Here is a 72,089-nt window from a genome sequence, read left to right as displayed (position 1 = left end):
TAAACACATACCCACTTGTAGATCTTATCTGATCCAAATCTCCAACCCAGTCTGCATCAAAAAAGCCATGGATATCCAAAACTCTATCTAATCCTAGTCTTCCTTGGTAGCACAAACCATACTCACTGGTGCCATGCAAATACTTGAAAACCTGCTTCACTGCTGTCCAATGCTCCTTCCCTGGTTTTGACATAAGCCTGCTCAATACTCCCACTGCATGTGCAATGTATTGTCCACTACAGACCATTGCATACATCAGGCTACCGACGACACTTGCATATGGAACACAGGACATATCATCTTCCCCTTCTAGTGTCTTGGGACACTGTTCAACATATAACTTTACACCTATAGGAATAGGAACCTTCACTGGTTTACTATCCTGCATTTTAAACCTCTGCAGTATTGTCTCGACATACTTCCTATGGTTTAACCAAAGCTTCCTCTTTGCCTGATCTCTTTTAATTTCCATGCCCAAAATATAGTTTGCAACACCAAGATCTTTCATGTTGAATTTGGAGGACAATTGGATCTTCAAATCCTGGATAATTTCTTTGTCATTTCCAACTAGCAACATATCATCCACATACAAGGCTAGATAAATAACACAGTCACCAATTAATTTAAATTACACACAGTGATCTGCTTTGCTTATGGTGAAGCCAAGTCCCCGTATAAATGTATCAAATTTGTGATACCACATCCTTGTTGACTGTTCTAACCCATACAGAGACTTCTTTAACTTGCATACCAGTTCTTTCTTACCCTTCACCACAAAGCCTTCAGGTTACTTCATGTAGATCTCCTCTTCCAGATCCCCGTGAAGAAATGTTGTCTTCACATCCATCTGTTCTATCTCAAAATCAAAAGCAACAGCAACAGATAAGTGATCTAATAGAAGTTACCTTGGCAACAAGAGAAAAAAATATCACCAAAATCAATTTCCGACACCTGGGAATAACCTTTTGCTACCAACCGAGCTTTGTATTTCTCCACCTTTCCTTCTGCATTTGTCTTCTTCTTGAACAACCATTTTCTGCCAATGGGTTTCCTTCCAGACGGCAACTCCACCAGATCCCAAGCCTCATTTTTGTGCAAAGATGTCATTTCATCAACCATGGCCTCTTTCCAGAGTTTTCCATCCTCAGAATCTACTGCTTCCTTCACAGTTCTGGGATCATCATCAGTAATAGATAAAGAAAAATTTGAACATAAAGTAGATGGACTATACTTTTCTGGCTGCCTTCTTTCTCAAATTGATCTTCTTACACCCGTAGTTTGGGGCTCTTCATCTTCTAATTCTTCATTTGCTGTAGAGTCTTATTCTTCCTCCTTTAGCTCAAACTCTATCTTCTCAGGTTCCTTTGGTTGGACTCCATCTTTAATAACATCTTTCACCTATCTAGACACCACATCTCAGTTGTACACAACCTTCCTTGTTGTTGGGTTCCAAAGCTTATAACCCTTTAAGCCATCCTTATACCCAATAAAGATGCACTTTTCAGATTTACTATCCAACTTGGTTCTTTTCTCCTTTGGAACATGTACATATACCCTCAGATGTGAAAGAGAGGGTTTCTTACCAGTCCATACCTCTTGTGGAGTCTTATCCTTCAACGCTGATGAAGGTGATCTGTTGACCAAGTAACATGCTATCTCCAATGCCTCTGCCCAGAATTCCTATCTTAATCCGGCACCACTGAGCATGCTTCTTGCCCTTTCCATCAACGTCTTGTTCATTCTTTCTGCAACTCCATTTTGCTGAGGTGTATATGGAGTAGTCTTCTGCCATGCTATACCACACTTCTTATAGAATTCTTCAAATTCCTTACCACAAAACTCCCCACCGTTATTTGTCCTCGGCACCTTTATCTTCTTCTCTGTCTGCTTTTCCACCGGAGCCTTAAATTCTTTAAACCTGTCAAAGACTTCAGATTTATTCTTAAGGAAATATATCCATGTATTCCTTGAGAAGTCATCTATAAATGATACATAGTAAATAGACTTACCCAGTGATGGAACCTTCACAAGTCCAAATGCATCACTGTGCACAAGCTCTAATATCTGTTTCACCCTCTTACCACCAGAGGGGAAGCTCACCCGATTCTGCTTCCCATATATACAATTTTCACAGAAATCAAAATCTAGAGAGCTATTACTCATACATTCTACCATAGCATTACCATGAAGTATTCTAAGGCCCTTCTCTCCAATATGTCCAAGCCTTTGATGCCACAGTATGGTCTTCTCTCTAGAGACCGCTAGATTTTTTGCTTCACTTTCAGGAACCACAAAATTGTTGCACCCATCAACAATAGTACTACCTTGCAGCTTTTACAGAGTTCCAGTCCAAAATCCCCGCATCAATACCAATGCTCCTCGAACCATCTTGTAGGTATCCTTCTCGAACACTATTTTTACACCTGCATCATCGATCTTGCTTACAGAAATCAGATTTCTAGCTAATGCAGGAATATGCAGAACACCCGGAAGTGTTCTAACCCTTCCACCTTGCAACTTCAACTTTACTTTTCCTCAACCAACGATTCTAGCTTTACTATCATCCCCTAAGAAGACATCACCACCATTGTGTTTATCATACTCTCAGAACCACTCTCTATGGGGAGTGAAGTGAAAGGATGCACCTGAGTCAATCAACCATGCCTCATCATCTACATGTGTACTTGAAGAAGCCAATTACACATCCCCACCTTCATCTGAGGTGGTTTTTGCCTCTGCTGAAGAAGCATCATCAGATCCCTTTCCTTTGTTAGGAGATTTACATTTACAGTCCCTTTTGTAGTGCCCTTACTTTTCACATTTCCAGCACACCACCTTTACAGGTTTTCTTGGAGATTTAGATCTCCCTCTAGATTTAGATCTCCCACTCGATGACTTATTTTTATTTCTATTCTGGGACCGTCCTCGTACAGACAAGGCATCACCATTATGGCTCTCCATATTTTTCCTTCTCATGTCCTCCATCAGCAAGGGTGATACTATTTCATCAAACTGCAAGGAAATTGCATTGCTACCTATTACAATAACCAAACTATCCCACGAATCTCATAGAGAACACAACAAACTAATGCACTTATCTTCATCTGAAATTTTGATCTCAACAAACAATAACTGACTTACCATAGTATTGAACGCATTCAGATGCTCTATCACTGAGTCTCCATCTCTCATCCTCAGGTTATATAGCTTTTTCCATAGGAATATTTTATTCATCAAAGCCTTAGATTGGTACAAAGTCCCTAACTTGTCCCACAAAGCCTTCGTCGTAGCTTCCCCTGATACATTCAGTAATACTAAATATGAGACACACAATCGTATTGTGCTTTTTGCCTTCCGATCCAACTTCTTCCATTCTTCATCAGACACTCCCGTTGGTTTAGTACCCAGATGTACCGCGATTCACTGATCTTTATCCACCAACAAATCCTCCATCTTGAGTTTCCACAACTCAAAACTCTGACCATTAAATTTCTCAATCTCTATCTTTCCACTGCTCGTCATCTTCTTTCACCACCATAATCGATCTCACAGATCTCCCACTAAACAGGGTCTACCACAGACCTGAGTGAAACCCCTCAGCAACAAAGGCATCCCCTTGAAGCTAAAACATCTCTGATACCAAATGTAGGTTTTAACCCCATGTAGAAATTACCTGCATACGAATTCTAAAACATAGAAAATAAACAATGCGAGAGCATAACACATAAAACACATATACATAGGTATTTTTCCCTGGATCCCAAAGCCGGGACTACCAGCTTGATTTTTCATTATATTCCTTTCAATGTTACAATACATATTTATACATGTCAAAGCATCCAATACCATGGACCGAAAACCATCGCGTCCAAAACCATGGACCGAAAACCATTGCGTCCAAAACCATGGACCGAAAACCATCGTGTCCAAAACCATGGACTGAAAACCACAGGTAGGTCTACCCAACATAATTTAGGGTCCAAACCCGCCCCCCTCAAACCCCCCTGTGACCCCCCCACTCTACAATCGACGCAACAAAGGGGGGGCTCCGCCCCACCTCTAACCCCCTGGTTAACTATCTAGGTCAGTTGTGGAAAGAACATAATACAACCCAACATGAATCATGTTGTCATAGAACATGTCTCATGTGCTTGACACTACTATCCATGTTGTCCATGCTTGCCATGTTGCACCATTCTTGCCATGCTATATCATGCTTGCCATGTTGCACCATGCTTGCCATGCTGCACCATGCTTGCCATGCTACATCATGCTTTCCATGTTGTCAATGCTTTCCATGTTGCACATGCATGCTACTGTCCCATGTGCCTTTGCTGCCATGTCACAGCTGTTGTCCAACTTTGCTACCATGTCATAGATGTTGTCATACATACACTGATCCTTCTATCAACAATCTCATCATCAAATTATCCTCATACTTATACGTGAATGTTGGTGCACTGTTGTAGTTCTGCAACTATGGTTAGGGCATCAACAATACCCTAAAAACCACGTCTAAACTCTGCAATAGTCATTGAAAAGAGTGCGTCTTACCTCCCTTGACAAGTTGTTGTCCTACGTTGTCTGGGCCATGTAACTATTGTACGAGTATGGCCTTACGACCCTCCACAACTCATCGAAACAGTCCTACGTCCCACTGTAATTATAGCAGGGATTTGTGGCCTTCAATTTCAGGAAGTAGTTCACCCTAATCCACACCAAACAATCCAGATTCAATGCTGCTCTTTGGGCTTGTCACCTGCTCAAACGCAGACCCAAAAAAGTGAACAAAAACACCCTAAATCTTGCCTAGATTTGCCTCTAGGCCTGCAGCCTACCTCCTGTAGTAGCTTGGCCTTATTACATATGTTTTCTTGCCTAAAATATTCCCTTCACATCAATGTCATCCTTCTTATTGAGCTCGGTCAAAGAGAGCTCTATGATATGTTGCACACTTGGACTACATTAGGGATGCCTTAAGATAGCTTTGTTACAGTTGTCTTTAGGTCTATGTTAGGGCAACCTTTAGGTCTTCATTAGGGCATGGTATTGTCCTTCTTTACTTCTTTTTAGTAGGGACCAGTGTATAGGTTTGTAGGCCTCCTTCTATACTGCATAGAGACCAGCATATAGATTTAGGGCTTCTTCTTGATAGCATTAGGGCTTCTCTTCATGACTGCGTCCTCTAGATTAGGGCAACATCTTTTCCTCCAACGTCTAGGGCTTCCACTCCTTGATTTATCTGCCACTAAAACCCAAGACAAGTGGAGAGAAATCAAGATAGAAGTGTGTGTCAAATGACTCTTAAGTCATCTCCTTTTTATACAAAAACGTTGAGCACATGTGGGGTTTATTTGGTTGCTAGCCAAACTTGATGAATTGTTTTATAACACAAATAAATTCATAACTCCATGAATACTTATTGGAATTGGATGATCTTTAGATCAATCCTACACCTCTCCATGAGAGGGATCCAAGAAAAATATCAACTACCATAAATAAGATGACCCACATGGAGTTTGGCCCTAGTTGCCAATTTTAACAAGAAGAGGTTCCTTTGCCAAGCAAGAAGAGGTTCATTCACTAGGTAAGGACAAGACCCAAACCCTCTGCGTAAAATTAAAGAGTTAGAAAAATAAAATCAAGAATTAAGGAAGAAAATAAAGGATATCAAAGTGGAAACAAGGTTTCCAGGTCTTGATACTCTGGTGGAGGTTGTTGACAAGATGAGAAGAGAAATTACACTAGGTTCTGTATGTACAACATGTGCTAAGAATTTAGCAACATGAGGGTATAAAGTTTGTGTTGCAAGTACCATCTCGGAAGAAACCCAAACCGAACCCTGGGAGGTTTTTACACAAGACCCCGTTGACGACACTACCATTACACAAGAACCAATAGGTGAAATGGAGCATGCCACAATGTTTCACCTAGAAATTGAAACACAAGAACTTGTTGAGGGTGTTGTTGTTACACAAGAACCAGAAGTTGAGGTATATGTTCCCCAAGAAGAAGAGTTAAGAACCAATCCACAATAACCTATTGATTAAGTTGTTGTTACACAAGAACCAGCAACTGAAGCAGAACAAATTGAATCACAAGATGATATTACACCCCCTACCAATGTTGCATGTGAGATAATACGAGATTCTCAAGAAAAGTGGTGTTAAGAGAAACTTTTGTTGATATCAGAGTTACATAAACGGCATAAGTTGGCACTCTCTTTGAAAAATGGAGTCATTTCTCTGGAGGAATGTCAAAAGGTCATATATACTCTCAAATAATAGTGGGCCAAGATGAGGTTGAAGGAAGAATGGACAAAGTGGGAAAGAAAGAAAATTGAGAAGGAGAAGGAAGAACAAGTGCAACAATTACAGTAAAAGGTTGAGGAATTAACAAATGACAAAGATAAATTGTATAGAATCGCCCTAAACCTTTTAGGGTGCAAAAGGCCTTTCCCATATTATCTAGTCTTTATATGGGAAAGACTTTATATTTTTCAGTTAAAAGTTGTCTATGAGAATAGACCCTAACTGGGTAATTCTACCCAAACTTTCTTAAATGTTTTTCACGCATGTGATTTTGATGAGCATAGCTTGTTGTGTGAGAATCACAACATGATTTGTGAATATGCTAGCCTGAACATGATTTTACACATTGTCTCCTATATGGGGGACTTACAGTTGCATGCCTTCATCTCCTTCATGAGAAATTAGGTGGCCTAGCAACGTGCCATGAAATCATGTGACACAAATGAGGGGAAGGTAGCCTTATGGATAAGAGAATAATCGGGCATGGCCACTGAAATGAGGCATGAATTTAGAAGGTTTCTTAGTGCTCTTGATATGGTGGAATAATCAACCCTCTACAGAAGGAGGATTTTTGGATTTTTCCTCAACATCCTTACAGAACTGAAAAGCTGAGCATTGAATGGATGCCTGAAATATACAGAGGCTAGCATTAAAAGTATGTAGGACCGTGATCCTTTTGGGTTTCCTAATTTTGTGGTTGCTATTACATGAATCCAGAATATGTTCGAATCGTGAAATCAATGGGATCTTTCTAGACAGGACTTTAACTTAAGTATCCCTTGATTTGGCTTATGGTTGAAGACTATCAACCCAATTACCAATTATGCGATTATAAAGATGAATCATGGCCACATCAGCTGATGGCTACTCAGGGTTATAAATCAGTTGACGAATATACTATTGGTGGTTATAGTTTGACATATTTACATTGGCGATACAACAATGGTACATGAAGATTCTGCATGAGGACATGCAGTGGCTTCTGTTGGGGGGAGATTTTTGGTGTAGTTTTTAGCATATCTTGGACACCTCTTTCCCTATTTTTGGTCATTTTCTCTTAAAGCCTATGAACTTTATGTCACAAATACCACTTTCCCTCATTATAAGAGAAATCATTTCTGCAACATATTATTTTTCCATTTTCTGTTAAATATGGAATGAAGTGATGTCTTTTTGGGATGACTAATGAGGGTAATTGTGGAAGAGGACTTCTAGTTATTTTTATTTTTTGTATTGCCCATATACTAAGGACTAAGGGATTGTTAGGCCCCTATACTACTAGTGTAACCCCTTATTGTTATTAGTAAAACCCCCTTAATATATTGTTGTACCCATGTAGTCCCCATATTGTTATTATTGTGCCCCATAGAAGCCCACTATTGTTATTATTGTGCACTTACATTATTATTGTTATGTCGGCTTTGATTATATTATGACCCCTTAGACTCCTATTTATAGAAAGGAGGTCTTGTCATTTGTATCATCCAAGAATTGTTCATTTGTGTAATGTAAAGGAGGTTTCCCCCTCAAATACGCTTATTTATAAGGCATTTACCTATCTTTTCTATGTTTTTGTCAGCTCGTTTCATAACATTTGGTATCAGAGCTTTGGATTCTAGGGTTTTGCTACTCCAAAGAGGTCATCGTGGAATTTTCACTATAACTATTTTTCTGCGAAGTTTCAAAAGCTAACCAAAAAACCCATTTGAGAAGAAATCGTGTTGAACCTTAGGTCCAGATTTTAGATCTTTTGTCACTATATGTTCATATATATCATCTAAGGAAGTTAGGGTTTTTGCAAGCTCCAGAATTTCATCTAAAATAGGTCACCGTGGATGTTTCACTATACCTTGTTCGATACAAAGTTTCAGAAGCTAAATGAAAAACCCATTTGAGACTAAATCGCGATAAACCTAGGGTTTGAATTTCAGATCTTTTCTCTCTATATTTTTGGATATATGATCTGAGGAAGTTAGGGTTTGTGCAGACTCTCGAATTAAATCCTAAACAGGTGACCTTGGGAAAAGTGTCATAACTTTCTCTCTAAGAATCAAATTGAAATTTAGTAAGAAGTGGTAGAAACAAGACGGACTATGTTTTGTTCGGGTATAATGTTCAGAACCTAAGGTTGGAATAGTGAAACATGGCATGTCGTATAAGTTCACTCTATTGAACTAGTATATAATTAGGTCATTGAGGGAGATTGGGAATAAATCTTTCTTCAGGAATCCAATTGTGATCAGACTTGTGGAGTTAGAAAGAGGACTTAGAGGGCTATTATAGGCCGAAATTTCAGAACTTAAAGATTTGAAATTATAGAGTTACAGTCATTTTAAGATCGAGCTCTAAAAATCAAGAAAAAGTGAGATGAAGAAGTTTGATGGCAAGGATCTGGTAAATTGGATACTACAGATGGAGAAATATTTTAATCTACATGGTGTACCATTGTTACAAAAGGTACCTATTGCATCTAATTATTTAAAACCGAATCAATTTTTATGGTATAAAGGGCTTTATTCTTGTAAACCACTTGTCACGTGGTCCATTTTCATGGAGGAAATGATAGCACATTATGAAGATACCAAGAGCAACACCTTCTTTAGCCAATTGATAAATCTCAAATAAAAGGGTTCAATGGCAAAGCACATTGAGGAATTTCAAAAATTGAATATAAGGGTAAATGATATTCTAGAGAGCAAAAGATAAATAGTTTTATCGATGCCATGGAAGTTGATATCAATGGTATGAAAGCATATTGGAAGAAAGACATGGAAGATTTGAAGAAAGATATGGAAGGTTTGAAGGAAGGTGGGACAAATCTACTACAAGAAAGGGCTCCTTATGATGAAAAGGATCAAGAAACGTCAAAAGAAGAGGATATACACTGGGAACCAACCCTAGAGAAAGAACAAATGAATCTGATCATATCTTGTATTGCAATGGCAGGAATTAGCACTCCTTAAACTCTCAAGATAGAAGGACATATCAAGAAGAAGAAGTTTCAAGCAATGAAATATCATGAAGACAAGTATTAAGAAACATCAAAAGAAGAGGATATACACCAGGAACTAACCCCAGAGAAAGAACAAATGAATCCGACCATATCTTGTAAAGAATTGGCAAGAATTACTACTCCTCAAAATCTGAAGATAGAATGACATATCAAGAAGAAAAAGGTTCAAGAAGTGAAAGATCACATTAATAAAGACAAAATGAATTTGATCATATCTTGTAATGCATTAGCCAGAATTAACACTCCACAAACTATCAAGATAGAAGGACATATTAAGAAGAAAAATGTTCAATAAGTGAAAGATCACATCGAGCATCAAGAAATGAATCTGACCATATCTTGTAATGCATTGGAAGAAATTACCATTCCTCAATCTCTCAAGATAGAAGGACATATCAAGAAGAAAAAGGTTCAAATAGTGAAATATCAAATCGAGCATCAACAACAAGTTCTCTAACTTTTAAATGATAATGCCACTTTGGTGCAGAATTGAATGAAATAAGAGGCAGATCAACATTGCAGTGAAAGGAGTTTTGATGTAGGCGAATGGGTATTTTTATTGCTACATCTCAAGAAAGTTATTTATGAGAAGGAAATGTTGGCAATACTACATGCACTTAAGAAATGGCAACCTTACCTAATGGGAAGACACTTCAAGGTAAAAATGGATCATGATAGTCTAAAATACTTTTTAGAACAAAGATTATCTTTAGAAGAACGGAAAAATGGGTCACAAATATGTTGGGTTATGACTTTGAAATCATCTACAAAAAAGGGGAGAAAAATGTTGTTGAAAATGCACTCTCAAGAGAGGATGAGGATGTGGAAAGATCGTTTTGTTCTATTTCTATTATCCAACCAAATTTGATAAACAAGGCAAGGGATGAATGGAAGAACAGTGAAGCAGGATGGGAACTCATTCAAAAGTTGCTGAAGATCCCAATTCCAAAAATATTGCCAAAACTTGACAAGGAAGGAAAAAACATATTGGAGAATGGAGCATTCATAGAACCGAGAAGTCGACAACTATGAAATCAGTCAATTTTAGAGTATCTCATCAAGTGGAAGAACTTGCCCACTGAAGATTCCACATGGGAGGACAAGAATTTTATACAAAAGCATCAATAACTACTCAAGCATTGAGGACAACACTTTTTGAAGGAGAGGAACATGTTAGGCCCCTATACTACTAGTGTAACCCGTTATTGTTATTAGTACAACCCCCTTATTATACTGTTTTACCCATGTAGTCCCCATATTGTTATGATTGTGCCCTATAGAAGCCCACTATTGTTATTATTGTGCCCTTATATTATTATTGTTATGTCGGCTCTGATTATATTATGACCCCTTATACTCGTATATATAGAAAGGAGGTCTTGTCATTTGTATCATCCAAGAATTGTTCATTTCTATAATGTAAAAGAGGTTTCCCCCTCGAAGAGGCTTATTTCTAAGGCGTTTATCTATCCTTTCTATCTTTTTGTGAGCTGGTTTCATAACAGGTATGAACAATTGTTGTTGTTACTTTTTGTTACACTCTGAAGATTTTTTGTTAGATTCCAAAGTTTTGTTGTTACACCTCAAGGATGTTGTTACACCGCAACTGCCAAAGACCATGGTTTCTCTCTTAAAAAATAGTTATTGAGAATCATGAAATTATATATGGGTCGTTAAAGGAAATGAGCGGTTAAGATTGTAGAAGATAGTGTAATTTTGATAGGTCTTTTATTTGGAAATTGTTTGTCACGATTTCTATTTTAGTCTTAATATTGATCAACATGAGAATCATGAGATTCTCATGACTGATATGTTACCTAATTTATGGGGCTTGTACAACTTTATAAAAAGGGTTCAGTTCCATGAAAAGAGACGAAAACATAGGAACAATATCAGCATTTTGATCTTGTAACTTTCAATTATTTTTAATACAAAACACATATGGTGATGTTTACACAGATCTCGTGTTGAGATTTTAACTAGTTTCCATTCTATCCTTGCACCCTGCTAGGGAGGAAGGACCCTTCTATTTAGCAGGGAATGCATCAATAGTAGATTAAGTGTTTTTCTTTATTTTAAGTGTGGATTTATTTCTATCGTTGTATAAATTGTGGCACAAACGCAATTCTGTTTTCGGATTCATTATATGTTGTTACACAATATTGGTTAGAACAACAATATTTAATCAATTGATAAATTTTCATTAATAATGTGTGGGGCGCCTCTTCTTTGAGAAAAACATGAAGTGCGATGAGTGGATTTCGTTCCCGTAGAATGTCTTTCTAATTTCTACATGAGTGCTTTAAGTTTTGCAATTGTGTTCAACTACATTTATTTCATTCCTTTCCCTAGCTATTATGTATCGGCACAGACAATGTAGACACCTTTGAAATAAAAATACTTACCCGGTTGATGATTAAATGATTGTGGTTCAGTCAAATTAAAATGTGATTAAACTGTCTCAATAAGAGCATCATTTTTTTTAATTAAAAACTATAGCGGTGCTCCTATGTATGCCCCAAGGAACTTTACTACAAGTAGGGCATCGATGTTGTGGGTGTATATAACACCGAAATTCTTTAAAATTTAACCTTTATCTGGTGCTATTATTTATTCAAGCATTGGTGCATAGTATATAGTGAACGCATCGGGTTGTTATAATACTAGTTTAGCATCAAGTCATCATCACAGTATAGCATGAGACTGGAAAAAATGAATTTTACAGCCGGAAATTTTGTAAATTTAACCCTTTTCTAGTACTATTGAGTAGTATATGCACTTGTTCTTTTTGTTATTTTGTGCACCATTTTTTTTTTCAAAAAAAAAAAAAATCCACGCTGCACCATGTTCTATTCAGCATCATTGTTTATATGGATAGTAACGCATTAATAAATTTGTACATTGAAAATGTACCATAAAAAAGACATCTGCTAAAAAATCCACGTGTCCACCTCCTCTACGTACAAATTTTTGGGTTATTTTTACAGGGGCTTCTACACAAACCTGCACTAGAATCTCTTTTCCTTGTAGAGCACCCATCGAAGAAAAAGTTTTTGTTCCATCAAAATCTTCAGATGATCCTGTCAATCATCATGAAGAGCCAAAAGGGCCTATTGGTCTAGTGGACCCAATTGTTGTTCCTGAAATCGGGAAGAGGCGAGATTGGGTAAGATCTACTTTGCAAGAAGAAGGTGGACATGTTGCACCATGTGGCTCCTTAAGGGAAACAAAGAGGCCAAAGAGGTTTTTTGGTTATTCATAATTGATGACTAATCTTATGAACTTTGAACCTTCCAGCTATGAAGAAGCAACTAGATAGCAAGTTTGAAAAGATATGATGTTGGAAGAATACCAATCGATTATGAAGAATGATGTATGGGAGATTATTCCTAGACCTAAAGGAAAATCAATGGTGTCCTCCAAATGGGTATACAAAATCAAGAAAGCAATGCATGGAAGCATTTAGAAATACAAGGCAAGATTTGTGGCTACAAGTTTCTAGCAAAAAGAGGGAGATGACTGTCATGAGACTTTTGCTCCAGTTACCACGTATAGTACCATTAGATCCATTATATCTATTGATTCTTTTATGGGTTGGAACTTACATCAAATAAATGTAAAGAATGATTTCATGAATGGAATTATTGAGGAAGAAGTGTACATAGAGAAACCTCAAGGTTTTGAGGCCCATAATAGAGAGTCTCACATTTACAGGTTGAAGAAATCATTGTATGTACTAAAGCGAGCACCAAGAGCCTGTCATACATGAATTGAAAGTTATATGAAATGATTTGGTTTATCCAAAATCAATGTTGATCCAAACATGTACTTCAAAGTTGAGAAGAATGAACCTGTGATTATACTATTCTATGTTGATGACTTATTTTTGATAAGTCTGGAGCATCTAATTGTTTGGTGGAAGAAGGAGATAAATTCTAAATTTGATATGAAGGATATGGGATTTATGCACTATTATTTGGGGCAAGAAGTATGTCATAATCTTGAAGAAATTTTTCCTGCTCAGGGAAAATACATTATCAAGACCCTGCAGAAGTTTGGTATGATGGATTTTAAGTTAATGTCGACTCCCATGGTTACAAATCTGAGAAAGTTAAGAGACTCCTAGTCTAATTGTGTAGATTCATCCATGTGCTAGAAGTTGATTGGCTCGTTAATGTATTTGGTTAATACCAGTCGAGTGATTTTCTTTACAGTAAACATGTTGAAACAATTCTAGGTGGAATCTTGACATGATCATTGGATTGCAACAAGCACATATTGAGATACTTGTGTAATACGGTTGATTATTTTTTAATATATATCTCAAATAGTGACATATAGCTACAGAGATACACCGATGCATATTGGATAAGGAGCACCTCCAGAGGATGATTCAATTTGGGCTCCGTTATGATTTCGTGGATGAGAAGGAAGTAGTCATTTTTCACACTCAATACTATTGACGAAGAATATACTGAATCTAGCTTGGCAAGTTATAAGGCAGTGTGGCATAGGAAGTTACTCATGAGACTATTTAATCATGTGCTCAAGCTCACTATGATATATTGTGATAATCAAATTTGTGTGAAGTTGATAGAGAGTCCAATTTTCCATGAAAGGTCAATGCACATTGAGATCAACTACCACTTCATTTTAAACTCTCTCTCTCTCATCAGTGTTCTAAGAAATTTTCTTGGTGGCATATTCTAGGAAGGCAAAATTTTTAGGCAAATTGGGAGGCCAAATTTTTGAGTTTTTGGGCATATTCTCGAGGTTGAATTTCAACCTAGGGAAGAGAAAATTAGGTCAAGTTGTAGGGAATATTGGAGGCTTGACTTGAGGGCAGTGGACCAAGTTGTACCATAAGCATTGTTGATATGTTTTACCTCATAGTTGACTAGCTGCATTAGATGTATCTCTTGTTCAACTAAAGAATTTCTCTAAGAAAAATGTTGTTGAGTTTTTACCCCAAGTGGGTTTTCCTAGGGTAAATATTTTGTTCTATTTTGTGCATGGTGATATATATTATCTTTATGCCTTATGGTTGAATTTATGAAGTTTAATTGCTTGATGATAAGCAAGAATTGTTAAAAAGAAGATATATATCATTTGAAGTAATTACCAATAGTTAAGAAATTAGTTCTTGTCTTTATTGCACTTGAAAACTGAACATCTATTTATTGTAAACTATACACAACAATCATGGAACCCTCAGTTTTGATACCAAAATAAACAAATAGAGACAATAGATAAATCACACGACTTTCTGATGAGGAATAATTATTAAATTATGCTTAAGTGACACATCAAACATTGTATAGTCTCATTCTATAGCGATGGGATCGATAGAATAGAAAAACACAACAACTTGGAGGATAAAGACTCATAGTTAGATCTCACTCACATTGGAAAACAACAAATCTCACCTTGAAACTCAAATAATCCTGAACTTTCATTCTCTATTATCACTAACCATGCCCATCCAAAACCTTGGACATTTCAATTCGTCCACATAATTTATATCCAAAAATAAATAAACATCAAATATAAGACTATAATAACTGTAAACTTGACAAAAATGAGACAATTTTGAGCAAGAATGCGATTTTATATTGTTTAAAATTGACTTTTAAATTCATAAACAGATTCAATACCCTAAAAACCCATATAGATTTGAACTTTGTAAATTAAACAATTTAACTTATGATTCTAAAAAATCTCTACAAATGTCTAAGCAAAATTTACCCAAACAAAATATTAATTAGGCTATATAATATGATAATAACAAATATAAATACAAATAAAAAATAAAATAGAAATAAAGAAAACCCAAACATAAAAGTGAATAAATAACGTCATTATAATGGGGGGAGAGAATGAGGTTGGTTCAAAGAAGAAACCAACATTTTAACCGCTTAAATTGTTAACATTACGAATATATATATTTTTATCAGATAAGTATAAAATATGAAATACTTTAACGTATTTAAAATTTTAAAACATATGAAAGAAAAGTATTTTTTTTTCAAAATGCTTTTGTGAATTTTCATAAATTTATTTGTATGTAATTAAGAATGTTTAAGGTTTCAATATATGAATTTTCATAAATTTATTTGTATGTAATTAAGAATGTTTAAGGTTTCAATATATGATGGTTTAGAGTGAGAAAATGAAAATTAATATAGTTAAATTCAATAAAATTATTTATCATATTTTCCTATATAACAACAATAATTTGGAAGATTTTTTTCATATAAATAGTTATAGTTCATGATTATAAAAGAATTATTATAACATTGAAAAATAGATAAATGAAGAGGGGAAGGTTTATAATGGGCTTGAAAATAATTGCAATTCAATAGATTTTTGGATATAGGATAAAAAAAACTCCTCTTTGACATAGTGGAGAGTTTATTATTTTATGTGAATGCAAAGCTTAGAGATGTAGTATCACTAGAGAGTCATGGAGAAAGATAAAGTTGATTGAAAATAATTTTATATCATATAATCTCCATATTAAAGGAAAGACATTGTATCTTATCCTCCTCAAAGAGAAAGTTTTTCCCTTGTTGAGACCACAACTATGACTAGAGACCTAATGTACAAGATCAAATTAAACACCATGAAATACAAGAGGCAAGTCCTAAAGTTGCTTCAAACTCTAATTAAAACCACGTTCATCTCAAATGGAGATGGCATAAGGATATGTAGTCTTAGCTAAAACATTGTGAATCAATGATCATTTTGCAAAATAAAGATAATAATAAAAATATTAATGTATCAAAATTAAGATATTATAAGGAAGTAATCTCTCTTATTTAAAAAATCAATTGTATCTCTTTCTTTTGATGAATGTAAAGAAGAAAATAAACATTGTTAAAAAAAAATGTGTTTGTGCTTTCTATTTTAGAGATAGACTATGTAGATATTTTTGAAATCTCCACACAATTTATGAAAAAAGAAAACATAAATATAAAAATTATTTTTCATGAGGTCTATAATGAAATTTGATATTATTATATTTTAAAAGTGGATTGGGATAGAAATGTTTGTCACCTTTGTCACACTAAAAAAATTGAAAATAGAAAAACATTTCCTATTAAAATAATTTACATATATTAAAATTATATTTCAAATTTAAAAAATTTATCACAAGGCCAACATTCTTAACATTCTAAGTAATCTAAATTATAATAATCTTTGAAACACTTTTCTTAATATTTAAAATAAAAAATTATAAAAAAAAATTAAGTATTGAGGGTCTTTCGCAAGTGCATTATATTAGATATCATTTTTTTGAGATTCAACTGCGTTAAGAAACTCATTCATCTATGACCATTTCCATGAGAGGTAGTCATAACTGACTAATTTCTCATGATTTTTGAATAGTCCACTTAGCACTCATTACATCGGGTGATGCTCAGAGGGGTGAAGAAGTGGGATTGAAACTAGTGAAGTGAATCACAATGCATCAATCATCACTTCTGGGGCCTTCTCGGGAGGTCACCCATACCAGATCGCCTCTGGCTCAAGCGCGCTTGACTATGGAGTTTTCCCCACAATCAAGCCCACTTAGCTTGCTACCCAATTTGCAAAACCTTAGCAAGTATTCTGCCTCATGAACCATTCACGTAGAGCTCCCTTCACTCTTATGTATTTAAGTATTAAGGGTCTTTCGCAATGCATTATCTTAGATATCATTTTTTTGGGATTCAATTGTGTTAGAAAAGTCATTCATCTATGACCATTTCCATGAGAGGTAGTCATAACTAACTAATTTCTCATGATTTTTGAATAGTCCACTTAGCACTCATTGCATCGGGTATTGCTCACAGGGTGAAGAAGTGGGATTGAAACTAGTGAAATGAATCACATAGCATCAATCATCAATTCCGGGGCTTGCACCCGTTAACTAGGACTTCCCGAGAAGTCTTGGTTACCGGGTGCAAGCCCCGAAGTGATGATTGACGCTATGTGATTCATTTCACTAGTTTCAATCCCACTTCTTCACCCCTCTGAGCATCACCTGACGCAATGAGTACTAAGTGGACTATTCAAAAATCATGAGAAATTAGTCAATTATGACTACCTCTCATGGAAATGGTCATAGATGAATGACTTTCTTAAAGCATTTGAATCCTAAAAAAAAATATCTAATATAATGCATTGCAAAAGACCCTCCATACTTAAATACATAAGAGTGAAGGGAGCTCTACGTGAATGGTTCATGAGGCAGAATACTTGCTAAGGTTTTGCAAATGGGGTAGCAAGCTAAGTGGACTTGATTGTGGCGAAAACTCCATAGTCAAGCGCGCTTGAGGCAGAGGCCATCTGGGATGGGTGACCTCCCGAGAAGGCCCCGGAAGTGATGATTGACGCTATGTGATTCATTTCACTAGTTTCAATCCCACTTCTTCACCCCTCTGAACATCACCCGATGCAATGAGTGCTAAGTAGACTATTCAAAAATCATAAAAAATTAGTGAGTTATGTAGACTATTCAAAAATCATGAGAAATTAGTGAGTTATGACTACCTCTCATGAAAATAGATATAGATGAATAACTTTCTTAACACAGTTAAATCCCAAAAATATAATAATTAATATAAAAATATACTAATTATTTTCTATTTACAAAATTCTCATTAACAACTATCATTAGCAATACATATAATTAGCATCACATTTATTTTATTTAATATATTATACCTATAACACAAGATTGATAAAGAAGTTGGAGTGGATTTCCTTTTTGTAACCGTGCGCACTATATTAAGGGATAACAAAAAAATTGATTATTATATTTTTATTTATTAATAATAAACCAGAATAGACAATGTAACATGTATTTTATAATTAAAAAATATTAAAAAATTATATTTTTTATATAACAGCCGACTTAAAATATAAGATACCGACTCTGAGATCCTATTTTAAATGAGTTTTATAATTTTTATATTTTTTTATATAACAGTCGATTTAAAATATAAAATACCGACTATGAGATTCTATTTTAAATGAGTTTTATAATTTTGTTTCCACTACCGTATTAAATATAAGTTGCGGCACATTTCTTCCACCGACGCTGTTAAATTTAGGTTGTCAACATTATTCAAGGTTCAAAAATTCAATATTTAAAATCATAATGATGTGTAACCATTTATACAAACAATAAATTAAATATATAAAACATTTTGATTTTAAAGTTTTTTTTAATATTTAATATTTAATTATCTAATATAATTATATATTTTATAATAATAATTTACATTTTGGAATTATAATAAAGTTAGAAATTCATATTCACACCACTTCAATAACACAAAACTGTTAAAATATACCACCTTTATATAATTTAATAATCGAAATATTATTATTATATAAATAATTTAAATTCACGCGGCTCTGTTAAATCTAAGCGGTCAACATTGTTATTGTGTAACGTTTATACATTCAATAAATTAAATATATAAAACATTTTGATTTTAATGTTTTCTTTTAATATTTAATATTTTATATAATTATTTATTTTATATTAAAGATTTAAATTTTAAAATTATACTAATATTAAATTAGTATATAAAACTTGTACGATAAAAAAAAATCATATTCACACTTTTTTCAATAACTCGATATTATTAAAATATACTCATTTTCTATAATTTAATAATTAAAATAATATTACTATATAAAAGATTTTAATTTTACTTCATCTACAATTTTTATTTACACTGGATTTTAAAATTTCTTGTTTTTAATTTAATAAATAAGATTCCAATATATCTTTTAAAAATTAACTTGATTTAAATAAATAATTATATAATTTAAATAATATTAGTATATAAATAATCTAAATTTAAAATTTTACATAACCTACAATTTTATTTTATTGGGCCTGGAGTATGCCCTAAAACTGCTTCTGCTTGGCTAAGAGCTCGTCTTCCTCGGACGTAAGGAAACAGGTTAACGGCCCAAGACCCAGAGGCAACTGGCAGGAGTGAAAGCCTGCACCCTTACGGACCACCAGCGGGTTATTTCAGGTGGCGTGGTTCCTTGATAACAGTGATGTGTCAACTGACATTCGCGGATCGCAGCTAGCGATGGCTGTCCTCACTGTTGGTTTGACAAACTGAGTTTGATAGGTTTTTCCACTTTTTGAAAAAAAAAAAAAAAAACCTACAATTTTACTTTATACTCGTTTTTTTTAAATATTTGTTTTTAATTGAGTAAATAAGATTCCAATATATTTTTAAAAATTTTAATTAATTTAAATAAATAATTATAGAGCATTTGTTTTTTCAAGAAAGAAATCAAAGTTTTTTTTTTGTTTGAGGGTTAGAGTGAAGTTAGTACCAGCAAGGGTTAGAGTGAGGTTACTAGTACTAGGGTAGCTCACAAGTATACTCACTTAAGAGTTTAGGAGGCTTTAAGCCACCACAATAATATTTGTAGGCATGTAGTCATTACAACAATATATATTAACGTGCTTGGCAAGATAACAACCATTCCACTCAACAACTCAGAATAACCCTAGTAGACATTTATAAAATAATTTATATTATTAAGATAACAACCATTTTGCTCAACAACTCAGAATAACCCTAATAGACATTTATAAGATAATTTATATTATAAAAATATTTGTTAAATATAAAAATTGATATAAAATTAATAATATGTTTAATCATTATTAAAATAAAAATAATCTATCATTATGACAAGAAAGTTAGAAGTACAAAATATACATCCATGAAAAATTATTTTAACTCAGAAAGGTTAATTATCAATAGTGGTTAGTTTACTTCTTTAAAATTACCTATATTGTCGAGTAAGTAAACAGGTAAGCATAGTTGTCATAAAATTATTTATTGAGAGGATAATCTATAACACAATTAGTGGGGGAAGATGGAAGCACATGAAATACAATTTTAATTGTTAGCTAACTTTGAACTTTCACACATAATTTTTGTTAGAGATTAAAACTAATGGTGTTCTATTTGTTCTATGATGTTCATTTAGGATTAAATATTATCATATACTACATTGAGACTTATTAAGGTTGTTGTGTGCCACCACATTTATAGGGTGTTGAGGTCATTTTGCAACACTAGGTTTGTGGGTTGTTAAACTTGTTGAGATTTCATTAACATAGAAATTGAGGTATTGCATTACATTTGTGGGTTATCAAGGTTATTTGATTGCATCACATTCATGACTTGTGAAGGTTATGATACATTCACCTAGGTGTAAAGGTAGGGCACCACATTTTTCGCTGATAAAGTCATCTAGGATCATTTTCAGTTCTCACTAGTCTATGTTGAAGCATTAAGGGGTATCTATCTAAACAAGTACCTAGGATCATTTAGGGTTATCCACTAAATCTTAAAAGTTATGGTAGCACTAAGAAGTGACTATTTTGTTAAATATACATCCATGATTGTCCACCGAGCATAACAGGTATAGGTTAAAGGATTGAGTATTCTTTAATTTGTGAAGTTCATCCAATATCAACCAAGTTTTTCTAGGCCTAATTTGAAATTCTTTCTATCATATTGACATTCAATATTATCAAGCCAATGTCATAGGCCTAAATTTAAGGATTCATGGGTATTTACTCCATCCAAATTCTATAAAATTCATCCAATACCATCCATGATTGTCCACGTGATTGCCTAACAAATCTCAAAAGCTTAAATTAAAAGGTTACGGGGTATATATATTTTATTCAATTTATATACACTCTCCAAAATTATCCATTCAAATATAACATGTCATATTCACCTTATATTTTCCGTTTAGATCTAAAAAGATCATTTGTTGAGATGAGTTGCACTCTGGACATTTCCCCAATATTGTTCATTAGGATTCACCACATCATTGAGAGTTCTAAAAAATCATGAATTCAAATACAACCCATAATAGTCATTCAGTTTGTCTACTAAAATGCATTGCATTCACTAAAAATCCTTGAATATTATATATTTCTATGCACAATGTTACGTAGTCTATCAAATATAAACTTTCATATTTGCTAAAAATTATCCACAATATTATGTACTAATTTCATTGAATTTATTAAAATTGTCCATGAGTGATTGGATACTTCCATAGTTAATCATAATGTTAGAGATTTCGAGAATAGCACTGTGTAATGTGTGTGATCACACATATTATACAGTATTATTCCGGATATCTATAACAAAAGTATCCATGTTAAATAAATTTTCCTTCATATATTTGTATTCATAAACATTATACATCATAATTATATAATAAGACCAGTTCATCCTCCACCACCATAATCCTTACCATAAACACTTAGATTACTATTGTTCTACAAACCTATAACACCCCTACCTATATATAAATTATTCCTTATGTTTCTTTATTACTATGTAAAATCTGGTAATTTTTTTTGATAAAGACAATAAAGGAATATGAGAAATAATATATAGTCATTAATGATTTCTCTTAAAGGAAAATATTAGATTTGGTGAGAGGAAAGAGAGGAAAAGACTTCAAGAAAAGAGAATCTGTGGTTCCCAAACAGTTAGAGAGTTATTCCCCACCCCAAAGAGATTAAAAAGAAAACCTCAGATGGAAAAGGAAGCTAACCTAGGGCATATGAAAGGAGGAAAAGTTGACATGACGTTGTTAAAAGCATGTATTCTGCTATGAGGCCTTCCTGATTTAGTGGTAATCAGTGGAAGCCTTGGCAAGGAAATTATTTCCGAGCTGGACAAGTGGTCTTGAGACTTTGGAAGGAAAACTAGTAGAATTGTTTTGGAAACCGAGAGGCTCAGTGGGAGGTCTAGACATTATTTCCAGCCTCATAGGTCAAGAGGTTGAAAGAAGTCTTTTCAAGTCTTAATCTCTAACAAAGCTAATTGACAGATAATTATAATGATAGCAGTATTGTATTTTTAATATAGAAATGTTATCTATGAAAAATTATGAATCCTAACTAGCCTAACAGGTATCGGTTGTCCTTATTTTCTTTAAAAAATTGAATTTAGTTTATGAACTAATGAGAACAGATGAAGGCTACTACTGAAAGAACCTTCTGGATAGTAATATAAATGAAATTAGTGCAAGATGTATTTTGTAACTATTTTACGAAATCAAATATTCTGTAAACAATATAGAGATTAATTGTAGTCATAAATTATCAAGTAAAGAACCAGAGTGGACTTGGCGAATAATACGGAAGCTAATAACTCCAATGTTGTCTAGAAGGAATTTGTTGCCAGCAGTTAAGGGTGACTGCATGAAACCCCAGAGGTTTCGACTAAAATTAATAGTGAGGAGGAAATTACAATATCGTGGATAGGTTAGTATCTGTGCAACCCAGGGCTGCTAGGACACAGTCCTTCTCCTAGAAGGAAACAAGAAGCATTGTGGCTAGAAGTTGAGCCCATAAGTAATTTAACATGGGTAAATTTCATTCTACAATTTATACCAGACAGTAATAGTTAAACTCACATAACAATTGTACTGTTCAATAAAGGAAAGAGTTACAAATATATCCGAAATATAGCATCACATACATACAATGGTGGACCTGTGCAATAACACATGCAAATAACTAGAACTGATAATGAGAAATTTGAAGGGAACAATGACATAATTTAACCAAGGTTATGTTAATGTAATGGAATCAATGAGACATAGAACCATTGCTGAAAAGGAACAATACTCCTAGGTACTAGATGGAGAACTGTACTTTATAATTTGAGTTATAATTAAATACAAGTTTCAGGCAGAATTATCTGCTAAATCATTCTGAGTCCAAAAATTTATGATGTGCTGCAAGAAAGACCCTAAGCCTTGAAACTGGACTTTTCACCGAGAAGCAACATCAATATTGGAAGCAAAACCCTATGTCTAAAGTCCAAATTAACAAACATTATATGTCGACTACAATTCGACTTCATTAAAATAGTTACGAAAGGCTGATAAAAACCTGGAGAAGGGCTTCCAAGAGAGAAGTTGTATCAAAATCCTACAGAATGAGTTCCTCAAACCACAAGTAAAAGAAGGGGATTACATCAAGACAGAAGGCCATACCTGCGAGAAGACCAAAAGCAGTGAAATCAATGAACATAAATGCTCGACTGTCAATAGAAGCTCATAATTAATAATTTCTTCAAACTGATTTTCAATTTGTTCAAAGCTAAACCAGTCAAAGATATTTGCCTAACTCTTTACCGAAATCTCGAGCATAGAGGTAGACCTAGCATAGAGACATCAACGAGGGTTAAAAAGGCCAAAATATACACACGGGGGCTTCACTCAATGAACCTCTAACATAGCACATGCGTTAGTGGCATACTAAACAATACCCTTAATTTGAATACATATTGGAAAATTCCTCTAAAAATCACATTATTTAACCCCCTACCAATAGAAACCCAATACACTTTCCCAACTTAAAATACCCCTACTTTTATTAGATATTGTAGGTTTCCATTTTTTATTAACATTTTTTTATACCCCTTTATATTTTTTGATTAATTTTGAGCTCTATTTTTTTATACCTCTCAATATTAAAAACCTTTACCCCCTATTATATGCTCAATATATTGTGTCATTTTTTCCTCAATAAATATCTCCCAATATGAACCCAAGTGGTATGGTATTGCTCCCTAAGTGAATCCCCCGTGAATATACCCTAAACCTTGAAGAAACCTATTCAACAACTACTGTAATGGACACGAAGACTTTACCTTGAGGAAGAAGCCGACACCGTTGTCATGAACCAAGAACCCGTCTACAACATCTTTCCAAACACATGTGTAAGTGATTGAAAGTCGAGTGAGTAAAATTTTAATTAAACAAGAAATGCAAGGCGGAATGAGTGTGAATTAAACTGGACATGTAACCCACCTGAGGAGTAGCAAGTTAGGAGAACTAGAGCATACAGACATAGTGCTTGAAGAGTCAAGCCTCGACAGGCAGAATGGCAATACTAAGAGGAGCCAGAAGGCAGACAGTTTCCATCAACCGTCCTCCCACAAGTTAAACCTTTAGATGCAAACCCTAATCCGTGAGAAGTGGGGATCATTCCATCTAGAGTGCATTCAATGCCTCGAAAGTGTTGAACGAAATTCTTTTGGAGAGTTCCTAATACCACCAAGGTTAACCATGTTCGAGAGTAAGTAAGTTGAATACCAAGTTACCATATTGAGATACACAAAATATAAAGTTGTCGTGTCATAAACACTTAATACTTGTACCGAGACAGAGCATATACACAAAGTTAATAACCCATTAATGTTTGGGTATTCAAATCTTCAATTCAAATTGATGCAATGTATCCCAACCTTTGTTTCACACTAGCGATATATGCTTGGTTCAAATTATTAATATTATTATTTTTCCAATCAATATATACTTATTTTATGATAAAAGATATACATAAATACATAATCATGTCTGTGACTTAGGAATCTACGTTTGTATTATATATAAAATTTTGGCCATGTAATTCCTAGTAAATATCTCATGTTATTTACATCGTGGTGTAACGTGTGAAGGAGTGTTACAAAACCAACACCACGTATCATCACCATAAATTCCAGGCTACAGCACTATGTTTATCCACACGAACCCTAGGCACTATTTATACATGCTAACCCTAGGCACTATCTTTATACATGTTACCCGCAGGTTGTAGATGGGCATTATTTGACGTGGTTAAGAAATTTACTTGAAGGAGCGTTTATTGAGTTGGGTAGGGTGTTGTTAGAAGTAAAGTTTTTTAAGCCTTTGAACCGTATGATCTTATATAGGAGTTTTGTTTGATGTTTTAACGTGTATAATGCATTTTTTTGAAGTGTTATGCACACATCCACAATCCAATAGTTTTAAATGTGTCCACAAGCTTCATCCATATGTATAGCCAATACCCTCGGAGATAGTTCAGCACCCGCCATGGCCTCCACCAACACGAATTACAATTATTACAGCGAGCCCCCTTACGGCGAGAATTTCTATTCCCCCTCGGCGCCACCAACAGCCAACAACAGTGTGATATATATAGGCGGCACAGTGATTTTCACGTTTTTCTTCTTCTTCGTTTTAGTCTCTACCAGTTTACCCCGCAGATTTTCCCCTGCGCCCCAGGGTCCCTTGAGCCTCCCCCATATGGGTTTGGACGCGCGCGTCAAAGCGTCTCTGCCCGTCTTCGAGTACAAAGCGCAGAGCTTCAAAGACGCGCTCGAATGCACCGTCTGTTTGTCAGAATTCGAGGAGAACGAGAAAGCGAGATTTCTGCCGAATTGCAAACACAGCTTTCACGTAGATTGTATCGACATGTGGCTTCATTCGCATTCAACTTGCCCTGTTTGCAGAACAGGCGTTCAGCCGAAACAGTGGGTAGGTAACAAGAATACCGATGAGATTTCCATTAATGTAGAATTGGCTTCTTCAGGTAATAGAGAATTCGGCATCAGTCCAGGACTCGTACAAGGGGAAACAAGCTCTCACGAAGCAGAAACCGCAGGACGAACCACCGTCCACGAACGGAATCTCCTCGATGCCGGAAACCGGTCCACGAACGAAATCTCCCTGATGCCGGAAACCGCCATCAATATGCCGGGGAGGTCTGAAAACTTCTCCAGCGAAAAAGAGGAGTGCTTGCCAAGTGATCGCACTCCTTAAAAACCTGCGGTGCCGGCAATTAAGGCCAACATTCTCGACAGTGGTGTTTTCTTTGTAAATTATTTTTTATTATCTTCATAAACATTTGGATAGTATTGTAAATAGTTGGAAGGGAAATCCTCTTTGATTCATGTATAAATGTATGTTTATTCATTATTCTATTTAATAAAAAATAATGGTTAATTATTTTTTATTTAATGAATTAAATATATTATATATATTTATATTTATATTATATTATATTATATTTATATTTTATGGTGGTTAAAAACAACTCATTTTTTTTAAATTTTGTCCTATATTTATAAAATTGGTAATAACTGAAGTTAGATCTAGAGTTATAAGTATTTGAGAGGGATTTTTTTTTTTTGAAACTTACATCAAATGAATTAAGGACTCTTTATCTATAATGGCATTATTGAGGAAGAAGTGTACATAGACCAACTTCAAGGTTTTAAGGTCCATAACAAAGAGTCTCATGTTTGTAAGTTGAAGAAAGCCTTGTATGTACTAAAGAAAGCACAACAAGTGTAGTATACATAAATTGAGACTTATATGACAATATTTGGTTTCTACAAAAGTGATGTTGATCCAAACATGTACATTTGATCCTTCTGATCCCGATGATGAACCACAGAGGTTGGTTCGAAACGTCGATACAACAAAATCATGAATGCGATAAATCCGGAAGACAAAACCACACAAAATGAAGATCGCAGAAGCCTCAAATCTATAAGAATGAACCTGTGATTCTATTATTATACGTTTATGACTTATTTCTAACATGTGTGGAGTATCTAATTTTTCTGTGTAAGAGGGAGTTAGATTCTGAATTTGATATCAAGGATGTTGGATTGATACACTATTATTTGGGGCTAGAAGTATGGTATAAGCCCAACCAAATATTTCTTAGTCAAGGAAAATATATTAAAGTTAATGCCGACTCCCATGGTTACAAATTTCAAAAAGCTGAGAGACTCTAAGTCTAATTTCGTAGATTCATCCATGTATCAGAAGCTGGTTGGCTCGTTAATGTATTTGGTTAATACTAGGGAAACCTTGCTTTGTAATAAGCACGTTAAACCAATTCTAAGTGGAAGCTAGACATGATCATTGGATTGAAATAAAGCACATATTGAGATACTTGTGTGGTACGGTTAATAATTGTTTGAGATATGTCTCAACTAGTGACATAGAGCTATAGTGATATACCAATGCATATTGGATAGGGACTCATGAAGATAGAAGAGTACCTTCAAAAGTTGATTCAATTTGGACTTTTTTATGATTTCATTGATGAGAAGGAAGTAGTCATCTATCACACTCAGTATTGCTGAGGAAGAAAATATTGCATCTAGCTTGGCAAGCTGTGAATCCGTGTGGCATAGGAAGTTACTCGTGAAACTATTTGATCATGTATTCGAGCTGACTATCATATATTGTGATAATCAAACTTTTGTGAAGCTGAGAGAGAATCTAGTTTTCCACGACATGTCAAAGCACATTGAGATCAAGTACCACTTCATCCATGACTCTCTCTCTCTCTCTCTCTCTCTCTCTCTCTCTCCAACTTTCATCTCTCCTTAACTCACACGTGTTCTGGGCAGTTTTCTAGTTAACATATTATAGGCAAGCTGAATTTTTGAGTTTTTGGCCATATTCGCGGGGCTGAATTCCAGCCTAGAGAAGAGAAAATGAGGTCGAGTTGTAGGGAATATTGGAGGCTTGACTTGAGGGAAGTGGACTAGGTTTGACCATAAGCATCGTTGGTATGTTTGACCTCATACTTAACTAGTTGCATTAGTTGTATCTCTTGTTGAACTAAAGAATTTCTCTAAGAAAAACGTTGTTAGGTTTTCCCCCAAGTGTGTTTTCCTAGGGTAAATCTTATGTCCTCTTTTGTGCATGGTAATCTCTATTGTCTTTATACTTTATGGTTGAATTTATGAAGTGTAATTACTTAATGATAAACTAGAATTGTTAGAAAGAAGATAAATATCATTTGAAGTAATTACCAATAGTTCAAAAATTAGTTTCTATCTTTATTGCACTTGAAAAAAGAACATCTATTTGTTGTGAGTTCTACACAACAATCATGGCACCCTCAACTTTGATACCAAAATAAAAAAATAAAGACAATAGATAAATCACACAAATATTTTATTAAATTATTTGTATGTCACACATCGAACACCATAGAGTCTCATTATATAGCAATGACATCGATAAACTAGAAAAGGACAACAACTTGGAGGGTAAAGGCTCCTACTTATCTAGATCTCACTCACATTAGAAACAACGATTTCCAAAACATCACCTTGAAACTCACACAATCCAAAACTTTTATTCTTTATTACCACTAACAATGTCCATCAAGAACCTTGAACATTTCAATTCATGAACACATAATTTATATCCAAAAATAAATGAACATCAAATATAAAATTATAATAACTTTAAACTTGACCAAAATTTTACAATTTTGAGTAAGAATTTGATTTCTTATTGTTTAAAATTGAATTTTGAATTCATAAATGGATTTGGTGCCCTAAAAAATCGATGCACTTGAACATTGTAGATTAAAGAAGTTAACTTGTGATTCTTAAAAATCTCTACCAGTTTTTGAGAAAAATTAACCCAAAAAAAGGCCCAAAAAGAGGTCATTTTTCTATTAGTTAGACTATATAATAACATAATAATAAATATATATACAAATAAAAAATAAAAATTTCTGAGAAATAAATAAACTCAAACCTAAAGGTGAATAAATAATGCCATTCTAAGAGAGTGAGGGAATGACTTTGGTTCAAAGAAGAAATAAATATTTTAACAACTTAAAGTGATAATATTATGAATGTAAAAAAAGAAAATCTCTAAATAGTCGGAAGCAAGCGCGCAGAGGAGCCGAGGGTGAAACTAGGGTTTCTGATGTGTTGATCCCGTTGCAGGGTTGGAAGTGGTCATCTCTCGTTTAGCAGCACTGTTTCGAAAAGGTTAAAAGCTGACTGACCGGATGGGGGCAGAGGGGTCCAGTGGGACCCCTACTTCCAAACAGATAATCATGCAGAAGCAGAGGCAAAGTAAGAAGGAAGGGGTCAGGATTTCTGAGCTTGACAATCACAAGCAGAACGGTAGGAGGAATAAGGAGAAAATACAAGGGTAAACTGATAAGCCAGACAGCACAACAGAAGGCAAAGGTAAAGTGGATGAAAGCCTGACAGGAACTAAAGACAAAATCACCTCAATAATTAAATCATCAGAAAACGAGGAGCAACAAACAGAAGAAGACAAAGAGCAAACAGATAATAGGCAAGGAAAGCCGGAAAAGGAGGGGGAGACAAGCACAAGCCCCAATAGATACTCTTCATCAAATGGGGTCTACAAACCAAAAAAGACCAACAACCTCAGGGTAGTAATAATTGACCCAGAGATTCAGGCATACAGAGAGCACATGGCAGAACATGCTGTCATTTGCAAATTTATGGGCATTTGGCCATCTGAAAGGACTCTTTGTCACTGGATCAGACAACAATGGAAGCCGAGGGGGGATGTTAAACTTCATTTGGGAGCCAAGGGATTCTTCACAGTTGTATTCTCCAACCTAGAAGACAAGGATATAATTTTTGAGGGTGGCCCATACTTTTTGGCTTCAGCTGGTCTGTACATGCGACCATGGAAACCAAACTTTGTCCTAGAGAAAGAATCTTTTACTCAAGTCCCAGTCTGGATTCGTTTGTTCTCTCTCCCAATAGATTATTGGGGTCTGAACGCCTTGAAACAAATTGGTGACCAGTTGGGAACATTTATCAAGGCCTCAGAAGCAACATTACAAAAGAGATACACATCTTACGCCAGAATATGTGTTGAAATGGACGTCTTCGGGGCACTGCATGAGGGGCTCTGGCTTGAATATAGGGACGAGGACTATTTTCATGCCATAGACTATGAGCAGATTCCCTTCCGGTGCCGCAAATGTCATGAACATGGGAATTTGATGAGAGATTGCCCTATGATTAGGAAGGAAGTAGAGACCGAAACAGCACATGCCAACAAAGACAAAGAAACCTTCATAAAACCCAAGTCTAGGCAGAGAGCTAATAGAAGGAAAAATAATAAAGGTAATACAGACAGAAACAACCACAACAACTCTTTTGCGATCTTAGATCTTGAAACAGATTCGGAGGACAAGCACAAAACCCTAACATCAGATGCAGGGCATGATGAAAAGGAAGAACCAACCAGGGAAGGAACGGATGAAGGAGACCTCAACAACGAAGTTCAAATGCAGGAGAGAACAGAGGAGACGGAAGAAGAAACTGATATGCTCACCAGTGATGGCGGAAGTGAGGATCAAGAGTGGGAAGAGGCGCTAGCCAGGGAGGGGATGAATCTACCAGTAATTGCTGAGAACTGGAAGGCTCGAGGAATAGAAAATGCACCGGAAGAAGAAATCAAGAAGGTAAACGACCTGTTCATAGCAAGGCAAAAAGTAGAATTAGAAAAGCAGAATAGGAAGCTAGGTATAGTAAAAGGCAATAGCCTCCACTCGAAAATTCTTCTATGGAAATCATCCAGCTCAAAGCAGAAGAAAAGAAGAGGCCGTAGAACTAGTGGTGAAGTTCTACAGGAGCTAGGCATGATAATGATAAACTCAGGGAAGATGAAGGCGCTTAGCGCTTTCCTGTCCTACCAATGAAATTTAGTTAAACATGAAAATAATCTCGTGGAATGAAAGAGGGCTTAACAGCCATGCAAAACACAGAATCTTAAAGCGGAAAATCCAGAAATATAGACCGGAAATTATATTCTTACAAGAAACTAAATGTAGCAACTCTAGCATGAACAGTTTATGTAAGAAGCTTGGGAGAAATTTAGAAGTTTTAGAGATTGAGAGCCAGGGACGAGAAGGAGGCCTTGCAACACTATGGGATACAAGGGAAATCCAGATTATCTCAGCTGAGGCGAACAAACACTTCATAGCGGTGGAATTTCAACCCACAGGTAACTCTGGGTCTTTCCTTTGCATCAATATTTATGGTCCTCAGAAATTAGAAGATAAAATAAATTTTTTGAATTCAATAACCAGACTTATTGAACGATATCCAAGGTCTAAGTGTATTCTGGGGGGTGATTTCAATATGATAACCACCCTTCTGGAAAAAAAAGGGGGTCTAAGGAAACTTAACAGGGACGCGGAAGCCTTCACAAGTTTCATTGAGACTGTCAGAATGGTAGACATATACCCCAAGAGTGGCATGTTTACCTGGAACAACAGAAGGGGGGGAGAGAGGTTGATAGCTTCTCGCTTGGATAGATTTTTGATCTCAGAAAGCATAATAATGGATGGTATAATAGCAGAATCAGATATCCTTCCCAGTGGTGGGTCGGATCATTGGCCAATCCAACTTATTGTTGAAGTTCAGGGTACTCCTAGGAACAAACCATTCAGATTTGAAAAATTTTGGTTAGACCACCCTAACTTCCTCAAGATGGTTGAGAAATGGTGGTCGGAACCTTTGGAGGCAAGAGGCTCCAAAATGTTTAATCTACAAAAGAGGCTGAAAGCAACTAAAGAAAAGATAAAAGAATGGAATAGAACGGTTTTTGGAAATATCTTCCAGGAGAAAGCCATTCTAGAGAGAAAATTGGAACAGATTCATAGAGATGGGGCAGCAGGCATCCACAGTGTCGAAGCTGTTGAGCAGGAAAAAGTTCTTTCACAGCAGTGGCACAGCAGATGTATGCAAGAAGAGATACTTTGGAAACAGAAATCTAGAATCCAGTGGCTAAAAGAGGGGGAGCAGAATACTAAATTTTTTCACAGGTCGGCTCTAGACCATAGAAGTGCTAACAAGATTCTTGAGTTAAAAAACAATGCAGGGGAGATATTAAAGAATCACAATGACATATCTGCTCTGCTCTCGGATCACTTCAGCTCAATTGCACAGGAACCACCTATAAATAGAGAGGAGGCCATCAAGGAACTCACAGCAGCCATTCCTAAATCCATTACCTCAGATCAGAATTGGGCCCTTAGCAGGGAAATCTCTCTGGAGGAGGTGGAGGAGGCAATTAGGAGTATGCCTAACGATAAAGCACCAGGTCCAGATGGATTTACCATCAACTTCTACAAGGCTTGTTGGAACACTGTTAAGCAGGAGGTCTGGGAGGTAGTTGAGGATTCCAGACGCTCAGGAACTATTCTAAAATCCATCAACTCCACCTTTTTAGCGCTCATTCCTAAGGTTGAAGAAGCAAAGACACCTGATAAATTCAGACCTATTGCCCTATGTAATGTTATCTATAAAATTATTTCAAAAGTCATAGCTAATAGACTAAAGTCGATTCTTCCTGGTATCATTTCGGAAGAGCAATCGGGCTACGTTGAGGGTAGACAAATTCTAGATAACATCTTGTTAGCGCAGGAGATGATCCACTCACTTCATTCGAGAAAAGAAGCAGGAATGCTAATGCAATTAGATTTATCAAAAGCTTATGACAAAGTAAGCTGGAGATACCTTGAAGCTGTATTGGATGCATTTGGTTTCTACAGGGCTTGGATCAAGTGGATACTTGCTCTCATCAAATCTCCAAGATATTCAATCCTTGTCAATGGCGCTCCCTCAGCTCCTTTTACTCCTTCGCGGGGAATAAGACAGGGGGATCCTCTATCCCCTTTCCTATTCGTGATCCTAATGGAAGGACTAAGCAGAATCATAGCCAAGAAGAAAGCAGAAGGATCCATAAAAGGTCTGCAACCGTTAAGATCGATACCAGCCACAACACATCAACAGTTTGTGGACGACACCATGTTACACGGTACACCCACTGTGAAGGAGGCTTTGGCTTATAGGGGTATCCTTGATCTCTTCAGCCGAGCCTCTGGTATGGAGATTAATTTCTCTAAGTCTACAATCTTTTTTTTCAATACTCATCCGGCAATTCAAGCTCACTTGTCCCAGCTTCTTGTATTCAGGATTGGCTCCCTGCCTTCGAAATATCTAGGGGCTCCCCTGACTCTGAAACCTTAGCAGAAAACTCACTGGGAGAAGGTTCTAGCCAACATGGAGAAAAAATGCAAGCATTGGACGCACAGAGCTCTAAACCTGGCGGGTAGACTTATCTTAACCAAGGCTGTTCTACAGGCAATTCCACAATATTTACTTTCTATACTTCCAGCTCCCAAGGGCATTCTGCAGCAAATGAGAAACATACAGAGATCCTTTTTATGGAATGGGAATGGAGATAAGAAGAAATGGGCGTTGGTGGCGTGGAATAAGCTATGCCAGCCAAAATCTATGGGGGGGCTGAACTTAGTAGATCCTTCAGTGGTCAACAGAACCTGTGGAGCTAAGATATGGTGGAAATGGATTAAAGAACCCAATTTACCTTGGGCGAGGCATTGGAAGGAGAAGTACACTCCAGATTGTGATACTCAGGACCTCATAAGACTACAGGAAGTCCCGGAAGGTTCGTCAATATGGAACCATGCCAGGAATAATAGGAGCTTAGTACAGGAGCACAGCTTTTGGGAGATTCGCAACGGAAGGCTTGCCATGTTCTGGGAAGATGCTTGGCAGCAATTCCCTAAACTGGACACCCCAGAGCTATCTACCCTCAAGCGAATAAGTCAAAACGAGGGTAGATATAGAGTTAATCAATATTGGATTCAAAGCAGTAGGGATCCGATCTGGAGGGACTGGATTAATTTAAATCCTGGGAGCACAGAGGAGAACAACGAAAGCATTCAGCAATTCAATGAGAGAATCCTCAAAAGAAAGATTCGAAAAACTGAAGAAGATGATAAGCTGAGATGGGGTTTAAAAGGCAATGGAAATTTCTCATTAAAAGAAGCTAGGGATATAATAGAAAAGGAAGAACAGGTAGAAGCCATGCCCTGGTGCAACAAAGTTTGGGATAGCCTATTCTGGCTGAAAATCAGGACCTTCCTTTGGCTTCTAATGAGAAAAAAAACTTTAACTTGGGACAACTTGTGCAAGAAAGGATTCAGGGGACCCTCAAGATGCCCTATGTGCCTCGCCGAAGAGGAAACTATAAACCACCTGTTTAATGCATGTGAATGGGAAAATCAGTTATGGAGCTGGATGGAAGGGATTCTCAGCAGTTCTGACCGCGATAGAGAATCCATTCACAGAACCATTCTAAATTGGAAAAAAGACTTCTCCAACATCCTAAGAGTCAACAGCATATGGAAGTCTGTTCCAGGCTTCTTACTATGGTCTATTTGGAAGGAACGTAACCGTAGAATATTTCAAGATGAACACAGGAACATAGAGTTCTCTAAAGATAGTATATTAACTAACATTCAACAGTTAATTCAAATGAAATGCAGAGAGGAAAGTAACGAGAAACCTTCAGCTCAAGACTTACGCATCCTGAAATGCTTTCGACTGGAAGCCACCAGCAGCATCACAGCTTCGAGACACAGAATGCTTCCATCCTCATAGATCGACAAATGGCAGTGTCTGCCGAAAGGGGGCTTGAAGCTGAATTTTGATGGGGCCTTGAGAGGCAATCCCGGCAAGGCAGGAATTGGAGGTGCAATACGAAACCAACATGGAGAAATTCTGCATATATATTATAGGGCGCTTGGGGAAAGCACCAATAATGAGATGGAATTTGCAGCGCTTGAGCATGGTCTGAGAATTTTAAAATCCCTACGAAAATGCAATGTAATTGTGGAAGGGGATTCGTCACTGGTTATATCAACAGCTAAGAGAATTCAAGGAGGCACTAAGATGAACAAAGCCACAAAACACTGGTGGCTCGCCAAGGTGACGGAGAATATTGCAGAAATTATGGCTGGAATGAAAGGTTTAGTCTTTCATACGGTAAGGCGTAAGGCAAACGGGCTGGCGGACTACCTGGCGAATTGTGGCGTGGACAATTAGGACAGGGGGTGGGACAGTTGTTGGCAGGAAGTGGACTGCACGAACCTGAAGGCGAGATGTTTACAGTTGGCACAACAAGGTTTAAACAAAATCGACCGGGCTTGACCGGCAACGGTTTCTGTTTCCGGCACCGTATATCTGGAAATACTGGTAATAGCATGGGTTTTCATCACGGGAGCTGGACAACTAGACAGAAGCGGCGGTTGTCTTTATGGCAAGAGAAGGCCAAATTTGGATACTATCATTATAGTTCATGCCACAAAAGACACCGTAGAGTCCGCTTGAGAGGAAGGGACACTTGGCACAACCTTGATGGGAAGGAATTCAACAACATTTATGTCAGGTCAGGGAGGAGCTAGTTATTTTGTGCGGATATCTACCGAATTAATAACGAAATTACCTCCACTCTGCATCGGAGGGGAGAGCGCATTATGGGAAACTTTATGGAAAATAGCTATTTAACGGAGAGTCGAGGCTCTGGTTCTTTCACCTCAGTTCAAGGCATTGCGAGAGACCGCCACTTTCCTGTCTGTAGAAGTGATCACCGCGATAAGATTAGAGAGCATAGTATGGAGGCGGGGAGTTGCAGGTGTTCGGCGGCTAACCAAGAGCTACGAACAGCGCAGAATATGTACGAGACCAGAGCAGCAGCCAGGGTCAAACGCAAGATCGCGGAACTGGAAGCTTCTGTGAAAGAGGAAGAAGCGCAGCGAACCGAAGGTATCATTGCGGAGGAGGTTGACTGGTTACATGACCCAGGCACTCCCTCCAAAAGAGCCACTCAATATGTTCAGACTAAAGCGAAGAGCTGGAGAATCAAAACCCTCCTTGCGAAAGCCCTGGACTCAAAGGATGAAGGGAAGCAGCATTCTGGGAAGGGGAACTCCCTATCGGAGGATCAGTTAGCAAAAATTCATGAAATCCATGAATCGCTGGATCGAAGAATTTCCACAGTGCATGATGCAGTGGAAACTGTCAACAAGAAACTGACTCTGCTCATCAGGCTTCTTCGGCAAACTCTGAGCCCGGATCCCCTGGTGCAGCAGAACAAGATGAAGGAAGCACAAGAATTCCAATCCATGCAAGATATGCAGGCCAGAGTTGACAAGCATGTTCTGGACGTGGGCTTAGACACAGTCAGTCGAATTGGTGGTTTTCCTCGTACTGGCGGGTTTCCTTAGTATTTTCTTTATGGTTTTCTTTTGTCTTCTGTTATGGCTTCGGCCTTATGCAAGATCGTTATGTTACTCCATTTCTGTTCAAGTTTTGATAGTGTCGTGGCAATAAGTAACAGCTTTAAGAGTAAGCCGCCTTGCGAGGTGTGCAGTTTGGTTTTGAAAGTTCAGGGCTTGCTCTCAGCCCTGGTAAAATGGTCTTTCTAAGGTTTCGTTCTGCTTCGGCAGACTTTTTTGTAACATATTTTGTTCTATAATATACGTATCTAACTTACAAAAAAAAAAGATAATATTATGAATGTATAATTTTCTAGAAGTATAAAATATAAAATATATTAACATATTCAAAATTTTAATAAAACTAAAACCGAGGCTTGGTTGTTTAACGTGTTAATGGAGGCGAAACATCGGTGGATTAGAACTGGTCTCTAAACTCTATCTCTAGGGTTTCTGTGATCTTGCACGGTTCATATTATGGTAGAGGTCGGAGGGGGCTCTGAGGCCCCCTCCTTTCGGGATACGGTCACATGCAAGAATAAAGAGCCTGAAATCTCATTCTTCACTAGGCTTACTACCTACAATACCTTTCACTCTTATAGAACTCTTGAATCTACAAGAGTGTGAAGGAAAACAAATGGAAACTTCTCAAAAGAAGCTTCGACTTCCCAAGAAGGAACATAAGCCAAACCTCACCATTCCCATTCAGACAAGCCCTACGGAATGAAGTAAACAACCAGTAATAACTTCAATCTCAAGGCAAAAAAGATTTTCGTGCTGGAAACCCAGGACCCAGATGTGGTAGCCTATAGAGACTAGAGGCAGGAGCATGTTTTCATCTCTAAATTTATGGGAATCTGACCCACAAAAAAAGCGTTGAATTTGTGGATTCAGACAAAATGGCATCCTAAAGGAGAGATCAGACTACAACTTGTATCGAAGGGATTCTTCACAGTCATTTTTGACCTCTTGGAAGATACAGACCATATATTTGAAGGAGACCAGTCATCTCTAAATTTATGAGAATCTGGCCCACAGAAAAAGCGTTGAAATAATCGATTCAGAAAAAATGGTGCCCTAAAGGAGAGATCAAACTGCAACTTGTATCAAAGGGATTCTTCACATCATTTTTGACCTCTTGGGAGATAAAGACCATATATTCGAGGGAGGCCCATATTTATTCAACTCGCCTGGGCTCTACATGCATTATTGGAAGGAGAATTTCACCCCCGAAAAGGAAGACTTCACTAGAGTCTCGGTCTGGGTTAGGCTCTAATTTCTTCCCACATACTATTGGTCACCATCGGTGCTAAAGGGAATCCAAGATGAGCTAGGGGAATACATAAAAATGTCAGAGGGAACCAGGAATGGTTACTATGTCTCCTATGCAAGAATATGTGTTTAAATGGATGTTTCAAGTGCTCTACCAAAGGAAATCAAGTTAGTCTTCAGAGATGAGGCTTGACTCCAAAAGATTGACTATGAGCATATACCATTTAGATGTAGAAAATGCCATGATCACGGGAACTTATTCAGAGGCTGCCCGGAGAACAAGGCACAACAAAGCAACACTCAAGCCCAAAGGAAATCAAATGAATAAGGTTTCACCAAGGTGGGCTCCAAAAACAAGCACAACATGAAGAATCAAGGGAAATAAGGTAAATATGAAGTAGCTAACAAAAATAAGTATGAATCCCTACAGGAAGACCAAGAAGAACCAATCTCAAATGGAAAAAATGAGGAATCAAATGAAAGGATATTCCAAAACTCAACAAATCAAACACAATTGGAGGATCATTCCGAGAATTTTCAAGCAGAGGAAGACCACATTCCAGAAGACATCGATATGGAACCAGCAATGACAGAAACTTATCTTGAAGACAATGCAATAGAGGAAGCCCTCAAAGGAGTTGATCTCATCTCCATAGCAGAAGAGTGGAAGAAAAATGGCTTGCCAACTATACCAAAAGAGCACATACATAAAATAGAGGGGGCATGCCTCTTACAAGAAGAACTAAAACAATGTACACTCAAGAAATTCCCAGAGGACTTGGCACACAAAGGAATAGTGGAAAACATGACAGTCAAGCAGTACAACCCCAAAGGACCTAGCATAAAAAAAGGAAGGAAAATCGGAGGCCATCTCCTCTAAGAACTTGGAGAAAGACTTCTCAATGAGGGCAAGGTAAAATCTCTCACTCTAACCCCCCATCTTTATCAATGAATTGTATCTCATGGAATATAAGAGGCCTAAATGGTCTAGGAAAAAGAAGAATATTAAAACACAGACTCATCACAGACAAACCAAACATTGTTCTCATTCAAGAGACTAAGATTTCCATGGAGAACCTTAATACTCTTCAAAAGAATTGCTTCAAAAACTATAGCTACATCTCCAATTCAAAAATTGGCACTACAGGAGGGAAGCTAATAGTATGGAAAAACTCACTTTCTGAGCTATCGTCATATGTTGCGATGTGAAACTCCATCACTATAGTCATAAGTATCATTGGTTCAAATTATAACATATGTGTTACAAAAATATACGCTCCCCACAAGGCTGTTAAGAGAATCCAAATGCTACAAACGGTCATGAAGATCACTGAGACCATACCTCTACCCTAAAAATCATTGCAGGCGATTTTAATATCGTCCTAAATATATATGAAATAAAAGGGGGGATTTACAAGTTGGATAAAGACTTAGAATTATTCCAAGAAACCATTGACAAGCTTAGTCTTATTGGCATCTCAATGGTAAATAACACCTTCACCCGGAACAACAGAAGAGGTGGAGTAAGATAGATTGCCTCTAGGCTAGATCATTTTCTACTCTCAGAAGAAATTTACATGACCTCCTGGGAGACTGAAGCTCACATCCTCCCCCAAATGTGTTCGGATCACTCGCCTATAGAACTGATAGTGCACATATCCTTTGGGCCCAAAAATTGGCCTTTCCATTTTGAGACATTCTAGATTGAGCACTTAAGCTTCATTGAAAATGCGAAGGAATGGTGGAAAGGCCTACCACCCCAATCAGGTATTAGAATGTATCAATTCTAGTCAAAATTAAAGTTAATCAAAAAGAAAATCAAAGTTTGGAATAAAGAGGACTTTGGCAACATATTTAAAGACAAAAAAGAACTATAATAGAGAATAGAAAATATCCAACAAAGAATCATCAGAAATGGAATCATTGACCAAAGGAAGCAAGAAGAAATAAGCCTCCACAATATGTGGGAATAAAGAGTCTTACAGGATGAGAAATTTTGGAAACAAAAGTCTCGAATCAGATAACTTAAGTGTGGTGGAAACAATTCTTTCTCTTTTATCACTCCATGATTCAGCACAAGAGGCACAATAGAATCCTTGGCCTCAAATGTAAAGAAGGAATAATTGTCCATACCCATGAGGACACATCAAATGAACCAAATGAATAATTCAACAATCTTCTAGAGAAGCCCAGGGTTGACAGAACCCAAGAAATCAGGGAAATCACTCACAACATCCATGCCATCCTCAACCAAAACCATAACAAAATGATTCTAAGGCAAGTAACAATGCAAGAAGTGGAGGAGGTTGGAATGTTTATCCCCAACGGGAAAGCCCCTAGACCTGATGAATTCACTATTGATTTTTATAAAGCCTATTGGAGTTTCTTAAAAGAGGAAGTTCATGCTCTGGTGGAAGACTCCAGGATCAACAAAACTATTCTAAAATCTCGTAATGTCACCTTTCTCACTCTCATTTCTAAAGAATATGGTGTCTATTCTCTGGATCGATTCCATCCAATTTCCCTTTGCAATGTAATCTAAAAAATCATCTCTAAAGTCCTAGCCAACATAATCAAGTTTGTCCCTCCCCTCCTTATATCCTCAAACCAATCGGGCTATGTGGAGGGTAGACAACTAATGGATAGCATTATTCTATCTCATTAATTTATTCACTCCCTCAAAGTTAAAAGGAAACCTGGCATGATGATGCAACTCAACATGTCGAAGACCTTGGATAAAATAAGATGGGATTACATGCATGAAGTCCTAATGGCCTTTGGTTATAATCAAGATTGCATAAATTGGATCATGCCCATGGTTTTTGGAGCCTTCTTCTCCATTCTTATCAATGAGTTCCCTTCCAAGCCTTTCCTCCCCTCAAGAGTCATAAGACATGTAGACCCCCTGTCTCCCTTCCTCTTCGTCATTATGGCCGAAGGCCTAAGAAGATCCATAAGGGAAGCCAACCTTAACAACTCTAGTCTCTCTCCCTGGCCTCAATCTTCATAATAATTCCCCCTCCTCAACCCATCAACAATAATTAGATGATACTCTGTTAATGGGCATTCCCATAGTTAAGGAAGCTCTTACTTTCAAAGAAATTCTCAAACGTTTTTCGGATGCCTCAGGTACTTCTATCAACCTCAAAAATCTAAATTATTCTTCTTCAACACTCCCATTTCCATTCAATGAAATATCACTAGAATACTAGGATTTCAAATATGTTCTCTCCCCTTCAGATATCTGGGTGTCCCTCTAACTGACAAATATTTCAAAAAATCTAACTAGGAGGACCTTCTCAACAAACTTCACAAAAGACATGCCAACTAGACATTCTGCTTCCTTAATTTAGTGGGTAGACTGATCCTAGTTAAATCAATGTTGTAGGCCATCCTTCTATATATGTTTTCTACTCAAGCGGCCCCCAAGTTAGTCACCAAGGCCATCAAATGCATCCAAAGGAACTTTTTATGGAGGGGATCAGACATTAAGAAACAATTGGCTCTTGTAGCCTCGGAGAATGTCTGCAAAGTAAAAAATGTTGGAGGATTGGGTTTGAGGGATATGGATATTCTTTAGAAATCCCTAGGGGTCAATACTTGGTGGCGTTGGCTAGACAACCCAAAAACACCTTGGGGCCTCATCTATATGGAAAAATATGCATTGACTCACTCAAATGATGATCGCATTAGGCTTATAGGTGACATCAAAGGTTTAGGGATTTGGAATCAAGCTTGGTAGAATAAGGCTATCATTAAAAAGCACAACTTTTGGCATATTGGTAATGGAGAAAAATCCCTCTCTTGAGAATAATCCTGGAAGAAACTACCTGTCCTAAACAGGGATCAGTTCACCTCGCTTCTCACTGTTAGGAAAGAAAAAGGAAATCACATGATTTGTCATTACTGGAAGCCCAACACTAGAATGGAAAGATGGTGAGAGTGGCTAGAAGCCCAAGACTGGGAACCTTTGCCCAAGGATTTGATTGGAACGCCTTTTCCACTACCATTCAAGAAAGAAAAATCGAATTCGTCAGAGGAGAATATAAGATCAGATAGGTTAAAATTTTAGCAGGGCATTTCAATCTCAAGGAATCCTATGACTATATGGAAAACCATGACCAAATTCAGCCTTAACAAAATGGAAAAATCTATGGAGCATAAAATTATGGCCCAAAATCACCCTTTTTATATGGCTAACAATGCATAGGAATATTAAAACATGAGAGAATTTATGGAGAAGAGGATTCAAGGGTCCTTCAAGATGCCCTCTCTGTGAAGAGAATGAGGAAACAATAAACCATCTCCTGAACAATTGTGATTACACAAAAAAACTTTGGGAGTGGGCTAAGGTTGTACTTAGAACGTCTGACAGGGACAGGGCCTCCATCATCAACACTTTAGACAATTGGATAACTTCATTTTTTCCACACCCAATGGTTGACAGGGCTTGGAACATCATCCCAGGTACTATATGCTGGGCAGTTTGGAAAGAGTGAGATGCAAGAATATTCAAAGAGGAAAAAAGGTCAGAAGAGAGTCTCCTCACCTCATTTAAACAAGTAATCCATGAATCTATCACCATATCCAAATTTCCAAACTTCAGTGAACCCCCTCGTCTTTTTGATCAGAAAATATTGCAAATCCTCGAGTTGTACATCGTCCAGATAAATACATCCTCAAACTAAATTACGATGGAGCTGCTAAAGGAAATCCGGGTGCTGTTGGTTTTGGTTGAGTTTTAAGGAACTCAAAAGGAGAGACAATATGCTTATACGCGGGGAACCTAAGCATAGCTAACAACTCCATGCCGAACTCCATGCTCTTGATCATGGTCTTGGAATTGCGAAATTCCAAAGATTCTGGTCACTCATCGTGGAAGGAGATTTGACTCTAACTACCCAAGCTTGTCAAAAGCTTCAGCAAGGCACGATAGTCACCAAAGTCATGGACAATTAGAGGCTCAACAAGACCCTCCATGGAATCAATCGACATGTCGGAGAGCTAAGTGGGCTTCACTTTCGGACTGTCAGATGGAAGGCTGATAGGTTTGCCAACGAAGGTACATGATCCGAGTTGACTCAACTTCTAGATTTAACCAAGATATTTTACTCTGGTGATGTGGTTAGAAGTGAATTTTAACAGAGAATAAATGGCCATATATGCATTCTTAAGAAAATGGAAACATAATGATAATAAACAAATCATATACATGAGACGTTGATAACGAAGTTCGTCCTATGTGGACTACGTCTCTGGGCCAGGTGTGAAGATGGTGTTGGCTGCTTCATTCAATGTTGGAAATGGTGAAGATGTACATGGACTATGTTTTTTGTCATACAAGGACATGTGCCCTCTACATGGGTGGCAAACTCTCTCCACGAGACATTCCGCTACAGGAACTATCACTCACAACAGACCACCTATCAACATGACATAATCTGACACTTGGTGACAATGAGTATCCCACCATCATGGCATCGAAACAATATCAAACAAAACACCCATGACGACAATGAGTATCCCTCCATCATGGCAACAAAGGGATCTCAATCAAAACATACATAACAATCCATTATGAATACATCTCACATGAAATAGACACAAAGATTCTGCATCATACATCAAGCAGGAATCGAAACAACATAGTACATCTCAAGAAAAATGATCAAAGAAGTACATGAAAACAACACTTCATGTACCTCAACTCTGATGCTGACTAAAGAATAGAATACTCAGCTGTTGGATCTGAATCCACCATCGAAATCGTGGCGTCGCATGGCATAAGATCGATTGTCCACACTCTGAAATCTGACACCGTCACTCCAATCTGGAAAATAGCTGAAAAATAGAAGGCTCAACAGTAAAAACTGACTGCACCACTAAATGTTTTTCGTCGAGAGGTGTAAAATCGACTATACATTGTCGAATTCTGATACCGGAAAAATCTGGGCTTGTAGGAATCTTTTAGATTCCTCGTGATTCTCCAAAGATCCCCTCCTGTAGGTTGATTGGAGATCTGCAGCTCAAATCAGAAAATTTTTCTCGCCATTGAGATCCTTGCGAAATTATGAGAAGAATGAGTATAAAGTTGGCTGCATTCTAGATCTAGGAAATTTTAGCCTCCAAGAAATATGGAAGATTCCCCGAATATTCTCAAAGATTCTCCTCCACTGGGAATTTGCAAATCCACTACTCAAAAGATGAATTTGACCTCACCATTGCGTTACTATGAAAATCTGAGAAAAGTGACTAAACTTGATTACATTCTGACAAAATGAATTTTACGTCCCCAAGGAATCTTTTTAGCATCTTAAGAATCTCTGCAAAAATTTTGTCTCGAAAAGCATGCCGACATAGTTCCACCTCGACACTGCAAATCATGCTTCCACTTCTGGCTCAGGGTTCCGCACAGTCATGGTTTTGCCTCTACGTTTCTCCACCATTTTCTCTAGTCCTCCATTATGTTCTACCTCTACCCATGGTCGAATTAAGGGTCAATTTATATATAAAACGTTGGCGGATTTAACGAGAGTGCCTCTATGGCACGTTGGTTAAGGTGGATGAATGGAGGTGTAGGGGCCAGGGGATCAAATGCTGTCACTACCAAAATTGGCGTGCATACATTAATTTTGGTGCACTGTTGGTTTGTTTGTTACACATTAAACGCGTTTTAAGTGTTGGTGTGTCAAACTATTTAAGTGGAGGTGCCCAGGTAGCGAGTCGGGCGGGTTCAAGCCTCGCCGTCTCCAGAACTCTTTATATGTGGTGTGTTGGGTAGGTGTTGGGTCCGTTGGTGGGTGGCCCCCCCTTTACAACATTTCATATATCTATATATATATATATATATATATATATATATATATATATATATATATATATATATATATATATATATATATATATATATATATATATATATATATATATATATATTGTTATAACATGGTTCCCGTAGGGGGCGGGCTTAACAACCCGTCCCACCACTACTTTTGATATGTGGTTCGGATTTGGATTGGTGGGGTAGGTGGCCTGCCACCCTTATATATATATATATATATATATATATATCTATAATTTTTTAACATATTTAGTCTCAGTGGGTCAAAAACCACCAATAGAAACATAAGGGTTATTAGACAAATTAAGTAGGCACCAATTTCGCCTGCTTTCTGGATCTAGGTTTCCTTATTAGTTGATAGTGAATTTTTAGGAGACTTAAACCTGGCCCACTGCCCAACTTTGACTGCAACTTTGACTGGCTCTATCTCCTCCATACAAGCTCGGATTTGAGTGTCGTTTGCACCATTGGAATCAAGGTGTTGAGCACTTCGATCTGGTGCTGGTTTGAGAGCAATTTGACATCTTTTAATTTTGACCCTTTCTGACTCCTCTGGCACTTCAGCATGTGCCTAGAGCCACCTGGAGCAATCCTCTCAAATGAGTAGCTTTTGGTACTCCAAAAGCATGAAAATAAGCTTCCACTTCTTTGTACATTGTCTGCACTTACAAGTGTATGATAAATCACCCTTCTTTCTCCTTCACCTTTGTCCTTAGGAGCCATAAGCGATGAGCCAACACCTGCACCCTCTGCAAACCTATAGAAAATTTTTGCAAATTACATGCTTGATTTACAATACCAACTAATGACCCAAGCATCCCATACTTTCCATGAGTTTATAACACATACTCTATGGTCAAGTTTACATCAAAATGGAAACAATACCCCAACTATCAAACACACGAGGCCAAATATCATTGTTGCTTCAAAAAGTGATGGAAAACACATCATCACTGCACCACATGATTTACAAAAATAAGGCCAAACACTATTGTTTCTTTGACAAGTGATGGAAATAAAACATCACTTTCACAGTTTAAAATGCATCACAAAATAAGGCCAGACATCATTGTTGCTCCAACAAGTGACATAAAACACATCACCACTTTTACAGTTTAAAATGCAACACATGATTAGCAAAAATAAGACCATGACATTCTATAACACCTAGAAGAACCATTTCACACTTATCAAAGTGAATGGGTCAGGTCCTTGTGGTGCATTCGCTAGTCGAACAACTGTTTCACCTAGTTCATGCACGAATGTTTTTTCCTTGCGACACTGCTCTAGATGGAGCCTCCAACATGTGGCCCTTTGATGACCACTTCTATTGCAATGACTATAATAAGTCTTCTTCCTCCATATCTGCTTTAACTTCTTCTTTGCCTACTATTGAGATGATATTTCATGCCTCATCCTTCTTTGCACTATCATTCTCTTCTAGCACTCATCAAATACATGGTTATGTAAACCACAAAAGTTACATGTTTTTTGATGCCATGATTTATGTCCATCATTAACAACATGATTGTAATCATAATGAACATTTGAATATTGAGACTTGTTATACCTTTCCTTGTTGTCTCTAGTGTAATTATGGTGATGAGATATTGCCTCAGCTCTTTCCCTGAAATGTGCACTGCCATGGGCTGATGTCGATGTTTTCCCATCATTCTCCTTCCTCGATGATTTCAACGATGTCTCGGAAGCATCTGACACCTTCGAGCATTCTCCTTCGGTGTATCCCAAGCCTACAAATCAAGGTTTCTGCTCAACCTCCAATGGTTGAGTTATGCCTTGGCTATTAACACCAAGTCCTTCTTCTTCCATGTACCTCATACTAGTAAGGAGCCACATGTTTGTCCCTATAATTGGTATCTCCACATCTCCAATAGAAATTATACTATGTGAATATGAAACTAGGAAAATCAACATCTTTTACCTCCACTATCGAGTTGGAAAGAACTGATGAGGGCTTCTCATCATCTATTTTTGGTGGTTCTTGGCTGTCTTAACGCATTCCCCAACTTCCTTCCCAACATACCCAAGTCCTGCCTGACGAGGTAATTCCTCTAATTTGATGGGGTTGACAATGCCTTGGCCATTAATGCCCAAGAATTTTCCTTCATACCCCATTCTCTTCAGTAGTTTGGAGCCAATTCCCATGGTATGATTTTAAAAAATGACGAAATCATCTTCAGGAAACATACATGAAGTCAAAGAATTACTTTTTACCTCATAGGGGTCACGCTGCAACTTTTCCAAGGCCTCGTCCTTATCTTGCATTTGTCGTAGCAACCTCTATTTCTCCTCTTTCTCTTCTCGTAGAAGCATCTTCAATTCATCTTTATCTACTTGAAGAATCTCGTTATTGTGCTTCAACTCTTCCAGGGCCTCTTCCATGGCTCACAACTGAAGTTGCGATCACTGATATTCCTAAGTCTCTTCTTGTAGAGATTCATACATTATGTCAATCTTTTTGGACACTCTCAGCATGGTCTCGTACATCGCTTTGTCATCCTCTATTGCTCCACATTCCATTGTTCATGCTCGCTATTCACATACCAAACTTGATCCAACTTGACTCAAATTTCGGATTTAACCAAGATATTTTACTCCCATGATGTGGTTAGAATTGCATCTTAATAGAGCATAAATGAACATATATGCATGCTTAAGCAAATGGAAATGTAATGACAATCATCAAATCATAGACATGAGATGTTGATAACGGAGTTCATCCAGTGTGGATTATGTCTCCGGGCCTGGTGTCAACATGGTGTTGGTCATTTCATTCAGTGCTGGAAATGGTGAAGATGTACATGGACTATGTTTTATGTCATACAAGGGCATGTTCGCTCTACATAGGTGGAAAAGTCTCTCCACGAGACCTTCTGCTATAGGAAATATCACTCACAATAGACATCCTATCAGCATAACATAATCTAACACATGGTGACAATGAGTATCCACCGTCATGGCATCAAAAGGATCTCAACCAAAACACCCATGGAGACAATGAGTATCCGACCATCATGGCAACAAAGGGATCTCAATCAAAACATACATAACAATCCTTTATGAATACATCTCACATGAAATAGACACAAAGATACTGCATCATGTTAGCCTCATGTTGCGACAGGTGTTCATTTTTCATGATTGACATTTTACATGCCAAATATGTCATACTTTGCATACTGCAATGTTCCATATTTCCAGGAGAGACCAAAGAAGAAGCCATGAAGTGTGCTAGTCCAAATGCCACTCCTGAGTTCCAAATTTTGGTGACTTAACCATTTTTAAAAAGAATGTTCTATAAAAGGGAAGGCCAAACAGCTTAATCTTGGCCTCCCTAGGTTTCAATTTCCTGTTTTAGAAAATAGAAAATGATATCTGTCCAAACAGCTTAATCTTGGCAGATCTGTAGATAGGTAGAGAATCAAAGGAGCCCAACTGCTTAATCTGGGCCCTTGGCAGAAATAAGTATAGACTTAGATAGGAGAACAGAAAAAAGAAAAAATTGTAAAGCTGGGTCTGCAAGTCTAAGTGCACCCACCAAAAGAAGAAAAAATGTTAGGAAAGTAGGCTGGGTAGGCAGTTTTCGAGGTTGCAGAATGATGATCCATGATCAATTTTGTGTTTCTAAGTGTTATATCTTTTCAGATCACAGTCAGGATGCAGTTTTTCATCTGGAGGAACTCAAACTAGACATAACTAACTCCCCTCTCTTCTTATTCCCCAAATCACTCACTAATTTTCCCAAAGAGGTCAAGATCTGCTTGAGCCTCTTAGTCTCATCATGTTCCATAACATTGGCCTTGGTGAAGATTTGCCTCACTCAAGGATTTCCATTCTTCTTTTACAAAGTTCTATTTCCCCAAAATAGCCTAAGGTTCCTTACCTTAGCGCTTTCTCATCATCTTCATATTAACCACTAACTCTATTATGTAAATCCCTATTTGTTTTTCCCTTCCCCTACTAAATCTATGTTAATAACTCCCCTATTTACATACCCACCTCATAGCACTATAGCTATGTATTTTTCAGTTCTGGGACACAGTAGTCCACCTGGGACTATTGTGAACCCATCCGTGTCATGAAACTGGGATTGGTCTAAACCTCTGGTTAGACCAAGAACCTTTACCCACCTCGCTGTCCTCAAAACCCTATAACTTTACCCCTCTGCATTCATTTGCACAAAGATAATGTTTAAAGTGTTATTAAACATTAAATTTTGTTCTCCCCCACTTGTATAAACCCAAAAAACCAAAGTATAAACCCTCCCCACGGTGTTTATGAAGATCCGAATATTCGTGCGCTCGTCCATTATTCCCCCGCCAATTCACCTGTTCCGTTCACCATCGGATCGGGCCCTCCCCATCTAACGGCTCTCGGAAATTTCGAAGGCGCCCCGCTGCTCGACCGTTAGCTTCCGATGGCGAGGCGGTTTCTCCGCCGTACAAAAGACACCTGTCCACTTTCTATTGCATCGGAAGGGCTCTGACGGATACCGCCCTCGTACAGAAAGTGGTCCAATGAAACCGCTTTCCGCCTTCTGTATACGTGCCCCATGTCACTTATCCAGTTCTACGTGTCTGCCTCGTCACCATGCTACGTTACCTGCACAACATCGGCCTCCTGCCGAGTCACCACTACCACGTCATCCACCATACATGCTGACGTCACCCTGCTGACGTCATCCTGCCATGTCATACACCATACCATGGTCCCACTCGCTGATGTCATCATCAATTTTGAGGCGAAAGGTGAAAATCGTGCTTAGGAAGCCCGGATTCAAATTCCGAGGCAGTTTTTCATGCGCGATTAGTGCCTAGCGCTAATCGCGCATGGCTACGGGAAAAGGGCCGAAGTGGAAAGCCCCTCATTGCGCAGCCCCCAGCAAGCCCAAAAGGCATCGAATGACCTGTTTTTCTTTGTGAGGCATGCAGAAGGTATCAAAAGACAGTTCTAAAGGAAACAGAGGGCCGAACAACGGCCATTAAGTTTTGATTTGACCCACAGCGAAAGAGAAACCGGCCCGATTCATTCGTCAAAGAGTATCAGAGGAAGGATGAGGCGGAAAAGAGTATCAGTTAAATTTTTTAGTGAAAATCTTCAGTTCCCAAAGCAGGTCAACATTGAATGGCCTCCAACAAAGTCAAATCAGGAATCCTAGCTCTCAAATCACAGTTAAAGCACTTAAAGCCACCGAACTACAATGGAGCAGAAGTCCATGCACAGTTATTGCAGAAGCACTGCACCAAGGCACCAAGGACAACGCATTAATTCAGCTTTGATACGGTTGCCCTCAGCGTAGCCCATAGATATTTTCTTGCATTTATTTCTAATATGTTTAGGTTAAAGTAATCTCTTACTTTCAGACCTGTTTAGGTCACAACTGTAATAAACAATTTTGGAGAATTTTTCCTATATATACCACCCTCTGTATTGTTTCAAGGGTTGGTCGATTGATAACTTTTCATTAGAGACTCGCACTGTATGCCTGAGACTTTTTCTTTAATCAAAGATTGCTGAAGAGATTGGAGGAATGACTGTCTGATGGGTTGTTAATGGTCTCTGGAGACTGAATGATGGAATTCTTGTGCTGCAACATGAATCAATAAGTGCTTCTTACCTCTGTTTTCACTTTTCACCATCTAAATAGCAAAAAGAAAGATTAGCTTAGAACTTGTTTAACTGCACTCTAGGCTCAATTTCTGTTGTTTCTTTATGTTTTCATCTAAAATGAATTGGACATGAATATGAATTCCCCGTGGCTCATATTTACCCTAATTCACATGTGTTTGACAGTTATCTAGGGATTCTTTACTGCCCTTAGATAGAGCTCATCCGCCCTTCTCTGTTAAGTTGACTGAGAGATTCTTAATTGCCTCTCCTTCCTTAGCATTCTTCCATCCTTTAGACTTTGAAAATTGTTCCATGTGCAGCTACCTTGCTCCTTATTCCTCCTGTGACCAAGAAAACGCACCAGCAGTCTTACTCCTTGACTCCATGCCCAATGGTTTGAAACTTTCACACTATACCTGCCTCTTTACCTGAAAACATCAATCTTCCCACCAAAACACAAACGAAACCCCAGAACTCAATAGCTAGCCTAAAATCATCATCAACAGAGCTAAATCAGAAAGAGAGAGCCCTCTCTGATTGCAGGTGGGCTAGAACCTGCAGTCCAAAGTTGGTTTGTGGTTACCTCGGCCGTATCCCTTTACTCCAACCTGGGGGACAACCTGAGTGATAACATAATGGCGACTCCACTGGGGACCTCCTCAGTTAAATTCACGTAACAGGTTGGAAGGATCCACTGAGAAATCAATTTTCTAATTGCTGTATATTCCTTAAAACTACAGATGAAGCCTGAATGTTAGCCAGGTAGCCTTTGAAACTGTTTTTGCTTTGCACTGACAGAAGTAGACAAAAGTTGCTTCAGTCAATCTTCATGATAGTTTTAAGCTATACACAGCCATTCCAAAATTTGATCAGTCCCTTGCCGATTCTAAAAGCATTCCCAGAAAAATACCAAAAAACAAATTCAGAAGCTGGCTCCTAAGAAGAATCCACGATACACAAGGTCAAATCTAGACCCAAATCCCCCAGTTTCTTTGGACAATCCGAACTTAATCCCAAAGATTCTTAGGAAGAAAGAAAGACAAGAAGATTTTGCTGAGTTGAGTCCTGAAACAACTCTCCCAAGTTGTGTTCCAACTCCTGTTAAAGTTTTATTTCGTTCAACCCCTACTTCCCCTTGTTCATCATCCACATCTCAAAGCACTCCATCCACACCTCCATTCACTGCACATACTACAAATACCACAACTGTTGTTCTAGTTACTTCTGTTATCCCTGTTATCCCTGTTGTTCCTGTTATCCCCGTTGTCCCACTTATCCCTGCCAATATGGCTAATAGATATGCACCCCTGCAACTACCCGCTAATCCTGGGGCTTTACCTTAGGAGTACCAATCTAAAATTACCTATTTTGACAGTACCGGTCCTTTCACAACCCTTCAGCATACCAAAAAGATGCAAGACTATTTTGAAAACTACGAAATAGATGATGACAGCGTGAGAATGAGAATTTTTGTTCAAAGTTTAACAGGTGATGTAAGAACTTGGTTCAGATCACTTGCTGCAAATTCCATAACTACTCTGGATGAGCTTTACCAATCCTTTACCAACAGATGGGAGAAAAAGAAAAACCCCTTGCACATACTAGCTGAATATGATACAATTAAAAGAGGTCCTCAGGAGACTGTTTTGGAATACTGTGCAAGGTTTAACAATGTCTATAATGCAATACCACAGAACTTAAGACCCCCACTTGACCTTGCCTTATATAAATTCCCTGACGGATTCAACCCATATATGGCATACCAGTTAAAAGAAAGAGCTCCTCAGACCATTGCAGATATGCAAAATGTTGTTGTTAGCGTAGAGGCCAACCTAATTTCCAAAAGAAATAGAGCTAGAGTGGAAAGAAGAACCACCTTTAAGGAAGGACCCTCAGACTTTGATCAAAAGCTTGATGCTATTACCAGTGGCCTACAAAGGCTGGGAGAAAGAGTAGAAATCATTGAGAGGAGATCATCATGGGAAGGACAACAGTACAATACCATAAGGAACCCAAATTTTAGGAAAACGCAGAACAAAAATGTTGGTAGGTCAAGCCCAGACCATGACATAAGACCCCCTTTTCAAGATAACTATGTTGAAGGATCTACATCCAACGAGCAAACAGAAGACACTCACATGAATCTGATGGATCTAAAGGGTGAGCATCAGACTTTCCTAAGCCAAGAAGACCAAGATGAGCATAACCTAAGTCAATTTCAGACTAAGTCTGGTGAGTCTTTTGATTTTAAACAAGGTTATGATACTGCTGTGTATGAAGTACACAAGCAATACAAGCTGAGAACTAGGACCATTGACATTTCTGAACCTAGCGAAACAAAGGATGGCAAACAGCCCAACAAGATTAAGAGCAAGGCTATCATAACAGAACCAGCTAATACAACTGTCCCAAACCCGCATCAAGTGACTGTAGAAGACATTACAGAAGCGCAGCCTTCTGTAGATCAGTTTTTGCCACCTTCTTCCTCTGAGAAAAACTCGAACAACATTCCAAAAAGCCCTCCTGAAGTTGAAAAGCCACAAGCAATCAATTCCCATAACGCTGATAAACAAGAGAAAATAGCAGATAATCCAAATGAAACAGGAAAAAATGCCATTATCAACACCAAGACTCCATTGGAAAAGCCATTTAATTTAGAGGCAGAAATAGCTAAGTTGAAGATATCCATCCCCCTCTGAGAACTTGCCAAGCACGATGTATATAGGCAACAAATTCAAAGATCACTTCAAATACCAGAGAATAAGGATGATGTAAATGTTCTGGATGATACCCCTGAACTGTTGTTTGGCCCAGAAGTTAATGGAAAAACAACATATGGACCCATTCTGCCCTTTTATGTTAGTTTGCATATACATGACAAAGTTTTGCACAACGCTATGTTTGATTCAGGAGCATCACACAATCTGATGCCCAAAGCAGTTATGGAAAAGCTGAACCTTGATATTACAAGAACCTACAAAGATTTGTACTCATTTGACTCAAGTCAAGTCAAGTGTTTAGGCCTCATTAAAGACTTGTGTGTCTCCTTAGTCCAATATCCCAATAAGACCATCCTCATGGATGTGGTGGTGGCTGACATCCCACCAAAATATGGTATGCTCATGTCCAGATCATGGGGAGGAAAGATCCAAGGATCCCTTCAACTTGACCTCTCCTATGCTACTATTTCAATCTTTGGGCAACCAAAGAGATTGTACAGAGAAACACTCATGAAATATGTGGTAAGTAGTGAGAGTAAGCCTGAAAATTTTCCCATTTACTCAATCCATTCTGATATGGATTCCTTTATTTTGTTTAATGACAATACAAATTCTCCAACTGATGATGAGCCTTTGGCTCTAGAACAACAAACACAAATCAACGAAGAATCGGTTGCACATACCCATGAGACTGTCACAATAATTAATGCAACCAGCATCCTAGAACAACCTCCCCAAACAGAAATTTCAAATCTGCCCGCTGCAAGAATGACTAAAACTCTCAGTACTAAACACCAGCAAGAAATCACATGGTATTTAGAGTTTGATGGCTCGGTCAACAAGTTAGGAGCAGGGGCAGGTGTATGGATTCACAATACACATAACAATCATGCGGAAGGTCATGCCTACAGACTGAATTTCAAATGCACAAATAACATGGCAGAATATGAGGCTCTGCTTTTAGGCATTAAACTACTCAAAACTCTAGGAGCTGCAAAAGTGTCTATTTTAGGGGACTCTGAATTAATCATATAGCAGATGAAAGGTAATTTTGTAACCAATGACAATAGAATGAGGGTCTATAGGACTGCTGCCACTAATATACTTAATGTGTTCACAGAATTCAAGTTGGCCAAAATTTAAAGAGAGCATAACATTCATGCACACAACCTAGCCACCTTTGCTAGTACATGTAAGCTTCCTTTTGAGCCAAACCATCACTTTACTACTAAATAAAACATAGGCCTGCTGTCCCAAATAATGTTAAAGACTGGCAAGTTTTTGAAAATGATGCCCATATCAACAATTTCCTCACCCTTGAGCAGGAGTTTTTGAATATCAACATTTACATGGATGCTATGAACGATGTCCAACAGCAAACGAATAAAAACCAGTAGGCTGTAACAGCTGCAACAGCCAAACAAATCCTAAACCCCACTACTTTTGACAAAACAAACATAGAACGGCTAAAACAATGCATTTGGAAGAAATTGCCAAAACAGAGGCAGAGATCATTGACTTAAAGGACAATTTTCTGCCTACTGGCCTAACCCCATTAGAAGACATGTTTGGCACTAATGATGTTCCCAGAAAGCCAAAATTACAACCATTGAACACTGCTATAGAAGAACACAATATTGGGACAGCAGAGAATCCCAAAATGATCAAATTGTCCAAAAATTTACCACCTGATCAAAAGCCCAAGTACATTGATTTGTTTAAAGCGTTCCAAGATGTATTTGCTTGGAGTTATGAGGACTTGAAGTCCTATGACACTTCAATAATTCAACACACCATTCCCTTAAAACCAAACCAGAAACCTTTCAAATAGAAACTTAGAAGAATTTACCCTATGCTTCTTCCCATGATTGAGAAGGAAGTAAAGAGGATGTTTGAAGCAGGCATAATAGCGCCCATTAGATTTTTTGAATGGGTATCCAATATGGTTCCCACAAGAAAGAAGACAGGTGAGATTAGACTTTGTGTAGATCTGAGAAATTTAAACCAAGTCTCCCTAAAAGACCACTATCCTTTGCCCAAGATGGATGACATCCTACAAAGAGTAGTGGGGTCATCTAGAATCTCTTTGCTAGATGGCTTTTCACGTTTCAATCAAATACTTGTTCACCTGGACAACCAAGACAAGACAGCCTTTACCACACCGTGGGGAACATTTAGGTATGTTAAGATGCCATTCAGACTTAAAAACGCTGGTGCTACCTTTCAAAGAGCAATGGATATTGCTTTTGCCAAAGAAATACATGACTTCCTAGTTGTCTATATGGATGATCTCACCCCATTTTCCAAATCTGATGAAGAACACCTCAAGCACTTGAGGCAAATATTCATAACATGTAGGAAATATGGCATTTCCTTAAATCCCAAGAAGTCCCTGTTTGGCCTTGAAGAAGGCAAACTACTTGGCCACATCATATCAAAAGATGGGATTATAATAGATCTTGAAAGAATCCAAGCCATCCTCCAAATCCCATATCCCAGAAACATAAAAGAGCTGCAAGCATTCCTTGGAAAAATCAACTTCTTAAAAAGATTTATCCCAAATCTAGCTGAACTGATACGACTGTTAAACAATATGTTAAAAAAGGATGCCAAGTTAAAATGGTCTCTTGAAACCAAGCAAGCATTTGAGAGTATCAAAACGGCCTTAACCCAAACCCCTGTCCTCACCAGCCCACAATTTGACAAAGATTTTATCATTTTTTCTTTTGCATCTGATCATACTATAGCTGCTATCCTTTTGCAAAAGGATGAACAGGGTGCTGAAAAGCCGATTGCATTTTTCAGCCGAGCCTTAAGAGACGCCCCTTTGAAGTACCCAATCATGGAAAAGCAGGCCTATGTGCTCGTTAAGGCCATCAAGGATTTCAGAGTGTACATTTTATATTCACATGTGATTGCCTATGTCCCAAATGCTGTTGTAAAAGACATACTAACCCAAGAGGGATTAGAAGGCAAAAGAGGCAAGTGGATAGCAAACATCCTTGAGTATGACATAGAAATAAAACCAACCAAGCTGATAAAGGGACAAGGTTTAGCCAAACTGATGTCCGAAACAAACTTTCAAGCCTTAGACATTAACCAACTGGACAATGAACAGGAGCTGGCGACTCCACAGATCAGTGAGACCTTTTTGCAATCTCCATGGTATGCTGATATATGTTTTGTACTGTTAAACCTGTTTGCTCCCCCAGGATTGTCCAGAACCAAGAAAAGATTTTTGAAAATGAAAGCTTTAAAGTTTTGTGTCATAGATGGTGCATTATTCTGGAGAAATCATGAAGGTATATTGCTTAATTGTTTAACCATGAGTGAAACTAACAATGTCATGAAAGAATTCCATGCAGGTGACTGTGGAGGACATCTATATTGGAAGTCCACTGCTGATAAAATCTTAAGAGCTGGTTTCTATTGGCCCTCTCTTTTTGCAGATGTAAAGAAGTTTGCCATGTCATGTCACAAATGCCAAATCTTTGAGGGCAAAAGAAAGTTGTTGCCCCTGCCCCTGAAACCCATCTCAACCGAAAAGCCTTTTCAACAATGGGGTCTTGACTTCATTGGAGAAATCCATCCCTCTTCCTCTGGCCAACACAAATGGATCCTAACAGCCACCGCTAAATTGGTTGAAGCCGTCCCCTGTAGGCAAGCCAATGACACCATCATCATCAAATTTCTTGAGTGCAATATCCTTTCTAGATTTGGCCGCCCTGAGAAAATTATCACTGACAACGCTACTGCCTTCAAATCCAAAAATATGGTTAGTTTTTGCCACAAATTTCATATTACCTTGGGCCACTGTACATCCTATTACCCTCAAGGCAATGGATTGGCCGAATCATCTAACAAAAGCCTCATCAACATCATAAAGAAAGTGCTAGAAGAGAACAAGAAGAACTGGCACAAAAAGCTGGTAAATGCCCTATGGGCAGATACACTTTCGAGCAAGAAATCCATTGGAATGAGCCCTTATGAGCTGGTATATGGCATGGAAACCAGATTTCCATCATCCCTGGGCATTCCCACTATCAGAATGTTACAGGAAATTCAGGCTGAACCAAATGACATTCAAAGAAGGATTAATCAGACCATTCATCTTCAGCAAACCAGAGAAAAAGTTTATGACAGAGCTCAAATTTTGCAAGAAAAACTCAAAAAGATGTTTGATAAGAGAGTTAAAGCTGAGGATTTCTACATTGGTGACAAAGTTCTAAGGTGGGACTCACGAAGAGAAGACAAGGGCAAACATGCCAAGTTTGATTTTTTATGGAAGGGACCATTCGTTATTTCTGTTGTTCAGGGAAATAACACTTATTTTCTCAAGTCTGTAGAGGATAGTTCTGCTGAAGAAGGCCCTGTCAATGGCCGTATGCTGAAACATTACCATGATCCCTTTTAAGGGATACAGTGCAGCTTTGTATGTATCTTTTGTACAGTCATATTTGTATATATCAACGTTTTGTTTTATTTTTCTGAATGTTAGAGGAGCAGCAATAAATCTTGTGAAGACACAGCCAATACAAGTGTTCCAGTTTTAAAAGCTCTGTCTCTGTACTAATTTCGACAAAACAGCAAGAGTGGCACAATCACATAACAACAATTCATGGTAAAGGGGAGCTGTTTACAATCTTCAGTCAAAAATATCAAAACAGAGGAGTATTTTAGTTCATATCAGCACCCTTGGTCAAAGCAAAAGTAAAGCAAACACATCAGTTTTTGATCCATGTTTTGAGAATGTTTCAAAGGCAATGCTCAAGCAACATTCTACATAATAGCAAGCACGCAAAAGAAAGCAGGCAGTGCTATGCATTTCACAATATTTCAGTTAAGGAGAAGGATGTTCATATTACAAAGTTTCAATTATCTAACAGCCAGCATAAAGAAGCTCCTTCAATCCACAACAACCACAGAAGATCAAGGCAGTCTGACCTGCTGTTCTTGGCTTTTCACAAGGAAAATCCATCCCCAAGTGGAGCCACTGTTAGCCTCCTGTTGCGACAGGTGTTCATTTTTCATGATTGACATTTTACATGCCAAATATGTCATACTTTGCATACTGCAATGTTCCATATTTCCAGAAGAGACCAAAGAAGAAGCCATGAAGTGTGCTAGTCCAAATGCCACTGCTGAGTTCCAAATTTTGGTGACTTAACCATTTTTAAAAGAATGTTCTATAAAAGGGAAGGCCAAACAGCTTAATCTTGGCCTCCCTAGGTTTCAATTTCCTGTTTTAGAAAATAGAAAATGATATCTGTCCAAACAGCTTAATCTTGGCAGATCTGTAGATAGGTAGAGAATCAAAGGAGCCCAACTGCTTAATCTGGGCCCTTGGCAGAAATAAGTATAGACTTAGATAGGAGAACAGAAAAAAAGAAAAAATTGTAAAGCTGGGTCTGCAAGTCTAAGTGCACCCACCAAAAGAAGAAAAAATGTTAGGAAAGTAGGCTGGGTAGGCAGTTTTCGAGGTTGCAGAATGATGATCCATGATCAATTTTGTGTTTCTAAGTGTTATATCTTTTCATATCACAGTCAGGATGCAGTTTTTCATCTGGAGGAACTCAAACTGGACATAACTAACTCCCCTCTCTTCTTATTCCCCAAATCACTCACTAATTTTCCCAAAGAGGTCAATATCTGCTTGAGCCTCTTAGTCTCATCATGTTCCATAACATTGGCCTTGGTGAAGATTTGCCTCACTCAAGGATTTCCATTCTTCTTTTACAAAGTTCTATTTCCTCAAAATAGCCTAAGGTTCCTTACCTTAGTGCTTTCTCATCATCTTCATATTAACCACTAACTCTATTATGTAAATCCCTATTTGTTTTTCCCTTCCCCTACTAAATCTATGTTAATAACTCCCCTATGTACATACCCCGCCTCATAGCACTATAGCTATGTATTTTTCAGTTCTGGGACACAGTAGTCCACCTGGGACTATTGTGAACCCATCCGTGTCATGAAACTGGGATTGGTCTAAACCTCTGGTTAGACCAAGAACCTTTACCCACCTCGCTGTCCTCAAAACCCTATAACTTTACCCCTCCGCATTCATTTGCACAAAGATAATGTTTAAAGTGTTATTAAACATTAAATTTTGTTCTCCCCTGCTTGTATAAACCCACAAAACCAAAGTATAAACCCTCCCCGTGGCGTTTATGAAGATCCGAATATTCACGCGCCCGTCCATTATTCCCCCGCCGATTCACCTATTCCGTCCACCGTCGGATCGGGCCCTCCCCATCCGACGGCTCTCGGCGATTTCGGAGGCGCCCCACTGCTCGGCCGTTAGCTTCCGATGGCGAGGCGGTTTCTCCGCCGTACAAAAGACACTTGTCCACTTTCTATTGCATCGGAAGGGCTCTGACGGATACCGCCCTCGTACAGAAAGCGGTCTGATGAAACCGCTTTCCGCCTTCTGTATACGCGCCCCATGTCACTTATCTAGTTCTACGTGTCTGCCTCGTCACCACGCCATGTTACCTGCACAACATCGGCCTCCTGCCGAGTCACCACTGCCACGTCATCCACCGTACATGCTGACATCACCCTGCTGACGTCATCCTGCCATGTCATCCGTCGTACCATGGTCCCACCCGCTGACGTCATGCTGACGTCATCATCAATTTTGAGGCGAAAGGCGAAAATCGTGCTTAGGAAGCCCGAATTCAACTTTTGAGGCAGTTTTTCATGTGCGATTAGCGCCTAGCGCTAATCGTGCATGGCTACGGGAAAAGGGCCGAAGTGGAAAGCCCCTCATTGCGTAGCCCCCAACAAGCCCAAAAGGCGCCGAATGACCTGTTTTTCTTCGCGAGGCATGCAGAAGGGATCAAAAGACAGTTCTAAAGGAAACAGAGGGCCGAACAACGGCCATTAAGTTTTGATTTGACCCACAGTGAAAGAGAGAACCGGCTCGATTCATTCGTCAAAGAGTATCAGAGGAAGGATGAAGCGGCAAAGAGTATCAGTTAAATTTTTTAATGAAAATCTTTAGTTCCCAAAGCAGGTCAACATTGAATGGCCTCCAACAAAGTCAAATCAGGAGGTGGAAGCCCATCCTAGCTCTCAAATCATAGTTAAAGCACTTAAAGCCACCGAACTACAATGGAGCAGAAGTCCATGCACAGTTATTGCAGAAGCACTGCACCAAGCCACCAAGGACAACGCATTAATTCAGTTTTGATACGGCTGCCCTCAGCGCAGCCCATAGATATTTTCTTGCATTTATTTCTGATAGGTTTAGGTTAAAGTAATCTTTTACTTTCAGACCTGTTTAGGTCACAGCTGTAATAAACAATTTTGGAGAATTTTTCCTATATATACCACCCTCTGTATTGTTTCAAGGGTTGGTCGATTGATAACTTTTCATTAGAGACTCACACTGTATGCCTGAGACTTTTTCTTTAATCAAAGATTGCTGAAGAGATTGGAGGAATGACTGTCTGATGGGTTGTTAATGGTCTCTGGAGACTGAATGATGGAATTCTTGTGCTGCAACATGAATCAATAAGTGCTTCTTACCTCTGTTTTCACTTTTCACCATCTAAATAGCAAAAACAAAGATTAGCTTAGAACTTGTTTAACCGCACTCTAGGCTCAATTTCTGTTGTTTCTTTATGTTTTCATCTAAAATGAATTGGACATGAATATGAATTACCAGTGGCTCATATTTACCCTAATTCACATGTGTTTGACAGTTATCTAGGGATTCTTTACTGCCCTTAGATAGAGCTCATCTACCCTTCTCTGTTAAGCTGACTGAGAGATTCTTAATTGCCTCTCCTTCCTTAGCATTCTTCAATCCTTTAGACTTTGAAAATTGTTCCGTGTGCAGCTACCTTGCTCCTTATTCCCACTAAAACACAAATGAAACCCCAGAACTCAATATCTAGCCTAAAATCATCATCAACAGAGCTAAATCAGAAAGAGAGAGCCCTCTCTGATTGCAGGTGGGCTAGAACTTGCAGTCCAAAGTTGGTTTGTGGCTACCTTGGCCGTATCCCTTTACTCCAACCTGGGGGACAACCTGAGTGATAACACATCATAGATCAAGTAGGAATCAAAACAACATAGTACATCTCATAGCAAATGATCAAAGAAGTACATGAAAACAACTCTTCATATACCTCAACTCTGATGCTGACCGAAGAATAGAATACTTGGTTGTTGGATCTGAATGCACCATCGAAATCGTGGCATCGCATGGCATAAGATCCACTATCCACACTCTGAAATCTGACACCAACACTCCAATATGGAAAATGGCAAAAAAATAGAAGGCTGAGCTGCAAAAACTGATTGTAACACTAAATTTGTGTCGTCGAGAAGCATAAAATCGACTATCCATTTATCGAATTCTGACACCGAAAAAATCTAGGCTTGTAGGAATATTTTAGATTCCTCATGATTCTCCAAAGATCCCCTCCTCTGGGTTAACTGGAGATGTAAAACTCAAATTAGAAAACTAATCTTGCCATTAAAATCCCTGCAAAATTCTGAGAAGAATGAGTATAAAGTTGGTTGCATTCTAGAACTGGAAAATTTCAGCATCCAAGGAATCTAGAAGATTCCCTCAAGATTCTTGAAGATTCTCCTCCATCAGGAATCTTCAAATCCGCTACTTAAAAGGCAAAGCTGACCTCGCCATTCCGTTTGCTGTGAAAATTTGATAAAAACGACTGTAAACTTGATTACATTCTGATAAGATGAATTTTACCTTCCCAAGGAATCTTTTTAGCATCTTAAGATTGTCTACAAAAATTTTGTCTCGAAACCTGTGTCAGCGTAGTTCCACATCGGCACTGCTAATAATGGTTCCACTCCTAGCTCAGGGTTCCGCACATTCATGGTTTTGCCTCCGTGTTTCTCTACCATTTTCTCTCGTTCTCCATTATGTTCTGCCTCTACTAATGGCTGAATTAAGGGCCAGTTTATATATAAAACATTGGTGGATTTAGGAAGAGTGCCTCTGTGGCACGCTGGTTAAGGTAGATGAATGGAGGTGTAGAGATTGAGGGATCAAATTCCGCCACTGCCAAAATTGGTGCGCATATATTAATTTTGGCGCATTGTTGGCTTGTTTGTTACGCATTAAACACGTTTTAAGTGTTGGCGTGTCAAACTATTTAAGTGGAGGCACCCTAGTGGCGGCCGGCCAGGCTAGCCAGGCAAGTTCAAGGCCCACTGCCTCCAGAACTATTCACATGTGGCACGTTGCGGTAGGGGCTGGGTCCGCCGTTGGGCAGCCCACCCGTTACAACATTTATATATATATATATATATATATATATATATATATATATATATATATATATATATATGGTATATATAGGGGGCAGCGGTGATATATATCATATATATATATTATATATATATGGTTCATATATTGGGGTCGTGAGGTTGGTGGCCCATACCCTTCATATATATATATATATATATATATATATATATATATATATATATATATATATATATATATAGATAGGCTCAACGAGTAAAAAAAAACCAACCGAAACATAAGGGTTATTAGACGAATTAAGTAGGCACCAATTTTGCCTGCTTTCAGGAGCTAGGTTTCCCCATCGGTTGACAGTGAATTTGTAGGACACTTAAATCTGGCACATTTCCCAACTTTGAATGGCTCTATCTCCTCCATACGAGCTCGGATTTGAGTGTCATTCACACCGTTGGAGTCAGGGCATTGAGCACATCGATCTAGTGCTGGTTTTGAGAGCAATTTGTCCTCTTTTAACTTTGACCCTTTTTGAGTCCCCTAGGACTTCTGCATGTGTTTGGAGCCACCTATTAGTGCAACTAGGGACACAATAATTAACCTTCGTGCATGAGGGAACCCCGACGAAGGACCTCTCCGCGGCGATTGTGAGGCTTTAAACAAAACTGATAGAGGAGAATGAGAAACACTCAATAATAAGATCGCCAGTCAATCCCGAGGAAAGGATTCATACAATCCCCACATCCCCTTATGATGAATTTCCCAGACAACAACTTTCCTAATGCTCTGTATGAGGTAGGAAAATCCTAGATCGCAACGATCATATAGAATCGTTGCCTAACTGATCCCCCAACCAATATCGTTTATTTCTCTCTCACAGGCTCTTTATAACTCACATTGGCCACAATTAATGGCTCATTCATGGTTTCCTCTTTCTCTCCTACCTTGACCACTCAATCCTCATATGAATACCCTGACCCACTCGCTTTTCCCCACTATAATTTTCTCCCTCAGACCTTTGCGTTCATTACATCTCCCCAAGTTTTTCCTCCTTATTCCCCTCCCATCCTTATCATGGCTCCCTATCGTGGCTCAGCCCCTGCCCCCCACTATGGTTGTGACCGCAACAATGAAATATGGGAAAATCCCAGCATGCAACCTGATCAAATAATCAAATTTATGCTCGAAAATGAAAGTGCCTCAAACTTGTTGAAACTGGCACCAAATCGAAGTGCCCGTCGTTTGGAATCCAATGAATTTTTTTCACCTAAATCCAACATTAAATGCTCAATTCATCATCAACTTACCATTTTTTCAAATAGGTAAAAAATTGCAGGTGATAGGTTGAATGTGCATTCTTGGGCCCATGGCATCCTACAACTTGGCCACACTAGATTGGTCCAAAAATATTGGATTCTGATTGCTTCGATTTATTTTATTATTTTAATTGGTTGATTGTGTTTTTATGGCTCCAATGACTGGGAGACACATGGGCCAATAGGTGATTGCCACATGGCCTCCCCACAGTGGTCTAAAATTTTATGTATGGGCCAAGCAACCCCCACATGATTCGAGCATGAGACCTCGTGCCCACAAGTTCAACGACCTAACACTATATCGTGCTATGTTACTTATTACGTATATTGAAAATGGAACATATAAAGGTTATGTTGTGCGCATATGGGGGAAGGGGTTAGGGCTAAGCCCTAGACCTTGGCCACACTCCACACCATGGGATCAGTGTGTCGTTAGCCCCAACCCCTCAGTACATGGCCCCATACGACTACAATTTTCAGAATTTTTGAGGTTAGAGGACATTTAAAGTGTCCAACAATTTCACCCATTGGGCATGATTGTAGGCCAATTTCACACGCCGGTTTCGGGTTTGGGGTGCTCAAGCCATGTTTAGGTCGAATTGTAGGATGGTTAACAAAACCGTTTATGAGAGAGCTTGGAAGCTCATAAATGTTGATGTTTTTATCGAAATTGAGCTCAGAAAGAGGTTGCTTAGGGTTTTTGGATATTCTGAATCCATTGGTAACCTCTGATTTCTGATTTGAGCACATCTATAGGGCCTTTTTTTATGTTTCATACTAAAGGTGTATGGATCAGTCAGAGTTTGGAAGCAGTTCTGGGAGGTATTTGGGCATGGAGAAGAACTCACAAGGGTATTCTCACTTCTAGATGGCTACTACAGTAGCTATAACCAGTAGGTTTCATCTCAGGTTCAACTTATTTTATCATGAAGTTTTGATTATATATTTCAATGTGGAATTGAAGAAGGCACATGATGTTTTTACCTCATTTCAGTTGAAGTATGTCATCTTTGAAGGAGATGTTTTGAGTTGTTATTGTCGTGGGAGTTCTTTGTAGGATAACATTTCTTTGTAGGGGTAATATCCACTTATTTACTTGCAACAAATGTTTATGTACTTCATTTTGATACTAAATATATGAGTGGTCTAGTCATGTTGACAGGCCCAGAGATGTAGCCCATGGGGGGTGAACTCCATCAATAAACCTTTGTCTTGCTCTTCTTTATGCATTCATGGATTATGTGGTTTATGTTTATTATGTGCATTTACATATGAAGACTAATTTTTGTTTGAAGAGACATTGAATAAACATGTTGTTTCAAGGCCTATTTCTAATCTTGTAAAGCATTGACAGGCTCCTATGTTTTGTTTTATTTTATTTTGGGAAAGAGGTATAAATCACCTATTCCAATTTCAAATCAGTTTGGTATTAGAGAACCAATTGACCAAGTTGCAAGATGGGCAACAAAAATAATCTCCAAGAGCTACAGGAGCAGAATTTGGCTCTTCGAATGGAGAACATAGAATTGAGAACGATGTTGCAAGTTGCATCCATAACTTCTTTCAAATAAAGGTAAAGAGATTATGTTGCATAATGCATGGGAAAGAAAAGGTGCAAAGAGGACTCTCCACAATCCTAAGTGACCTGCAAGACAAGAATATAAAGAAAGAGAACCCATAAGCCAAGGAGATTCACAGTTTGGGTACACTTGTAAATTTGTTTTGTAAAAATTTGTAAATACTTGTTTTCATTACCTGTTTAGGTACTTTTGTAAAGTGAACATTATTGTCACTATGTTCAACAAGTAGATGTTTTAATTGATGTATGTATTGACTTGTTATAAGTCCACATGTTCGAGGACTTTTGTCAATGTACAAGATTGTCATTCAAAGTTGTCTAGAAATTGTCATATGTTCACTGAAACAAGTATTCGATTTGAAAATAGTGTGAATTGAATCTTTTTTTTAAAGATTGTATAAGATGACTATGTACTGTAGGCAATATAAATCATGACTTTTTTTGCAGCAATGTACTTTTCATGTACAAGCTCAGCTTGAAGAAGTTAAAGAAAATTTATTTTGTTTCTGATTTCCAAGATGTAGTCAAGTTTCTCTTCAACTATTTAAACTTCAAGATCAAGTGTCTTTGGAGTCGTGCAAATATGAGCTCAAAGAAAATGTTCAGATTCCACTCATCGGTCTTTTGTTACTCCAACAACGATAAGAATTTTGGCTCAATTTTTAACAAGACAATAGGTCTTCATGAGTATGATAAGTGAAGTTCCTTGATTGGGGCTTGAAGGGCACCAATTGAAAATTTGTAGTTTGGATTGAGTTTTTCGGTGTTTTTGAGTTCCAGTTTCTTTATATTGACTAGGGAAGTAAACTTTTGGAGTCCAAAAGTTCCTAATTGGGAGGTGTGATCAGGTGACCAAATTTATGTTTGAAAATGAAAGTGACTAGAACTTGTTGAAACTAGCGCCAAATCGAAGTTCTTGTCAATCTGAATCTGACGACATTCGTTTCACCTCAATCCGACACCAGATGATCAAGTTATCATCTGCTAACTGTTTTTCTAAACATGTAAAAAAATTGCAGGTGACAAGTTGACTGTGCATTTTTGGGTCAATATCATGCTGCCACTTGGTCACTCCAGATTGGGCCAAAAAATATTGGATTCCTATTAGTTCGATTTTTTTTATTATTATTTTAATGGGTTGACTGCATTTTTATGGCTCCAATGACTCAGAGCCACAATGGCCAATAGGTGGCCACCACATGGCCTCCCCACAGTGGTCTAAATTTTTTTATATCAGCCAAGCAACCTCACAGGATTCGAACATGAGACCTCATACCCAGAAGTCCGACAACCTACCACTATGTCGTGTTATGTTACTTATTATGTATAGTGCAAAAGACGCATATAAAGGTTATGTTATGCACATATGGGGGAAGGGTTCAGAGCTAAGCCTTAGCCCCCGACCACACCACACACCACATGATCGATGGGTGGTTAGCCCCAAGCCCTTGGCACAAGCCCCCATATGACCGCAATTTTCAAAATTTTGGTGGTTATAGGAAATTTAAAGTGTTTGTCAATTTCGCCCCTCGGGCGTGATTGTAGGCCAGTTTTGCATGCCGGTTCTAGGTTTGCAGCAGTCAAGCCAGGTTTGATTCGAATTGTAGGATGGTTAACAAATAACATTTATGAGAGAGCTTGGAAGCTCATAACTTTTGGATTTTTTTATCCAAATTCAGCTCAGAAAGAGACCACTTATGGGTTTCTGGATGTTTTGAATCCATTAGTCACCTCTAATTTATGATTTGAGAATATCTACATGGTATTTATTTTTTTTTTTTTTGTGACTAAATGTGTATTTATCAGTCAGGGTTTCGAAGCAGTTTTGGGAGGTATTTGGGCATGGAGAAGACCTTGTAAGGTTATTCTCACTTCCAGAAGGTTACTGCAACTGCTGTAACCAACAAGGTTTAGCTCAAGTTCAACTTCTTTTATCGTGAACTTTTGGTTATATCTTTGAATGAGGAATTGAATTATGAACATGATGTTTTTATGTCATTTCAATTGAAGTATGTAATCTTCGAGGGAGTTGTTTTCAGTTTTTTCTATTGTGAGAGCTCTTTGTAGGAGAACATTACCTTGTAGGGGTAATAGACACTTATTTACCTGTAGCAAATGTTTATGTACATTTTGATACTAAATATATGAGTGGTCTAGTCATGTTGATAGGCCCGAACATGTAGCCCTGGAGGGGTGAAATCTGTCAACAAACCTGTGCCTTTCTCTTCTTTATGCCTTCATGGATTATGTGTGTTATTTTCATTATATTCACTTACATATGAAGACTAATTAATATTTGAAGAGACATTGAATAAACCTGTTGTTCAAAGGCCCGGTTTTAACCTTGCAAAGCATTGACAAGGTTCTAAGTTTTGTTTTATTTGATTTTGGAAAGTGAACATTATTTTCACTATGTTCAACAATTAGATGTTTTAATTGATGTATGTATTGACTTGTTATAAGTCTACATGTTCAAGGACTTTTGTGAATGTACAAGATTATCATTCAAAGTAGTCTACAAATTGTCATATGTTCACTGAAACAAGTATTCGATTTGAAAATAGTGTGAATTGGATCTTTGTTTTAAAGATTGTATAAGATGACTATGTATTGTAGGCAACGTACACCATGACTTTTTTTGCAGCAGTGTACTTTTCATGTACAAGCTCAGCTTGAAGATGTTAAAGAATTTTATTTATTTATTTATTTTTTATTTTTATTTTCATTTATTTATTTATTTATTATTTATTATTTTTTTATTTTTCTGATTTCCAAGATGTAGTTGAGTTTGTCTTCAACTATTTAAAATTCGAGATCATGTGTCTTTGGAGTCATGCAAAGACGAGACCAAAGACAATGTTCAGATTCCACTCATTGGTCTTTTGTTACTCCAACAATGATAAGAATTTTGGCTCAATTTTTAACAAGACAATAGGTCTTCATGGGTATGATAAGTGAAGTTCCTTGATTGGGGCTTGAAGGGCACCAATTGAAAATTTGTAGTTTGGATTGAGTTTTTGGGTGTTTTTGAGTTCCAGTTTCTTTATATTGACTAGGGAAGTAAACTTTTGGAATCCAAAAGTTCCTAATGGGGAGGTGTGATCGGGTGATCAAATTTATGTTTGAAAATGAAAGTGACTAGAACTTGTTGAAACTAGCGCCAAATCGAAGTTCCTGTCGATCTGAATCTGATGACATTCGTTTCACCTCAATCCGACACCAGATGGTCAAGTTATCATCTACTAACTGTTTTTCTAAACATGTAAAAAAATTGCAGGTGTCAAGTTGACTATGCATTTTTGGGTCAATATCATGCTGCCACTTGGTCACTCCAGATTGGGCCAAAAATATTAGATTCCTATTGGTTCGATTTTTTCTGATTATTTTAATGGGTTGACTACATTTTTATGGCTCCAATGACTCGGAGCCACAATGGCCAATAGGTGGCTGCCACATGGCCTTCCCATAGTGGTCTAAATTTTTTTGTATCGGCTAAGCAACCCCACAGGATTTGAACATGAGACCTCGTACCCACAAGTCCGACAACCTACCGCTATGTCATGTTATGTTACTTATTATGTATAGTGCAAAAGGCGCATATAAAGGTTATGTTATGCACATTTGGGGGAAGGGTTCAAGGCTAAGCCCTAGCCCCTGACCACACCACACACCACATGATCGGTGGGTGGTTAGCCCCAAGCCCTTGGCACAAGCCCCCATATGACCGCAATTTTCAGAATTTTGGTGGTTAGAGGACATTCAAAGTGTTTGTCAATTTCGCCCCTTGGGCGTGATTGTAGGCCAATTTTGCACACCAGTTTTGGGTTTGCGGCAGTCAAGCCAGCTTTGATTCGAATTGTAGGATGGTTAACAAAAACATTTATGAGAGAGCTTAGAAGCTCATAACTTTTGGATTTTTTAATCCAAATTCAACTCAGAAAGAGGCCACTTATGGGTTTTTGGATGTTTTGAATCCATTAGTCACCTCTAATTTATGATCTGAGCATATCTACATGGTCTTTCTTTTTTTTTAGTTTTGAGACTAAATGTGTATGGATCAGTCAGTGTTTGTAATCAATTATGGGAGGTATTTTGGCATGGAGAAGACCTTGTAGGGGTATTCTCACTTCCAGAAGGCTACTGCAACTGTTGTAACCAACAAGGTTTAGCTCAAGTTCAACTTCTTTTTTCATGAACTTTTGGTTATATCTTTCAATGAGGAATTGAATTATGCACATGATGTTTTTAGGTCATTTCAGTTGAAGTATGTAATCTTTGAAGGAGTTGTTTTCAGTTTTTTCTATTGTGAGAGCTCTTTGTAGGAGAACATTACCTTGTAGGGGTAATAGACACTTATTTACCTGCAGTAAATATTTATGTACATTTTGATACTAAATATATGAGTGGTCTAGTCATGTTGATAGGCCCGAAGACGTATCCCAGGAGGGGTGAAATCTGTCAACAAGCATGTGCCTTGCTCTTCTTTATGCCTTCATGGATTATGTGTGTTATGTTCATTATATTCACTTACAATGAAGAATAATTAATCTTTGAATAGACATTGAATAAACCTGTTGTTCAAAGGCCCGTTTTTAACCTTGCAAAGCATTGACACGATCCTAAGTTTTGTTTTATTTGATTTTGGGAGAGAGGAAGAAATCACCTAATCCAATTTTAGATCAGCTTGGTATCATAGCACCAATTTACCAAGTTTCAAGATGGGCAGAAAAAAGAATCTCCAAGAGCTAGAGGAGCAGAATTTGGCTCTTCGGATGGGGAACATAGAATTGAGAACGATGTTGGAAGTTGCATCTAAAACTTCATTCAAAGAAAGGTAAAGAGATTATGCTGAATAATGCAAGGGAAACAAAAAGTGCAAAAGAGGACTCTCAACAATCCTAAGCGACCTTTAAGACAAGAATATGCAAGAACAGAACCCATAAGCCAAGGAGAGGAAATGTTTGGGTACACTTATTTTAAAGTTGTTTTGTAAAATTTTGTATATACTTGTTGTCATTACTCGTGTGGGTAATTTTTTGTAAAGTGAACATTATTGCCACTATGTTCAGAAAGTAGATGTTTTCATTGATGTATGTATTGAATTGTTATAAGTCCACATGTTCAAGGACTTTTGTGTGTGTGCAAGATTGTCATTCAAAGTCATCTACAAATTGTCATATGTTCACTGATACAAGTATTTGATTCGAAACTTGTGTGAATTGAATCTTTGTTTTTAAGATTGTATAAGATGACTATGAATTGTACACAAGGTCAATCATATATTGGAAATTTTTACAATAGTGTACTTTTCATGTAAAAGCTCATCTTAAGGTGTTAAAGAAAATTTATTTTGTTTATGATTTCCAAGATGGGGTCAAGTTTTTCTTCAACTTCTTAAACATCAAGATGAAGTGTCTTTGGAGCCATGCAAAGGTGTGCTTAAAGAGAATGTTCATATTCCACTCATCGGTATTTTTTCCTACAACAACGATAAGAATGTTGGTTCAATTCTTAATAGGACAACAGATATTCATGAGGATGATAAGTGAAGTTCCTTGATTGGGGCTTGAAGGGAACAAATTGAAAATTTTGTAGTTTGGATTGAGTTTTTGGGTGTTTTTGAGTTCCATCCTCTTTATATTGATTAGGTAAGTAAACTCTTGGAGACCAAAAGTTCCTAGTGGGGAGATGTGATTAGTTGATAAAATTTATACTAAAAAATGAAAGTTCCCAGAACTTGTTGAAACCAGTGGCAAATCAAATTTCCCATCATTCTAAATACAATGACGTTTGTTTCACCTAAATCTAGCACCGGATGCTCAAGTTGTTGTCCGCTAACTATTTTTCCAAAGAGGTGAAAAAATTTAAGGTGAGAGGGCGACTATGCATTTTTGGGCCAATCTCATGTTGCCACTTGACCACCCCAGATTGGTCGAAAAATACTATATTTTGATTGGTTTGAATTTTTATGATTATTTTAATGGGTTGACTATTTTTTTATGGCTCCAATGGTTGGGAGTCACGTGGGCCAATAGATGGTTTCCATGTCGACTCCCCACACTGGTCTAAACTTGTATGTATGGTTCAAGAAACCCCCACATGATTCGAGCACGAGACCTCGTGTCGACAAGTCTAATGACCTACCACTACGTCGCGCTATGTTACTTATTATGTATAGTGAAAAAGGCACATATAAAGGTTATATTGTGCACATATAGGAGAAGGGGCCAAGACTAAGCCCTATCCCCCGACCACACCCCACACCATAGGATTGGCAAGCGGTTAGCCCCAACCCCTGGGAACATGCCCCCATATGACCGCAATTTTCATAATTTTGGGGGTTATAGGACATTTAAAGTGTTCGACAAATTTGCCCGTCAGGTGTGATTGTAGGACTTTTTTGCGTCGGTTTTGGGTTTTGGCGCTTAAGCCATTTTTAACTCGAATTGTAGGATGGTTAACAAAAACATTTATGAGAGAGCTTGGAATCTCATAACTTTTAGAGTTTTTGTCCAAATTGAGCTCAAAAAGAGGATTCTTAGGGGTTTTTGGATATTCTGAATCTATTGGTAACCTCTAATTTCTAATTTGAGCACATATATAGGGCCTTTTTGTAGGTTGAGACTAAATGTGTATGGATCAATCAGGGTTTGGAAGCATTTCTAGGAGGTATTTGGGCATGGAAAAGACCTTATAGGGTTATTCTAACTTCCAGAAGGCTACTGCAGTAGCTGTAAATAGCAGGGTTAAGCTTAGGTTCAACTTATTTTATCATGAAGTTTTGATTATATGTTTCAATTTGGAATTAGAGCATGAACATGATGTTTTTAGCTCATTTGAGTTGAAGTGTGTCATCTTTAAAGGAGATGTTTTGAGTTGTTGATGTTGTGAGAGCTATTTGTAGAAGAACATTGCCTTCTAGGGGTAATAGCCACTTATTTACCTACAACAAATTTTTATGTACTTCATTTTGATACTAAATATATGATTTCTCTAGTCATGTTGATAGGTCTAGAGATGTAGCCCAAGAGGGGTGCACTCCATCAAAAAACCTCTGTCTTTCTCTTCTTTATGCTTTCATTGATTATGTGTGTTATGTTCATTATGTCCAGTTACATATTAAGACTAATAAATGTTTGAAGAGACATTGAATAAACATGTTGTTTTAACACCCATTTTTAATCTTGCAAAGAAGTGACATGGTCGTAAGTTTTGTTTTATTTGATTTTGGGAAAGAGAAAGAAATCACATAATCCAATTTCAGATCACAACCCCACACAAGATCTAAGACATCGGAAAGAAGAGAATTCCTCAATTATGTTGTCTATGTTGACCCTGAAACTCAAGGCCGCATTCATATTATGGAGCTCTAAGTGCACAACAAAATAATATGGGTGACCACGGAATAGTTGGATG

The sequence above is a fragment of the Pinus tabuliformis genome, chromosome 5_2 (genome assembly GCF_031772625.1).
Source record: "Pinus tabuliformis cultivar Carrire ecotype Pingquan chromosome 5_2, CPIR1, whole genome shotgun sequence".
Lineage (NCBI taxonomy): Eukaryota > Viridiplantae > Streptophyta > Pinopsida > Pinales > Pinaceae > Pinus > Pinus tabuliformis.
This window is presented reverse-complemented; position numbering follows the sequence as displayed.